Below are 72,089 nucleotides of genomic sequence, written 5' to 3'. Positions count from 1 at the left end.
GCTCAGCGCTGGGCAGTGGCCAAGTTCTTCCTCCCTTGAGATGTTCAGTTTTTGATGAGGGCTGTCCACCAAGGGAGTAGCCTCAGCTCAAATGCTGTAACAGATCCTGAATTTGCTGCAACCAAATGCTGTCAGCTAAATTCCTTCTTTGTCATAAGTCTTAACTTGAAGACAAATCTAGGTGACACATCAGCATGGCTGCATACCTTGAAAGAGCATGGACTATATAATTCTGTCACTTCTTGTTCACCTGCCTTTCCTCCTCCATAAGTTAAAAATAAACAAAATTGTAAATTCAAGTGATAAGTTTAAAAGAATTTGTTAATTTTTTACATGTATAAACACTATCATATTTATATTAATATCCCAAGATAGATGCTCAACAAACATTTCCAAAATATGAATATGTGAAGACAAGAAACACAGTATAGCAATCGCTCCCAAAAATGTTTTATTTAGCTTTGTGAAAACATGAACCATAAAGAAAGTATATTTTCTACTCTGACTTCTCCTTGTATTAATTTCGTCTCACCAACTATTTGCCTGTGGTTTTCTTAGCATTAAAAGTAGAGAAATGACTGATGTAAGTCCTGTGTTTAAACAAAAGAGGCTAGAATATCAATATTCTTATAATAAATTTATCAAGCTCATGAGGCCAGGGGTACAATCACTGTTGTAAACCTTCATTCCACTCTCAATCCATGAAATATTCTTGGGTAAGCTCCTAGTTCATTGAGAAAATGGAAACCACCTGTCAGGTGAGAATCCCAGATTCCTTCAACATCTCTCATCCATTCGAAAAGCCCCTTAAAAAGCATTAGTATATGAAGGCATAAAGAATTGTGGAAGTGGCAGATATTGAGCAACTTACTACATGCCAAGCACTGCACTAATTCTCCCTATGCTCAAATGAGGACGTGGCCCTCACAGAGGTTATGTGGGTGTCCAAACCAGGTCCCATTATTAGAGCAGAGATTTAAAACAAAGTTTCTTTGACTCCCAAACATAAGCATTTTATCTTCAAAACACCATAGACTATAGCTTCAAAATTCCTATTTGAACCTATAAAAATTCTAGGCAAATCTCTGGGGGCTTGGGTTGTGGCTCAGTGGTAGAGTACTTGCCTAGCACTCTTGAGTCACTGGGTTCGATCCTCAGCACCACATAAAAAAAAAATAAAACAAAGGTATTGTGTCCATCTAAGATTAAAAATAGTTTAAAAAAAAAAAAAGCAAATCTCTGTTCCATCTTTCTATAAGATTTTTGCCTATCAAATCAAAGACTTTGGGGAAAATTGAACTGGTTGATCCCTGAAGGCAAAATCATTTGGGTGTGACTTGCAAGACATTATTAAGTAGTCTAGTTAAGGTTTAGACATTTTTAGAATAAAAACAATTAATTATTCTCTCACAGTCAGAACCACTTCTTCCTGATTGCTATTAAGAAAGCTAAAAGTTTACTAGATACATATGACTGAGCTATGTCTAGAAAGTTTCATAGAGATAAAAACAAATTTAATTTGTCTTTAAAATTTTGAGGCGATCATTCAATAGGAAATATAAAATCAACCTCTTTATTCTCAGATGAATGTACACACAGTATGAAGTCAAAGAAATTATTGTTGGTGCTCTTATTACTTTCCATATGGTCATTATAATAAGGGACTCAAATAAATCTCCAGCATAAATAAACACTCATTAATTTGTTACACTCAGAGTTGTGAGCAAAATTAACTTGAATAAAGTATCTATCTTATTATTTAGAAAAGCTTAGTTAATTATGTTAAGGCTTTATAAGGATAGACCTGGTTTGTAGTCTTCTTCCTCTATCCCCATGGGACCTGTCTGAAATTTTTCTCAAGTAAGTCCTTGCTTTAAAGGACCATTTCTCACCCTTGCAAGTGTGGAAATAAATCATTCGTGTAAACTTAAAACTGCCTAGTGCGATTTTTATGGAAATAACAATGGCAGTTCAACAATGGAACTAAGGGTGGGGGTACAAACTGTTATAAATACATCACTAATAACGTCAGTGTATTTCCCTTGTCTTCCACACAGCTATCTCCGGGGAAATAAAAGCTCAGTTACACACTCACTTGAATTCCTGTCATTGTGCTCTGTACATCAGTCTCTGATGGCTGAGGTTATCATCTAGTATGTCACATGCAGCCACTGGCATAGACCTGAAATCAATGGGGGAAAAGAAAAAACTTTTTTTTTTTCTTAGAACAGAAAAGGCAAATGATTGATGGACTCTGCAATAAATCAGAGTGAACCAAAAACAACCTAGCAGCAAGACAAATCTTAGCTAGAAAAGCAGAGATTTCCAAAGGAAATGATATTAAATATAAATGCTTTCCTATGTGTTGATAACTATATTTGCTTCAAATTTCTAAACCATTGAAAGTGATGACACATCCAGCTTTACAACAGGCCAAGTGCATCATTTCCTTCCCTCTCTCCTCTAGACCTGCCTCCTTCATTTAAGAAAAGGGCTGAGGACAGCAAACTCTATAAGATTACATTCTAGAACTTTAGTCTGGATTATCCTGGGAGATTTCTAGCCTTTTTTTCAGATAACAACTGTTGTACAGAGAAGCAAGTATACAATTTCTCTGCAGTATTTCTGGATTTGCTTCTTGTGATGTTTCTACGTGTATAACTTATTCAGCTACTGGCCTTCCAGGGATTTTATTTTCTAATTATTGGTGTTTCAGACATAAGTCAGGAGTTGTGACATAGGAAATCTCTCAAGGAATAAGGAATGACGCCAAATAGTGGCAAAACGTGATTGTCTTGGTCTGATAATTCCAACGTCTACGTCATATCTGAGCCTGATTCTGATACTTGCTTTGTCTCTTTGGATTATATTTTTTCTTGGCTTTTTAGCATGCCTTGTAGCAATTTGTTGGAAGCTGAACATAATATATCAGATAATAAGAACTGAAATAAGTAGGCCTTTAGTGTGATGATTTACATCAATCTGTTTGGGAGATGAACTATGTTTAATATTTGTGTACCTGAAGATGCCAGAGGCTTTGAATTCCTCTGCTGTCCTTGTTTTTGCTTCCAGGGTCGACCTGGGGATTTCCTAAGTCCTGTTCCTCAGTAAGAGTATGTCCTACAGCTGTCTCTGCTGTAGCTCTGTTCCACTAGAGCTCAGTTTATGTAGCTTCTGATCCAACTAAGTGGGTATCAGATATGACTCTGAATTTTATTGTCACAGTTTGCCTATGATTTCTCTGATGGATCAAAATTCAAAACAAAACAGTTGTTCAGCTTTTTCTTGCCATATGGACGAGAGTAATGACTAGTAAGCTTTTCACAAAATTTTGGAGCTGGAATCAGAAACCTACATTATTGCCCTGGGAATCAGCAATAGATTAATTTATTTACCCACTCAAAAAGAATACAAGTGATTGCCCCAACATCTTTCAAGAATTTTAGACTAGTTTTTGTGTTTTGTTTTGGCGAGTGTGTTTTATCTGTTTCTATTTTTCTAACAACAGAACGAAGACTTTTATACACTTTCAAGTATAAAAATCAACTATACAAAACAAAACGCACATGCACAAGGTCAACAAGGTCACACATCACTGCAATCCTACACCTTTCCACAACAGAAGACATTGAGCTCACAATAACCCCAATAAAGTCATGCAGTCATACAACAGCTACATCTCCTCCAAGACGTCACACTAGGAAATCTGCCTGCCAGACTAGTTACCTAAGAGTTCTTTCACTTCTTTATCCCAGATAGCTATAGCAAGAGTATTTTTCTGCTGGATCTTTTAATCCAGTCTCATAGTCTATTAGTTGCATGAAATTCATCATTACTTCTGGAACTGGCTCCTGCCCAATTTGCAAGTACTCATCTCCTAGCATCCAGGTAAAGGGAAGGACTTGCTTTTCACTAAATATGCCTTGGCTTCTTTATTCAGGCTATTCCCACTCTGGAAATACTACTGCCTCCCTTTTGCCTTTTGAAATTCTCTTCAACTTTTAATTAATGATAACTGCTTCATGAATCCATTCAAGTCTAGGTGAGAATTTCTGTTTTTGAACTGCACAACTTTCTTTAATGCTTTTTTATGCATTTACTATACTTTAAATTTAGATGTATCTATTTTATATTCTCTAATAAGAAATGAGTTCTGATTTATTTTAAGATATAGATTATATACAGCACCTTATACATGGTAAAAATTTGTCAATATAGTGCATGAAGACAGGAGATCTTTGTGATGGCAACTATGAGTCTGCAAAGTTCATTAAATTATATAATCTCTGAGTTGACAGTAATCTCACTCATTTAAGGCAGTGGAGTAGATGGATGCATGCAGGAAATGGATTCTACCAATAATTAGGCCCATGTGTTAGCTCTATTCAGGGCCAAGAATCCTCTAACACTCTTTGAGCAGTATTTCCCTTAGAATATTACAGTTCATGCTGAGGCTCTGTCCAGTCATACAACTGGGTACATAAGATTGGCATTTTAGCATCATAAAAATTATGGAGTTTGAAATTTTAAAGATTTCACTTGACAATCTGTCTTCTAGTCTTTTTAATTCAGTGTAAAATAAGACAGATCACCCCAAAAACTTCAGTTTTAATTCTGGTAAGTGATAATGTAGACTGAACTTAACCAACTTCAGTGATGAAGTTTCATTTTCTTGGATTTATTGAAATTTCCTATGTCTCTCCTGAATTTGTTTTGGTGTAAAAGAAATGGACTACATTAAAGATATTTAGCAAAGGAGTGGTAGCTGTTTTTGTAAGATGGAATGTTCTAGGAAAATTCATTTACATATTTAAGAAACAAAGAATATGCCTTCTGAACATCCAATAGTAGATATATTTTCAATCTCTAAAGTTAGGAAACAAATAGTGAATCTGAAAGTGTTCATGGAAGATAAAGTAAGATAAAAAAAAGGGAAATTGAGGCTTCCAAAAACAATTAGATCTCATAAATCAGAATGATAAAGACTAAGAGGAGGATGTGATAAAAATGTATAAAGTCTTTAAGTTTCTTAATACAGCAAATATGACTGAGCGACTAATTTTAAGACAATAAAACTAGGAAATATCTTTTAAAGTTTGATTGAAATCAAAGCAGTATTATTTATGAAGTTCCTAGACAAGTAAAAATCACTGCCGTGAGGCTGTGTGAAAAATTAAAAAGGGTAAGGAAGAGTTTCTGTAAAGTAATAGATAAGTTTTATGGAGAAAGAGAAGAAATCTGTGAATAGTGAACAGAAAATTCTGATATAAAGGAGATCACCCCTAATATTTAGACTTTTTAAATGCCATTAGTTTTAATGATGGTCAAGATCCTATATGGACATTCAAGCTGATGAGATAGATCAAATCTAATAGGTATGAGTGTTTCTGTATACAAGAGATAATTAAGTCATTGTTGTCAATTATCTTATCAACCCAGCAAAATATTGCTCCATAGAACAAGGTTCAAATAAGTTAAATCAAACAATAACTTTTGTAGGAGGAGATAATAATATTTGGCTATGTAAGAACTACAATGAGCAGCAATTGCTTAAGTCGGGAACTGATCACTATTTTAGGCTGATGTTGCCTTAAATGGCAGGCTAACCATTTCCATCAAAGAAAGAACTTTCATAGTAGCAGTAACATTTGTAATATATTAGGCATACCTTTGCACAAACATAATATTCCCTGAACTATTACTGTCCATTAGTATAAGAAATATAATTTTAAAATAATTAAATCTGAGAAAAGAACATTTGTCTAACTTAGAAAGCAATGATTGCATGATGATACTTTTTCTGATATTGCCACCATTCTCAATTTTTTCTATTGACTTGAATTGGCTTCTAGCTAATCCTCTAGACATTGTCTATTAATAGAAAAAAGCTTACTGAGAGTTTAGTTTTTATCTAGATGTAAGATAAGGTTGGGTGCATTATTAATTATTTATATGATGATGCTAATTAGCCTTCAGTTGTTACAAACATTGCTGAAATGATTCAGATTTTCTCCCTTATTAAACTGTGCAATGTGATCAAAGAAAGGAGAAACATTATGAAAAATCTGTTTGACATAGCCAAGAAGTATGTATAATCTAATGGCTAATACGAAGACTCTTAATTCAGAAACCGTCTTTCAAGAAACGTCTTTCTTGGGTTTTCAAAATCACCAGCATAGCTTTGGGCAAGTTATTTAACCTCTTCCCCCTGAAATTCCTCGTCTGGAATCAGCCGTCTCTGAGTTGTCGTGAAGATTAAATGAGATAATACAGAGCACTAGAAACATGGTTTGGGTCATGTAATGAAGCTTTAAGGCAGTGATCTTAAAACTGTGTCAGATTGCAATTATAATGTGGACAAAGACTTCTATCTCTGTTCACTGACATTTATTAAATTACAACATGATGCTAAATTTACTCTATACTTGTTTACTCAAATGGCATTGTGTATAACTATGTTGGTTTATTTGAGCATTAGTTCATATTGATTGAGCATTTATTATGTGCCAAATGGATTCCACAGTGTGAAACAACTATCCCTGTCCTACTGTTCATACCTACTAGACTCCCATTATCAGCATCTCTAATCCCTTTTTTAAAGTGTTAAACCATGGTTCTGTTATAGCTTTTCTACCCCAATTCTTGTGACATGTGCCCCTCATTTAACCTGTTTAAGAGAAATCTCCACATTTATAAAATAGACATGAGGTTGTGGTAAGAAAAATGAACTAGCAAATAGGAAAAAGTTGTGAACATTGTGCAAGCATTAGCAATTTGATAAAACACTAAGGAATTCTGACATTTTGTATGTGATAGAGCAACCAATAAACAGTGCAGTCCAAACAGATGAGGCTTCTTGTGAAGAACAGTTATTTCCAGACATTATTTCCCCAGAACAGAGAATAAACAAACCTCCCATACTCTCTCTGCCTTGTTAGGAAGTCTTTCTTCTAGAAATAACTATGAGTATCTATTAAATGTAAAAATAAAAAAAAAAATTTATCCAGTAAATGTCTCAGTTCTCATTGTTCTGAATCACTGGACTGCTTCTCAAATCTCTCCTTCCTCAGCCTCTCTGATTCCCTTCCCTCCTTTTTGATTGTGTCCTCTTAGTCTTTTTGTGAGCTGCATTCAGCACTCACTCTAGGTACTATCCCTGGATCACAGCATTCCAGTTAACAACTGATACCTCTCAAACACATATTTGCATTTAAGACCTTTATCTTGAGCTCTGGACTCGCACCTCCAGTTCTCAACCAGACGTCACACCTGGATATCTTCCAGAAATCATAAATTAAGCTAATCCAAACCTGAAGTTATCGGTTTCCCCAAAATTTCCAGGTTTCCTCCCTTAATGAATAGTATCAGATAACACTATAGAGATCTCTCTTTTCATTTCCCTCAGTTCACACACAAAAATCACATTTTGAAAAGTGTTTTGTTAGTACATTATAGTTATACTTAATAGTGGGGTTCATTTTGACATAATCATACATGCATGGGATATAATTTGCTCCATTTCAGTCCCCAGTATTTCCTTTATTCCTCCCTTTCTCTCTCCCTTTGCTCCTCTTCCTCTACCATTCTTCATCTATTTATTTATTTTTTTAAATTGGTACTCTGTAGGTATACATAAAGATGGAATTAACTGTGGTACATTCATAATTTACATAGCATAATTTGATCAAATTCATTCTGCAGCTCTTTCCTTTTCCCATCCCATCTCCCTCCCCATCAACCCCCTTTTCCTCTTCCACTGATTTCCCTTCTTTATTTCATGAGATCCCCCCCCCCATCTTTTTTCCTCTTATTTTTCTCTAGTTTTTACACAATAAGAGAAAACATTTGACCCTTGACTTTCTAAGTCTGGCATGTTTCACTTAACATGATGTTCTCCAGTTCCACCCATTTACCTACAAATGCCATAATTTCATTCTTTTTTATGGGGGAGTAAAACTCCATTCTGTATATACTAAATTTTCTTTATCCATTCATCCGTTGATGGGCTCCTGGGCTGGTTCCATAATTTGGCAATTGCAGAGATCACATCTTGAATAGATCACATCTATTCAACCTTCATCCATTCCACCTTTCAAATATCTGAAGCCAAAGTTACTTGTTATTCATGGACTATGATCATTTTGGCCCAACTGTTCTTTGGGGTCACAACTAACACCTCACCACACACACACATATACACATACCCAATCCACCCTCTACTTGGCTTTGAATAAGATTTTCTGATAATCTAATCTGTTTTTACTTCTGTTGTGAGTCACATGCCAAAGAGGTAAACGATGATCACCTTAACTTGGCATACTAAAACCTCCAAGATCTGGTCTATGATCAGCGTAGTAAGTCTGGTCTATTTTCCCAGGCTTATTACACTGAATTCCTTCCTTCTACTTTTCTTTCGAGCCATACTGAGATTGAAGTTCCTTAAGTACTTTAAGGGGTTTTATAGCTGAGATTTTTATCAAACTATTCCATTTTTCTGAAAGTTCCTGCCTTCCTTTATTTACCTGGAAAGCATTTGTTCATCTTTGATAGTTCAGCTGTATTATGATTTGTGTTAGTCAGATTTTTTTTTTGCTGTGACCAAAACACCTGACAAAAATAACTTAGAGAAGGAAAAGGTTACTTTGGGCTCATGGTTTCAGAGGTTTAGTCAATGGTCAACTGACTCCATCACTTTGAGCCTGAGGTAAGGCAGAACATCATGAAGAGCGATAGCAGAGAAAACTTCTCACCTCATGGTGTCCAGGAAGCAAAGAGAGGAAGGGGAAAGAACTGCAGGAAAGATGAACCCCTCCAGGACATGCTCCAATGACCTACCTCTTCTAACCATACCCCACCTGCTTATAGTTACCACCCAGTTAATACATTCCAACTAGAATGAACTGCTTAGATTATAACTCATAATCTAATTATCTCACCTTCATTAGCACAGGAACTTTTAGGGGAGACTTCATATTCAAACCATAACATATCTTCTCTATGAAAAATTTCTTATCAAATATCTAGAATGAATCCCTTTTACGGTGAAGATCATTTCTGATTCCCCTCTGTACATTCAACTACTAAAATCTAACACTGTGCCTAGAACCCAATGGTTAATTAATAAGCATTTGTGAATATTCAAACAAATTGATGAATGAATAGCTGCAGTAGCGGTGAATTTCAACATGATTTGGATTCCATAAGAACATGGTCTGTACATAAGAATTTTAAGTCCAATATGCTACCACAATGTAAAAGAATGTCTAGTGAGGAGAGTTGCATGCCTTTGTTGAGTACTCACAATGTGCAACATGTTTTTTCTCATTATCTCAATTTGCACAGCAATTCTTTAAAATAGACATCATGAAATGCCTACAATTTGCAAAACAGTTTTTTCATTATTTCATTAAGTCCTCTAAACAAATTTATGGAGGAGATATTATTTTAACTAAAATACTAATGACAACACCAAAGCTCAGAGTAATTTGATAATTTACTGAATATCAAGCTGAAAGTGAAAACTTCAGAGTTCTAACCTAGTTCTCCACTCACCAGAAGAAATTTTCCACAAGTTAAATTTTGAAATACAACCTATGTTATCCATAGGTGTTTTAAAGTGGGCATATGAATTGCTGGTATCTTAGGATTGCTACAGAAACAATTCCAAAAAAGGATATTGGCAGAGCCTTCAATTCAAAATAGCCCATGTCATCACCATTTCTTAAACATACATAATGAAGCACAAGGGAAATTTGCATGTTTTAATACTTGGCCAAACATCAAGAGTTTACTTCTTTAATGTGATGTATCCATTACTTGGTCATGACAGATTTATTATTACTGGATGTTCTTCAAATGTCATTATGCTTCTTGATTTATTAATTGGTTTTACTCTTAGAGCTAGTGGAATTGAACTTGAAAGTTGTATAATTAAAACATTAAAGTTGAACTCTGTCTAAAAAGGGATTAAAAGAAAAACTGCTTTTGCAAATGTCAATTTTGGAAAGATTCACTTCTTATTTTGTTTGAGGTTGTATTTATTGTCCTTTCCAGCAAGTATGTCAATGAAAGGCAGGCAAAGAATCTGTGAGTGGACCTGGACACATAGTTTGAATGTGAGCCTGACCAAGACGTTTGACTAAAAGCCTGGGATTGGAATCAGATGGACTTAATTTCAGTTCCCAGATCTGTCTGTCACATATTTGTGCTCTGGTCACAGGCACAGACTTACCTCTCTGAGCTTCAATAGTCACTTAATATTAAGTAAAGAAATGACTGACACATCATTGTGATTCCACTCAATAGACAGAAACTATTTCCGTCATTATTGTTCTTAAATAATATGCCCCACTAAATTAACAGAAACCAATGTTTTTCATATCTTTTCCACATGTCACTATGTAGATGTTCTGATCAAGTCATTCTAGGGAGAGACACCAGAAAAGTGGAAAAGATGTGGAAGTGTCTTTGGAGCTTCCTTGGCCCTCAGTCCTGGTTTCATTCCTCATGTTTGCATGCTTTTCAGCCTTTCTGTTCAGAGACAGTGTCCAAAGCACAGAACTTCTCCCTTTTCTACTCTTAGATCTATTCCTACCAACTAATTCTGTTTTCTTCTTATAATGTAATTCACTCAGATTGTTATGTCTGTATTAAAATCAGATTTTGATATTACTTTGTCTTATGTTTACATATAAGAAAGAGAATTAAATCAATGAATACTCCTTATGGAAGAGAGTAGTTTTGTATGATTTTAGTTATATGAATCATCACATTTAGCTGGAGATAATGTTAATAAGCAGCTGTATATTTAATAAGAGCATAGAAATCAATTCACCTTAAGAGATCATAGCTAATCATCCTACATTTTTAGGATAAAGAAATCCCACCTGGTCTCTTCTTCTTGCTTTTTTTTTTCTTTAATTCTCAGAAGAGGAAATATACCAAAGATATTGAAAAACCAGTGAAATTTTCTTTAAATTGAATATCTACAAATGCAAACAAATATCATCCATTTAAATACCAGACTTCCCAAGAAGGAAAACAAACAGCTTATATTAGGTGAGGGAAGCAGTTTGAAGAGTGTTTGATGCTAAATTGCTCTAAAGGCATGGAGTTAATTCTTAATTATGGCAAAGACAGGATTCAAAACATGTTTCGGTGTGAGTTAATAAACATAATGATTGACAGTCAAGGATAAAGTCATGACTATGACATTGTTTAAAAGCTAGGAATTAGTGATCAGTTTCTATAGATGGCTCAAGTATTTATTTCTGTTTACTAAGATGATATTCTATGCTATTTTGTGATTCTTCATTTAGATGTTTAAATAATTTTTCAGTTTTTATAAGCAGAAGAAATTGTATTGTTATAATTTGTATTTGAAAAAAGTCAGATTTTCCATATTGTGTATCATAGATCCTAGGTAGTACATGTTGAGAATTCAAAATTGAATTTCAAATGATAAGAAAAAAATTCCATCTAAAAATTATATAATGCAGGCCTTTATAGGCATTGTAATGAGTTCCTGACAGTAAAATTCTCAATAGCACTCTTGCAGGCCAGATCTTCCATAGGTAATTTATATCCTAAAAATGCAGCAAATCGAGACTCTGTCCCCTCATTTTACCCTGCACATGGCCAACCACTCCTCTGGGTGGACTCTGATGAAAGGCACTAAATTAGGATTGGACATGGTTTTCCATCAGAAGTGAAGCAGAAAAATATCCCATGAATTCAGTAACTTTTAAAATGACTTTCTTATTCTTTGTGAGTATATGATATATGTAATTTAATTCAGACAAAACCATCAAACTCTGAAAATCTCAAGGAAAAATTTTTACTGTAGGGGAAAACAATGATGATCCCAGATGAGAAAAATTGACATAAGTTGATTCTCTTGAAGATGGAAAGACTTTTTCATGAGATGCTGTAGGAACCTGTCAAAGAACACAGTGACCCAGAAGAACAGATTCTATAAACTAACATGTACCAAAATTCTACAGCCAGTAGTGAAAGACTACAAAATCCTGTGATGCCTTTGAAATGAACATGAGCTATGTGCTGTGGAAGTCTCCAAACTCTTAACCTTGAAGGAAGTGGTCCAGTATGCAATGCCAAAGACCTATGAGGACACAGCCCAAGAATGATGAATAGAACTGCAACCTGCACTCCTACAGAGCCTGGACTGGCCTATGGCATTGCTGTATTTCAATGTGCTGTGGTTAATTAATGTATGTCTACTGAAACCATAAATAAAATAAGGGGAGAAGTGGTCTGAGATGACTGCATCTAGTCACTGGCTATGAACATTGCCAAAGTCCAGAAAATAGAGTGATTTTAAAATAATAATGATAATAATTTGTATCTGTACATGTGTACTGGTAACTGTAATGCTTTGGATCTTTGTAACTAGTTGTGTCTTGGCTTTGGTCTCTTTTTAGTTACCAGTTCTACAATGTGGAATTATCTGGCATTTAGTTTTGTTTTTAAGGTTTCCCTTATTATGCTATTGTGTAAAATACTTAGAACCAGGTAGAATCTTCTTGCAAGCTGTGTTTTCCCCAGTTAAAAAATGACCACTCCAAATGACACTGTGTGTACTCTAACCTAGATCAGATAGAAAGAACAGAGTGAAAAGAAACAATATAGAAGCATTATCTAATTAGGAACAACTTCACAAGTACAGGATAGATAAAACTCAAACGTTTTTTGATGAATGAATGAATGAGTAAAATGAATGCAGAATTATATGGGATTCAACAACAATTAGGAATCTAAGTATCAAGGGAAAAAAACAACTGCACAGCAGAAACATTACAAATAACAAGTGTAGTAAACCATTTCTCCCTCAGATAGATGTGTGTTAAAACTGAGTAACCAAGCATCCATATCCCATTGCTGCTGCATCACGTAACACCTCCACCCCCAGAGTAGGCAACCCAGAACTCGAGCCAAAACTACAGATATCAAAAAACCTTCTTGAAATCACAAAGTAATTTGAACATTCATCCCTGCAGAGCAAAACAAGGTGTCATGATGAAAGTTGCCCTAAATTATTGGAAAGCAATCATCTTTCTGCTATTTTTCTCTGCTGATTACTGTATTGCTATTTACTATGTGTTTCTTCCCCTCAATCACAATAGGATCATTGACTAGTTAATTATGTGATCAAGTTGGAGAAGTTTGTCTAAAGTGCCTTGATTTTTCATATATTTAAAAAGCTCTTAGCTGTAAATAGGTGGATTTAATGTAAACACAGAGCTTCCTAATGAGAAAACAAACATTAATATGTAATGTTTTTTCATTGTTTACTGTCATTCAGACTTTAGTTTACATTTTATCTTCAACAATGTGATTTCTACTAGCAAGTCAAATATTTGGGAATCTATGTATATATACATATACACACATGACTATGTAAGTTATAAATATTTATATGTGGCTATGTAAAAAATAAGCCACTTTACAAAAATGAATGGCTTTTCTTTTAACCTAAGTCAGAATCACTTCAATTATATAAACTGTATTCTATGCCAATTTTCTATCTCTTTCAAGTATGATATTAATACCTATGATATTAATAGATGTTTCTTAAACCTTTTATGTGACAGTAGTTTTCTTCTTGTATCCATACATCGAGACCACACATAATGACATAAAGATCCCATGAATTCAGTAACTTTTAAAATGACTTTCTTATTCTTTGTGAGTATATGATATATGTAATTTAATTCAGATCTTTAGTAAATATTTACAAGTAATTATTATTTATCCGTGCATAAAAATTACCACAAAATTTAGCAGCCTGAAATATTAAACTTTTGTATCACACAGTCTCTGAGGTCAAGACCAGAGTGATGTATCTGAATAGTTCTGGTTCAGGGTTTCTCAACAGGCTGTACTCAAGCTCTTGACTGTGAATTTAGTCATCTTATATTTGCCTCAGTTTTGAAGATTCACTACTCCCCAGTCCATGCTCATGAATGTCAGTCCATTAAGCTCAAACTTTCAATTCTGCAAATATTTCTATGAAATTGACACAGGTGAATTAAAATAGAGCTTATAATCCTTTATTAATTAAACAGATTGTCCTATAAATAGGACACCAGGACAATGTAGTATACCTTTTACATATAGAAGTTGTCCTATAAATAGGACATTGGGCAAGTATGACATCTGGGACACTGGGACAAAATGGGTTTAATAAGATTTAGTTCATCATTGGCTGTTGGCCAGAGGCCTCAGTTACTTCATGTGAATACTGTTTACAGGTAAGCTCATGAAGAAGCAGGTGACATTCCTCAGATAGTACAGGGCAAGGGGAAAGGAGTTATAAGGGGAAAATAAGAAAAGAGAAAATGATCTAATCTTGCAATCTCATGATCTGTTTTTGGAATCATATACTGTGAATTCCGCCATATTCCTTGTAAACTTACGTCTAATGAGGTGAGAAAGACAAGCAAATAGATATGCACACTAGAGGGACTGTAACAGAGGGAAAGAGTGATGGAGTAGGATTTATTTTAGATAGTATATAATTAGTGTAGATCTTATGGTTTTGGGATCAGTCATAGCTACTTTGATTGCAATGCCTATTGAAAGATTTCCACTAAAAATAATTTGGCAAAAAAGAGAGGGTTTCTTCAAATTTCCACTTTTTCCACCCTAAAAGAAAGCAGTGCTATATCTTTGGTCTCAAAAAGGCTATGAGGAGACTCAAAAGTCAATAGAGCTCTTTATCAGTCCTCTTGACTAGGTGACTACATCATTCTAATTGTGCACTGACCCCTACCATCGGATGGAAGCCACTGATATCTCTTATGAAAAAATGCTTTCCTGTTCTACATTAAAACAAATAATCACAGACACCAGCAACAACAAAAATGATAACCTCAAAGAAAGGCTTTGACAGAATGACTTGGGGCAGTTGCCCCCACCCAAAAACTAAAGCCAGTAACACTGGGTCATATAGTACAAAAATGATGTCTCAGTAGGTGAAGGATGGCATCCTGGGAATGTCCAAGTGAAGTGAGAGGTAGACATTTTTGAAGTTTGGGAAAGCAGAGTTTTCTGGGAAATGGGGTGAACAAGGTATCCTTGTCTCTGAGGCTCACATGAGGAAGGTTTCTCTGAGATGCAGAAGCACAAAGTGACTCCCCTGAGGTGGCACAGACAGGAACTAGCCATGTGAGTTGCCCTGGACTTCAGCACACTCCTATTGACTTTGGACTGGGCATTCCCTAGGAGGGCTCCATTTCCATGGCACCTCATAAGAAAGTTTTTTTCTCACATGGAAGTTTTCTTAGAAGCACTTCACCAAAGAGCAGTTCTAATCATGGAGAATGCCAAACTTCAAAAATGGTACAACCCCAAACCATTCATTATACAGGTGGCAGTGAGTCATTTGACCCAGTGTCTAAAAGAGAGTAAGGGTCAAAGCAGAAATGAGAACCCTGGTATATTGCTTCTCAGTCTGGCATGTTTTGCCTTCTACCTGGTAGGGTAGCGGATCCAACCTTGTGTGGTCAAGACAATTCCCAGAGAAGGAGAAAATACCCAAGGGTGAAGCAGCTTTTCCAAGAGTACCACAATTCAATAAATAGCAGGTTGATTTAGAAGTCTCTCCCCTACCCCTTAAAAGATTTGCTATATAAAACTTGAGAAACTCCTCTATAATGCAAGGAAAGGCAGATTTGAGGGCATTACTTTAAATATAAACTCTAATAAAGTAAAACTGAGCCACTTCATCAAAGTTCTTATAATATCTGCAGTTCCATTTTATTTTACTCTCAGTTATGCATTTAAGTATTTTATATGTCATATTAAAAAATGAAAATCTGGCTTTACATGATAGCTTTAGAAAAACAGTCTGAAATTATCTTAGCCAACAACATTATCATGACATTGGGCAGCAACTATTTAGATGCTGCTTGTCAAAAACAGCATCTGGAGACTGAATTCCTGTTTCTCTTTGGCTTGCAAAAATCGTATTTAGCTGCTAAATATAGTCCTATGTATAATGCACATTTAGAGTTTGTGTCTTTACCTTATAAGGTAAAAAAAGTAGGTGTGGAACTGTCATAAAATAGATAGTGCTACAAATTCCACTGGCACCAATAACAAGACCCAGCTGTGCTTGTTAAACTTTCAAAAACCAAATTTTAGGGCATGCACGTATTTAGCCAAGTCTCACTATTTCTGAGAGCATCTCAGAGTTGTTAACAGTTCTATTTTAGCATATAGCAGATGTGTCAATAAATGCTGTTTCTAAAAATAGCTTTTTGAAAATACTTTTGAAAAATTAGTATGTTAGAAACTATCAAAACTTCTGATGTGAAGTTGGTCTCAGATCTGCACATGATTGGCTTATGTCCATCCATGAGGAAATGTCTACCTGAAATATTTTCTCCATCCCAACATTGTTGTCTTCCTGAAAGCAAACATTGAAAGAAAGGAATCAATCATGATAATTGGTGGTACCAATTATAGATATTGAATAATACGAGTACAAAGATAAAAAGAGGTATTCTAAAGTAAAAATGGAGACAGATGCCATCATGAGTCAGTTATTGAAAGACCTCCCTCTGAAAGTAACTTATTGGGAGTACACCTCATGCATGAAATAAACAAATCATCTGAATTGGTATAGATCTGTCCCTGATGCAAAGCCTGGTGTCTACTAATGTATTTTTTACTGACTTTTCTTGGTGCATTTTCAAATGGTTATTGTGGATTTATCATGAAGACCTTGACCATGCCTTTTTGATGAGAAGTATACCAATCACTGAGGCAGTCAGTTCCACCCATTTCCTGGGTTGATCATCAAAAGAAGGCAATTCAGCACAATCAGCAATGCCAGTGATTGCATAGACTTAGCTGTCTGTCAACCCATGAATACGTTGAGCCTTTCTTAATGCTCTTGCTAGAGACTCCATCATACAATCTAACAGAGTCCTCACCTTAATATTCACCTTTCAAGAATCTGAAAGCATATTAATAAAATTGATGTCTGGTATTTCCTAGATAATCATTCTATTACAGGCACTACATGTAATGTTTTCCAAATGCAAAGCTTGAATTTACAATGCAGGCACAATTCTTAGTCTCCCATTTTCTCAGGAGACATATTGAGGTCAAATTATTCACATAAGGACTCTTAGGTAAAAGGCCAGGATTCAGAATTACTGCAGTCCATGCTCCTCTAATTTCCAGACCCCCTCCCTGGTGAAAGGGCTAGATTCTCTCTTCTTTCTAATCCAGAGGTTTAAATGGAAGGTTGTTATCAGGAAAGTGTGGGAATATTTGCCTGCCATGTAAAAATCAGTGTTCAGGGCCTTGACCAATGACCTCATAAGAACTAAAAATGTTGAGATTTCATTCCTCTAAGACTTTAGTCTAAAAAAACATTAGCAACTATTAGCCATAGAGGAGATTATCTATTAAAATTCTAGGAAAATAAAGGCCACCTAAAGAGAGTGAAAGTTCATTATAAAATCAAGCTGAATCCCATATAACATCCCTAAATATCAAAGAATATTCTCATATATATGGACCAAAAATGTGCATCTACCAGACCTTATATCTTACCTTGCCTTCTTCCTTCTGCATAATATCTGTGACTGGTAAGATTGGGTCCTGCTGAAGAGAAATCAGTGGAATGAAGGGGAGTAGATTGACTATGGGGGAAATGCTAGGGATTGAATTAGTGTGTTGAGGTCCATACCTTTGTGATAATATCAAGGTGTAACCTGGTGTTGTATATAACTAAAATAGATAAACAAATAAAAAGCTAAGGTCCCGTACATTTTGGTCCTCTCACTCACATGCTATGAGGATATCTGAAAATCAAAACAATCTTGATTTTCAGTCTGAAATACAATTGTTCACACCCCACAAGTTAGACCTCTGCATGATTATTTCTGTTGTCAGTCACTTCCAGAAATCTGTTGTAACAAGCAGCAGTGGCAAGTAACAGGAAATGAATCACTAACCTTTTGACCTTCATCAATGTCTGCACCTAAGATTTAAAGCTCACACATGTTTAAAAAAGAAAGTTTTTTCAACTTAAAATACCTACACCTGAGCCACCAGTATTGCTTTGGACCCTACTTCATCTTTTTGGTTTTCATTTTTTGTTTTGCTTTGTTTTGTTTTGTTTTTTTTGTTTCAGGGATGGAACCCAGGGGTGCTTAACTACTGAACCACATCTCCAGCCCTTTTTATATTTTATTTAGAGACAGGGACAGGGATTCATTAAGTTGCTTAGGGCCTCGTTAAGTTGCTGAGGTTAGCTTTGAACTTACGATCCTCCAGTCTCAGACTTCTGTGCCACTGGGATTACAGACGTGCAACACATACCCAGCCCTACTTCATATTTTCCTATGGCTTAGGCCTTAAGGTAATTTGGTAACTTTAAAAATTAATATAAAAGTTAGGGGTCCAAAGATATTTTTTTCTTATTGTGAAATTAAGCATTAGAAATATTTTAGGAAATACTTAGGAAGTTCTTAGGTAATTTGGTAAAATGTCACTACAACAATGATATTTTGCCTTTGCTTCTTAGCCCCAGAACAAATTCAACTTTTCCCTAGGGCTAAGGTAAGAATAGCATTGCTCTCAGACTCAACCTTCTCTTCACTTCCAGAAGCTGTGTTATGTCTGAAATTCCAAAAGAAAAGGCCACTTTTGTTTTTCAGGCAAATCCTTTTTCATTTATATATTTCAGATTAAATAACTTAAATATGTTGTTTTTTAGAGCTAATTTTAAACCAAACACACTGTCAATGCCTCCAGTGGTAAACATTTTCAGGAAAGACATTCCTCTCAAAAACACAGCTCCTTAAAAATATCATGTGCTCTAGTTAATTTTATACCAAAAACCCAATTGCGAAAAAAATATATAAAATATTTTGTGACAACACTGAAACCACCTTGTGGTAAACAAAAGGGATGAAATGTTTCCTCAGAATATTTCTTTGTACAAATCAAGACAGCTAAAGGTCAGATCACATGGTTTTTGACAGAGGACAGTGGTTGACATTAGAGCTTCAAAAATATAGAGTAAAATATAACATTATTTATTCTATTAAATTTTTATAAAAGATTAGTTTAATTGCTTATCTCTTTGCATATAAATGACTAAACATACCCAAATAACAATTTGCTTTTCCAACAAATATTTGACTACAAGATAAGGATTATTCTTTGTATATCTTAGCAACATTTTCACCAAATTATTTAGGAACTTCCTTAGCATTTCCTAAAATATTTCTAATGCTTAATTTGATAATACCAAAACCATCCTCCAGTCCCCAAATATATATTCACTTTTATAGTTATCAAATTTACTTAAAGCCTACACCATAGGTTGAATCAAGGTGCTAGATATTGGCATCAGATCTGCTATTTTGCTGCCACCATTATTCTACCTCCCCCACACCGCTTTACAACCTAGATTGCTATCCTCTCATTCTCTCTCTCTTTCTCTCTCTCTCTCTCTCTCTCTCCCTCCACCCCCCCCCCCCCAAAAAAAAAACACAAAACTGCTGGGTCAGGGTCTGCAGACCTGTCAGGGATAGTGAAAACCCTCACTGATAGTCTGCTCCTATGAGGAGCAGAGAGGTTGTGGGGATGCCCCTTCCTCTCCTGTTTCCCTTCTCCGGGCTCCTGAGAACTCTTAGCCATAGACTCTGCCCAATACTCCCACCCCCTTGGCTATCTCCTCAAAAACATTTGTCCTCTCCATTTGACTCCTCTTGGTTAGAGAATGGGACTTATATAATTTCTGTCACTGCAGCAGCAAGCAGGTAGAGATTCCCTATGCTCAAACCTTCTCTTCTCTTTACTCTTGCCCCTCTTTGTGTCAATAAGAATAGTATTTGGAATTTATTTATATCATTTAATATTCTATAACAGGACCTGTTAGATCCTGATTTGTTTAGAGGTTATTATCCTGAAACATGAAAGCATTTTGCCACTTTGCCACACAAAAGGAAAGTTAAAAGCTCTCTCAGCTTTTCCTTGATTTATGTTTTGGATGTAATGTCATTATGTTAACTAACATTCACATAGACTCAGGAAAAAATATGTATAAACTTCTTTAAAAGACATTTAAGAAAGAGGCAAAGATCAGCTTTAGAACTAGAACATTTTACCTAAGATTTGTGAAGAACCCTGCCTTACCTGAGATAAGGCTCTGCCTCCCACCCTGCTGCATGTCATAATGGCTCCAAAATAAGCCAGACTTCAGCTTATTTAAAGTTATATTCAAAAGATTATTATTTTGTTATAAAATTACTGTGATCTCAAACAGGGGATATAATGTATACCTCAGCCAAAATTCAAGGTAGCAATTACGCAAACTAAATGTTTTGCTGTTGTTAATTCTATTTTGTATTTTCCTTATAAACTCTGTAACTGTTACCTGACTAATGTTTTGCAGAAGTACTGCTTCAAGAACAAATGACCTAAATTAATTTGAGATAATAAGCTATCACCTATAGGACAGTAAGATAATATAGAGCCCAATTAAATAAAAGGGGGTAAATGACTGTAAAGTCATAAACATTAGAGTTAAAGCCCAGTACTCTTGCTTTATAACTGGTGGGTCTGGCTTACTGGATGTATAAGATCAAGTTTAAGATCAAGATTAACACAAAAGGGCCAAGAACACCAGTATTTGGCTCTTGTCCTCTGAGACAGCCTGAACCCAGGGAATGGGAGAGCTTCTCTAAGAAGCTTTGTGACTCTGGGCCACATGACCTCCCAATAAGGGAGACTGATGGGACCACTAGAGGATGAGAAGCCAATCAGTGCACCTGTTACAAAGAGGAGGGTCATTGAAAAAGGGAGACATCCCTGATGCTTCCAAAGGAAGCCACCTCATCAAGGAGACCCTACCTAGCAAATAGCACTAAAGGAGCTAAGAAGCTGCTCTCAAGTTCTCCACGAGTAACCCCTGTGGGAACTCAACTGACCCTTAACAGCAAATAGGAACAAGGTCAGTTTGACCAGCTTGGTCTTGAGCACCTAGCAAAAACAGTTATAACCAAAATAGAGCCATAACTGGGTTTAAAAGGAAAGACAATAGTTCCTTTATTGAAACTTTGTACCTACACTTGTGTTAGCCCCAAGAGTAAGTAAGATTGGAAGATACAAAAGGGATTCTTAGGCAGGAGTGCCAGATAACTATCAAGAGAAACTGCCAGAGTCAGAAATTTTTGGTCATTTTAAGGTCTACAGATGTTCCTAAACAGAACCATGCTTGCTAAATTGCCTACAGAAGTTCCTACAAGATCAGATACACAAGTTCTGGAGCTGGCAGACACACACAAGTTCACCAACCAATTGGCCAATCAATCACTTCTCCTTCAAGAATACCAGCCCCTGACACCCAAAGCCGAGACCTGTGATTCACTATTGATACCTCCGGCTCCAAAAACTCTGCTCCCACCTAAAGTCCTCCCTAATTCCCTTTTTTTATAGAAATGAGACTCTTCTCCCCTAACCAGCAGGAAGAAGCTACAGAAGAAAGACCATCATCCCACCCCTGGTATCTATAAAAACAAAAAGGGAGGAATATTGGCATCAGATCTGCTATTTTGCCACCTCCAGTATTCTGCCCCCCAACACCATTTTACAACCTGAATTGTCAGTCTGCAAACATCCCAACCAGCCACTGGTCTGCTTGTCAGCCTGCAAACATTCTCGGCAGTCATTGGTCCAGGTTGTCAGTCCACGAACTCCCTAGTCAGTCATTGGTCCATTGTTAATAGTTCTGAAATTTGACTACTTAAGAATATCTCCACTGCCATTCTCTCTCTCTCCTTCACTCTCGCTCTTGCGCTCTCTCCCTCTCTCTCGTCTTCTCTCTCTCTCTCTCATCCTGCATACAGACACTCTGCCTGTCCACTTAATAAAATCTCTTGTGTGAATTCCTGTGTCTGGAGTGGTTTTACTGGGTGCTTTCACTAGAAGAAAAGATCATGGCAATGTAAATGTGCTACAGCTCATGCTGAAGATGAATTTCATTCCAAGCATCCCAGTGACGATAGTTATTCACCCACTTTTTCAATTAACTTGAAGTTGGAAAAATATCAGGAAAACATATGTTCCAAGTTCCTGATTGCCAAATTCACCTAAATGCCAGGTGTACTTTCTTGACAAGTTGTCAGAAAGAGGAAATGTGTTAGATTTGCCTAGAATGTTCCCCTCATTTGCCCCTGCCCTAGTTCTTAGACACAGACTTCCTCAGTCTTCACATTCCCAATGGGTCTGCTCACATTCTTGTGCAATCGATGGGCTGCCTAAGACCTTCATCAATCTAGAACAAGGCAGGATAAAGTTCAAGCCAGCCCTCAACCTGCCTCAACTCGAGGATCTCTGAACTTACTCCAGCTCCCAGATCTAGTACCTAATGGCTCCATGCTCCCAGAGTGATCCTTGAACTTCAGACTTCTACTACCAGAAGTGGAGAACCTGGTAATTATGAATAACTTTTCTACTGATAGAAAAATAGGTAGATAAATAGATTAACAGAAAAATAAACATTTATCTTGTACCCATATATACATACACCTATATGAATGTATGTATTTTAATCTGTATGAAGCCATGTGAAGTAATACATATGTTAATAAACTGGATTTAGTCATTCCACAATGTATGTATACTTCAGAACATTCATGTGGTTATAAAAATACAGTTCTGTCAATTTAAAAAAATAGCAAGAGTTATTCCCAAGCTCCCAGAGGAATAAGAAGTCCAGAGAAATGACCCTGTCATTTTGAAACCCCTTTACGGCTCCCAGTTATTTCACAGTCTAGTTGTAGGAATAGGCGATTTATTTTTCCAGTCTTGAATACCCAGGAGGACAAAGCTGGAGTCCCTGACACACCACAGGGGAGAACCTTTATAAATTTCCCCCATTTGGGGTTGAGACTGAAAAGCGTTATCTCTTAAGACATAACATGAAATTTACCATATTAACCAAAAGGCAAGGGTTTTCACATCTACTGCAACCCTGCTTGAAGTCATCTGCCAGAAGTAGCATGTATGAAAGATACCAATGGCTTTCACTCTCAAGACAGTTTTGTCAACACTCCAACAAAGGGTTCCTATATACCAACCTTGAACCAAGTCTCTCTGCTCTCTAGACCCAGCCTGTGATTTCCTGCTTACTAGCCTCAGCCCACCATCTCCCCAGCAGGAGTTTTCTGCTTACCAGCCATGGCCCTGACTGGGGCAAGGGCACCCAGTGAATTTTCATCACTCACCTTTCTTGGGTACTGTCCCTCAGTCCTCCAGTAATAGCGTTTAAAGTTCTTTTCTTTTATCTCCTTTCAGGATTTCTACTAGGTAGACTGTAAGGTGGCCCAAGTTATCCCCACCTCCTGGATATCATACCTTTGTGTAATCCCCTCTCTTTGCAAATGGCTAGACCTATGATTTGCTTTTAATGAACAGAATACGGGAAAAATGACAGGTTGCTGCTCTCTCATTCTCTGGCTTGCTCAGAGGGAATCAAGATATTGGTTGTGAGCAGTCCTACAGAGAAGCCCAATTAGCAAGAAAATGATGTGTGGCCAGTAAGTTTCTAGAACCTGCCACCAGTCATATGAGTGAACTGAGAAATGGATCTTCTGAAGCCACCTGAGAAAACTAAGCAGATCCTCCCCTGTTCAAGCCTCACAAAGACTGTAATTCCAGTTGACCCCTGATTGTAGCCTTGCCATATATCTTAAGCTAGCGCCATTCAGCTAAGGAACTTGGATTCCTGATCCATGGAAATTGTGACATAGCCAAAGTTTGCTGCTTAAAATTGCTAAATTCTTTCTGCCCAATAAAGACCACCACCATATTCCCCTCTACTATCTCTTTCCTGCCTGCCTGGTGTTTGGTGCCACCATCTCTGAAAGGTTCCTCTCCAACACCATTTTCAACCTTGCCTGATTGTCTTCTCCTAGAGACTGTTGTCACAGTGGGATACATTTTTTCTGGACCTGTTCCACCCTGATGATTTTCTCTGCTTTCCAAATAGGAAAAGCCTGCTCTTAAGAAAGGAGCATGAACACACATGTTAATGGTTGTAGAATTTCAAATACAAGGTAGCCAAAGGGAAGGTATGCATTTGGGTGGTGGTTAGAAGAAGGCTTCTCAGAAGTCCCCACACCACGCTGTATCATAAAGCTGAGCATACTCCAGACCACCCCACAGGAATCCCTTCCCTTTACAACAAACAAAAGATTTTCTTTTCTTTATGTGAGCTCTGGAGGAATTGTAATATTGCAATTTGGAATTTGTAATATTGCAATTTACATTAGAAATTATTTTTTTCTTTGCTTGCCCACTTGCTATCAGTACTCTCCATTATATCAGAATAAGAATGAGGGAAGGGCACTAACACAGTTATTTAAAACCAAATACAAGTCAGGCCTGTGGTGCACACCTGTAATCCCAGCGGCTTGGGAAGACAAGACAGGAGGATCGCCAAGTTCAAAGCTAGCCTCAGCAAAGGTGAGACACTTAGCAACTCGGTGAGACCCTGTCTCTAAATAAAATACAAAAATAGGGCTGGGGATGTGGCTCAGTGATTGAGTGCCCCTGAGTTCAATCCCCATATCAAAAAAAAAAAAAAAAAAAAAAACCCAATCCGAATACATTTAGAAAGAGATGTATCATAACATGTTTTAATTTACCTCTTCATATTTTTCTATTCTTGATATTATAAGATACTCAAATTCTAAAAGATGATTGGTTTTAAATATAAACAGTATAATTGAAAAAATTGTCACTTTAAAAAATGTGTAATTGAAAAATGGTGTAACTGCTATGAAAAACAGTATGGTAGTTTCTCATATAATCCAGCACTTCCATTTCTGGGTGTATATGCAAAAGAATCAAATGCATGGTCTCAAAGAGATATTTACACACTCATGTTCATAGCAGCAGTATTCATAACAGCTAAGAGGCAGAAGGAACCCAAACTTTCTACTGATGGGTGAGTGGATAAACTGAATGTAGTATATACAAACAATGAAATATTACTTGATCATAAAGAGGAGGAAATCCTGTGAAATGCTACCATGTGTGAAGGAACCTTAAGGACACTAAGTAAAATAAACCAATCACCAAAAGACTAAGACTGTATAATTCCACTTATATGAGGTATCTAAAATAGTAAGATTCTCAATAACAAAATCTGAAACCATGAATGCCAGAGGTTAGGTGCAGGAAGCAATAGGGAATTTTCCCTCAGTGGGTAGAGAATTTCAGATTTGCAAGGTGAAATATCTATGGTCTGGTGCACATCAGTATGGGTATACTTAACACTAGTGGATGACATACTTCAAGATGCTTAACATGGTAAATTCCCCATTTTTTTCTCTAACCACAATAAAAATTACCTATACTATGCCTATGTTCAAAGGATTAACCACCCCTGGAGTACTACTCTATTGCTATATCCTGCCTCCTTGTCTGCAGGCTACTTGGTGCCTGCTACCTGGGCATTTTCTCTCTCAAAAGCCTGCCTTGCATCGCATGGCTGCTTTCAGAGGAAGTTAAGTCTACTGTCCATTTCCTGTGAGATTATGGGAATAGTTTCATTTGGATACCCAGCTGCTCATACAACCCTTTCAGAATTGCTTTCTCTGCAGGTAGTGATAGCTGTTTTTCCTAGCAGGGCACTAAAGAGAAGAGGCAATTTCCTGTGCATGCATCACTAAAAGGGAGACCAAAAACCACCTTATGACTTTGGGCACACTTTGAAAGTCCCATAATTCCTCTTCTTGACAAAGGTGCATTATCACTCTGGACTATTCATTTTAGAATGGTCTGGAGATCAAGGGATCATCCAGTGTACAGTAAATAAACTCTCAGAAAAATCCTGTTTCCTTTAAATTTTGGTTTCAGCAGTTCTAGTCCTCTACAACTAAATCTCAAAGTGTGATGGGAAACTTTTATGTCAACAGATTTTTGATTGAAAAGATTTTCATCACTAAAGTCTAATATTTAGCAAAAATGACATAGATACATCTTATTGATAAAATGCAATTGTTAAAATGAAAAGGGCTGCTGGGGAGTTCTCCTTTTTGGTGTCTCCTAGAATACTCTGTGGAGTACTGTGAGCGATTTTTCCTTTGGTTAAAAGACAGTAACTCTCCTTTACTCGCCGCTGGATAATTAAGGTCCCAAGTTTTTCTTTTTCTTCTTTCTAACTTCCTTTGATTTTTCACATCTCTTTGGACACTCCCTTTGGATATCAAGAGAATGGAGACAGGGAAAAGTGAAAATTAAAGAAAACAATTCCAGAAGAAATACATACACTTATCATAAATTATATCCTATATGAAGTGACAGTCCCCAAAGAATGCCTTACACAAGATAGGATTGTGCTAACATCAAGTTATGATAGTGTTTTCTTCATGACTGAATGGCCTAAGAATAATTTATGTAAATATCACATGCATTGACAAACTAAGAAAGTGTAGGTCAGACTTCCTGCTTATATCTGAATTACTAATATATTTTTAATTGTGCCAAACGGTTCTGTGAAAAGTTTTAAGTTTGTAGACCCAGTTACACTTGCTTTCTTTTACTGAATTTGTGTTTAAAAAAAAATACATCAGAAAAGGTAAAAAAAAAAAAAAATTTAAGTAATAGAAGAGTAAATCATTACCCTTTAATTAAAGTAGACCATAAAGAAGTCTGAAAGAGCTGAACTATGTTGTCTTTCACAGACAAAAAAGGAAGTGTGGCCTTCCTGATCCTCATATTCTCTGTAAACAGAAAAGAAATAATAGCCAAATCCAAAATATTCAGATTTTGCTACTTGGCAAAAATAAATGCATTTTCAGAAAGTCCTTTAGATATGGGTCATAGGGGTGTACACAATTGTCAAAGCTTTTTAAACTGTAGGCTTAAGTCTTGTTCATTTAGCTGTATATAAATTATACTTTAATTTAAAAAAAAATTCCTTAGCCATAAGGCCCACATAGCTACAGTCACTTAATATAAGAGAAAAATCCAAGAAATAGAAATGTTCCTGCTGTTTGCTATTGATTTGTGCAGTCACTTTAAATCTTTTTTATGCTCTCACTTCAACCACTGTTTGATCATTGGATCTGATCCTCAGGGAATGTGTGGAAAAGCAATTGAACCAACTCTGTCTGCATTTTTCACACACCTTGTCCCTCAGCATTCATGAATTAGCAAGTTCAAGGTAGGTTTAGAGAAGTACATTCATATCAAGAGGATTACATGAAAGTATGAGCCTTTTTGTGGCTAAAAGGGTTTTTCTTTTTTCTCTTACCAGGGGAAAAGGCATGTTTTGGTGAGCTCCCCATGGCAAACCTCTTTGAGGAATGAATTCTGAAGTGCATTCAAGCCTGTCTTCAGGACTTTCTGGTGAAAGCATTTGAGGGAGATACTGATATGTTGTCCATCACCACCTTTCTGACTTTAGGAGGTGGTCTGAGTCAATTTGAAATTTTGACAGACTTCGTAGAACACTTTGAAAAAGTATCTTCATAAAAGCAACTTTGTAAAAGATTCCACATTTATGTAGCACCCCCAAAGTAAAACTTTCAGAAATGCAAAATTAGTTCAAATCCAAAAGTTTTCAGGAAACAATTCCTAAACTTTGATACAACCTTTGGCTCATAAATACAAATGAAATTTGCAAAGTACTTAACTTCTAGTGAATTTATAAATAAAGTTGATCAGTAAGAAACTTTAAATCATAGGGTGAAAAACACCTGTGTCAGTAGCAATACTGCCCAAAACTTGAGAATGGAAACTAAAAAGAAAAAGACATTTGGCCAAAGACCCATCTGTTCCCACTGTTCTGTACTTCAGGCCACTATTTCAAGGTCAGTTTGTCAGTTTGACTGACTAATTAGAGCAGGAAGGAAGTTTAATCCTTTTCCTTTATTTTATAAAAAGGAAAACTGATACTCAATTTCTTGTGACTTGATAATGACGATCAAAGTATTAATTTTACATGGTCACCTTTACACTTTAAGGTGAAAATTTTAAGGTTAAACTTCAATGAACTATTATTAATTTATAAAACACTGTTTTCTCAAAATAAGAAAAAAATTAGTCTCAATGTAATTAAGTTAATCCAAAGTACAGTCTCTATAACCAAATGGATATAGATTCAAATCCTACCTCAGAGTTCTGGTCTCACAACTAATCATGTGACCTTAAGTGAATTTTTGAGATCCAATTTCACCATGTATCAAATCATGAAAAATAATACCCAGCTCAAAGACTGCTGTAAGGAACTAAATGAGCTTCTGTGGATGAGGCACATAATATAGGTGGTAGGTCCCATCCTGCGTTTTCAATTCTAGATAAGAAATGTAGTTTGCCTTAAAATTATTTGACTTTGTTCTTGAGTATGATAACAAGAACTGCTAAAATTACAATTACATAGTGTAAAATGGGATTATCCATCTGTAGAAAATATTTCTTGAGCTCAACTTGCACCAGGTGTTATCATGCCATGGAAAGAACATATAATTCAGTTCTGTCCTGGAAAAGAAATTAATTCACATTGAATGAATAATACTTCACAAAGGTCCCCATGATCAAGTGAAAAGTGGTTAACACTCAAAAAGCAAAATGAGAAAAGGGAAGAGGTGGGCCTCAGTGAGGACTGGAAGGACCATCCTGGTCCTAGAAGGATATATGAATGGAGGTGGTGGTGAAGATGAGAGGGGTATGGGGAGAGAAAGCCACCCTACAGGGGTCCTATACAAGCAGAGAAGGTTGGTTTAAGAAAGGCAGGTTCAAAATTGCCCTTGATGGAACCAATTGAGCAAAAATATTCATACACCAAATGCACCCATATAATACCTTATCCACACAACACTGTATATTGTTACTTGACTCTGGTATGAAGCAACTGAACGTTGACCTTGTTTTTACTGAGACAGGGAGGGTAAGGCTGTGTTCGGAACAGTCAGATTTGGAATTAGTACTCACAACCCCAGACCATATTTCTCATTCCTTGGACCTTATTCTTTAATCATGTTCTTAATCATATTTCACACTTGCAGTTCACCTTTTAAAATAGAAATTGATTTTCTACTTCTGGTTTCCCAAAAGGCATTTGACAAGAACCCAAAATCTAAGATTCTCCTTCCACTCATTCCATTAATTAGCTGGGAAGCCAAGAATGAGCCACCTAGACCCTGGGTCAAATAGATAAATGGAATGGTATCTTTTGGGTCTGAAATTTCATAGATTCCGCAGGGACTTTGCAGAGAACAGGGCAGTAACATCCCACTCCACCTTACAGCCTGAATTTCTGAATTTTATACACTCTTTGGGCAGATCTGTCAGTCACTATTACCTCCCTCTGCATAAAAATAGGGCATAACGATGGATAGAAAGAATTCATTTTATTGCTCTGCCTGATAAATATTATGTTGAATTTTCATGGTAGCCTCATTATTTTCATATCTCCCATATGTATCAAGTCCCTCACAGGTGCAGTATAAAAATCCATGAAATGGCCTGCCAGTGGCACTTCAGGACTTAAGAGGGAAAAGAACTGTGATAGACAAAATGAGAGAGCCTTTCTTGGTGTAGTGCGGGCCTGAGAAGAAAGGATCGCCCTCTTCCGTGTTGTGGCATCTATGGACTTGAAATTTAAGGATTAAACAAAAACACCGCGAAGAGTGGTACCCCTAAACCAACCAGGTCTTAATACAACCGCGGGACATTTATCTAAAAGCTAGGCATTTAAATGTAGTACAGGTAAATAAGTTAAATGCAGAGGCTCCTTCTAGTCTGGAGTCCCAGAGAATCCTGCGTACGTGATTATTTGCTCTTGATTTAGTTCTTTGGAAGAACTCAGTACTATGACAAATAAACAACCTTTGGGGATGCGTCTCTGGCCGAGGACTGCCCTCTCCAGCCGGCAGCACCCGCTGATGCTGTCCAGGCATCGCCCAAGGGGAAAGGTTGCAGCGCGGTCGGAAAGCGCGGGAGGAGTCTGCGGTGATTGATGGGGAAGGGACGAATGAATAAAAGTACTTGTCTGGGGACAACAGAGACCCTTAGCGAGCTGTGGAGGCTACACTGTCAGGCATTCTCTCAGTGTTTCGTCAGAGCCAGGCCCGCCTGCAGTACAGGGAGGCGTGGTCTCCTCTGGGAACAGGCTGGAACAGAGCTGCGAGCTGAGCGCGATCCTTCTGCGTCTGAGCTACAAGGTCTGAGCTGAGCCTCGTGCGTGGGATCCGCAAGGTAAACGTTCTGGCTTAGCGTTTAATTAAAATCAATGACTGGACCTTGACTTACTAGTTTGGGGTGGGGGGAAATTAAATAAGTAGATCAGTAAAACTTATAGATACAACAAATTAAAATGAGGTTGGGGTAAAGGCGAGTAAGTGAATGTTGGAAGGCACTTGGAAGAGACAAAACCAAGTCAAAGATGATATTATCCCCTAAACTGGACTGAATTGAGAAGTCTCGGATTCTCCTAGTCCTCCGAAGCATTCCTGGGCGTGCGGGGGTGGGGGGGTAATCTTTTTGCAGTCCACCAGGTAGCAGCGGCTTTCGCACGCCCGGAGGTGCCTTTAAATTCAGATGCGGGTGGTCAAGTTCCCTTACAAGCAAACTGTAGCAATTAACATATGTCCTTGGTCTCTTGCTGCTTTGATGTGCTAGCCCCCACGCTTAGCTAAAACATACTTGTCTCTCTCTCTCTGCACATCGAAGAGTTGCGAGCTTTGCCTGGGACACCCATCCTTCCCTCCGGTCACACCCCTTCCAGAATGCCCCGCCCCACTGCCAGTGATTTACCCCTGGGCCGGACATAGGAAAATAACACTGGAAGAGGAGTTGGGAAGGAGATTCAACGCGCGGGCGGGTGACGCGAGCCAAAGTTCCCCACTGGCGCGCAAACTTAAGTTACTTTTGCGCGCGGATAGTGGAGACGCGTCTGAGCTCTGCGCTAGCATTCGCAGAGTTGGGGCTGTGGTAGCTGATCCAAGTGTCCTGTCTTCATTCTTCTGCCGGGATCCAGACTAAAAAGCCCAGCGGTCACTGGACGCCCACTGAAGCTAGCGGCATGCTGACGCCGCCAAGCCTGTGCGGATGCGCCCTGGTGGCGCTGGTTCTTGCCTGCGGCGTGGCGGGGGTCAGAGGAGAGGAAAGAGGATTCCCGCCAGCCCGTGCCACTTCGTGGCTTCTGGGGACCGGAGAGATAATGACGCCGCCTACCAAGACCTCCTGGCCGGGAAGTTCCAACTCCAGTCTGCCACAGTCCTTAGCACCTGCACAGGTGCCTAAAGGAGGGAGAATGGCGGGAGCTCCGCCACGCACCCCCTCTCTTCCCCCGTGCCAAGGAAATATTGAAATCAAGGAGACATTCAAATACATCAACACGGTTGTATCCTGCCTAGTGTTCGTGCTAGGCATCATCGGGAACTCCACACTGTTGAGAATCATCTACAAGAACAAGTGCATGCGAAATGGTCCCAATATCTTGATTGCCAGCCTGGCTCTGGGAGATCTACTGCACATCATCATTGACATTCCGATCAATGTCTACAAGGTAACGGGCTCCTGTTAATATCCTGGCGGGCTTATGGGAGGGTCCCAGCTGAAAGAGGGAGATGAGGCAGCCTTTAGAGAAAGCTTCCTAAAGAACATTCTTCCCCACCTAACAGTAGTCTTTGGAACCAAATTCTCTTCTGGTCTTTAGTAACCCTCTGCTAAACTTACTAAGACAAGTGTAGTCCCATGACCAGAAGCATTACTACCATTATAAACTTATTAGAAAAGGAGATTTTTCTGCTCACCTCAGACCTACCAAATCAGAAACTCTGGGGTGGAGCAGAATAATTTGTATTTTTTAAAGCTGTCTATGTGATTATGCTAAACTGTAAAGCTTGAAAACCACTAGTCCTAAACTCCAGTTATCTGGGTATATCCTTTCTATTCAAAAGTGTACTCCACAAACTGGCAGCATTGACTTTACCTGACAGTTTGTTAGGAATGCAAGTCTACCCCAGACTTCATCAGAATCTGCATCATAATGTGCTCTGGGGATTCGTATACATGATAACTTTGGGAACCATCATTTTGGAGGACTCTGAAAGTAGGGGAACCAAAGTAGGTTTTTAGGAAAGAGGTGGCCTAAAAGAAAGAAGCCCAGTCAGGTGAGTAGGAAAAACTTCACCTGCTGCAAGTGGCTTTAAGTACTGTTCATTGAATGACCACAGTGGTTCAAGCTCTGGGTTAGATATGTTACTTCCTGGACTCTGTTCTGCAACCCTCAAGTGGATATTTCCACCATTTTACAGATGAAGGAAGCTCAAAGTCTCAATGACCCAGAAGATCAGGCCAAATTGGTCCCACTGATTATTTCAGGAACCAAAAAGTACTCAAAGTCTGTAATGGTTTTAGTAGTTAACATTGTCATAACATTGTTACCACAGGCATCAAAGGAAACAGGCACAAAGAGCCGGGCAGTACATAAGCACCCACACTGTTTGACTCCAGAGTGTTTTGGAATTCTGGACACATCCCAGCATCTCTGGTCTCAGTTTCCTCAACTGTATAATAAGGTTGCTCGTGCCCCCCTGCTATGTGTTTGTGGTGTTCTAGATAAAAGCACAGTCAAAGTGTAAGGAAATGAGAATGTATTTTGTGGAATTGCCAAAGGCCACCCCTGGCCTCAGTACAAGGGAGAAAAATTGGATATAGGATTGGAACTTGCTGTAGGGGATATTGTGACCTTTATGACAGAAATGGTTACTATAAGGCAGGACTGTACATTTTCTTTCATGAATGGAAGTCCTAACCCTAATAGCCATATTTTAAAGGAATTCTACACATTTCTGAGATTTAGAGATGAGACTCAGATTATGAGTCAGGATCTGGAGGGAAATACTGCCAGAAATAAGGGATAAATTAAGAAGTCCCAAAATCCTGATGGCAACTGGTTCTGATAAACTCTGCAGGTTTGTTTGGATAAGTGTGAACTGAAAATGAATTGCTTATATGTAGTCACAATTCTAGTAGGACAAGAAGTGACCCATAATCTCTTTAAGGAGTTCCATAGTCTAAGTCATAACCATGCCATTTGGCAGAGACATTTCAATTCAATTCATCAATTAGAACTGAGAAACTTTTAATTCAAGGTATTGTGAGAAATTAAAAAGTAAGTGAAACAAGATCCCTCTCAAAGGGAGATTATAGTCTAGTTTTGTTCGGTTTGCACAGAATTTTATGCAAGTTCTGTTTAGGAAGGAAGGTCTTAGTTTAAAAACTCACATGCCCAGCTGGGGTTGTGGCTCAGTCATGGAGTGCTTGCCTAGCACATGTGAGGCACTGGGTTCAATTCTCAGCACCACATAAAAATAAATAAATAAAATAAAGGTATTTTTTCCATCTACAGCTAAAAATTTTTTAAAAAAGAAAACTCACAAGTCCAGTCCCATGAGAAACCTTCCTAAAGAAGCCAGCAGCTGAAGTGCAGTGTGGAAAGTGGGACTGGAAATATTTTCTTCTGTTGTGTTACCTCCGGACCAGATGTAAATCACTCTTCCAGTACCATCTTACTTTCTGTCTGATCAAATGATTGTTTTCCATAAACCAGGGATTATCTGACAAAGCACCTAGGTTTCCTTTCATTTCAAATTCCTTTACTATTTCCCTAGAAAGTTACATCCTTTTCCCTGAAGCCATCCAGTCTGTCAAAGCTGTGTTTTTACTTCTGAAATAAACTAATGAGTCATTCCAAACCTAACCATCTAGCTCTCTACATTGGTCAGAAACAAATCCATTGCATAAAATTAGGTTCCATTGCTAAGGTTTGAATAACATGGAACCAGCCTTCACTGTTGCCCTTGGCATAATATAATGATGGTTACCATTTATTATGTCCTAGATGAGTGCTTTTTTTCATTAAATCACTGCAACAACCTTATGGAAGACGTTTTGTTTCATAACCAGGGAAACTACATATCAGAGAGGTGAAGTAACTTGCCTGATGTCACAAAACTAAAAAGTGATTAAACTGTGCTTGAACCCAGGCCATCTGGCCTTAGAACCTGTAGTCCTCCCCATCCCACTGCACCGAGTGTAATCAGGCAGAGCATGGCTTCCAATGAGCATTATTAGTACCTCAGCGAGTACATTGGTGGAAGTACATGCTGAGTAGGATATTTGATAAACAAGTACCAGGATTAATTTGAATTTTCTGAGGATTTCTATCTCTTGAAATTCCTTCCAGATAGTCTATAGTGTATAATATCAATAATATCAGTGATGTTACTCTAAAGATTTTTATTTGCCAAAATGCCTAATTCAGGACTGGTTAAAAGTCATCTATTCCTGTAAATAATTGTAGCACTACAGTAAGTTCTTTAAAAATGCATTTAGAATTTCAGAGTAGTCAGGTGTAGTGATTCCTAAAAGAATCATTCCTAATTTAAGTGAATTATGAATGACATTTAAATGTATCTCAAAGTGAGCGACTTGAACCTCTAAACAAATCATTTCTAATTTGAGGGGGGTGGGATGCAGTGTTATCATTCTCTTTGAGAATCCAATTTACACATTTTCTGAAGGTTCATAGAGGCCTCCAAAGCTTTTGTTGATACACTCTGAGGGTCCAAAAGTGTCCATTAATTTAATTTATTGAATTGCTTAATTATTCAACACTAATCTGGAGTTCAATAATTATAGTGTTCAATAAATTTACAAGCCAGAGAATGTCAGCACTTTCTGGAAGCCACAATCCTTGATGCAGCTATAAAATTGGGCAGGACTTCACACAGGGATGCTGCTCTAAGAAGCTGTGAATCTTGGGAGACATGACTGCCTGGCCTTACCTGGCCTCCCTCCAGGAGCTGGGTCCCTCGAAATGTTCGGATAGAGTCAGTCCACTCTCTAGCCTCCTGTGCCAAGGAGGGGATTCTGTGTTGAAGACCAGGGAGGGGTCTAAGGACACTGAGCAAATTGTGGCTATTGAAGCACTTCAGATACTCTGGTGAACATGCTGAAAATCATAAGCCTCGTTTATCCATCACATGAGTACACATAAGGCTGTGTCTATGTTGCACAACACAATCCAGATGAAAATGGAAAATTCACTCATCCAAAGTGTATACTCATACATACATGAAATATTGCATGTTATATGAATGTGTAGATAGATGATATCCCTTGGCACAGGCCCTGGCACATAATTAGCAAATGATAAATGCTATTAGAATGTGTGTGTGTGTGTGTGTGTGTTTGAATAAGAATAGAAATTGATGTTTTTTTCCTTATTTTTAGCTGTTGTCATTAAAAATCTGACCACAAATAACATGTGTGTGCATATAGCTTTGCACACATAGATGACTACATCTAAAGGGTAAATTTCTAAAAGCAAAGTTACTGATTCAAAGGTTGTATGCATCTGTACTTTTGATAGATACTGACACATTGCATTCCAATGTTATTGTCTCTTAGTACTTGTCACTATTTTATATAGCTTCTCCATATATATGTACACATATTAATATCTGTATCTAATATGTCTATGAGTCTCCAGTGATTTCCAGTATTTACATGTTCTAGGTATATACCTGAACCAAAGACTAGTGTTTAAATATCTAATGCTGGGGTGAATCTGTCCTTATTCATAAGCTTCTCACTGTGTCCTTCTTACATGTGTTAAAATGAGTAAGGTCATCTAGATGTTTGTTCCACTTGAAGCCTGTTATCTGACTACTAAGGTGTGGCCACTCAGGGGTCAAAAAGCTATGAAGAAAGCAAAAGAACTGAGCACACTTGTATACTGGATGTACTTGGGACAGTTTTTATGTTGTTGCTTGGTTGAGTAGTTGATTTGACGTAGTTTGCTTTAGCCGTGACATTTAAAATGACCTGGTTGCAGGTCGAATAGAAATTTAAGATTCATGAGCACATAATGAGCTTTTAAATTATTTTTGGATTTTATTTAACAATATAACCCTCCTTACACTACTATATTTATATGGATAATCAAGTCAATATAATTCTCAAATGTAGTTTCTTTTATGTGTAAGCTAATTGAATTTGAAAAATAATCTGTAAACTAATAAGGCAACTGTCAGTATCTACATTAACCAGCTTGATAAGAATCCAAATGTAATCAGGTATGCAGTGGCAGTGGAGACCTGTTTTAGCTTTGTGACTCATTGGAGCGCTTTTAGATGGTTTCACTGTTAAGGCAGCAGGCTACCCGAAGAGGTAAGGCAGTCGCCTTCGTAGTTCTGAAAGGCCAAGTTGCTGATCTTTAACGTTTAACTAGTTATGACAGGATATATATAATATTAAAATGCCAGCATGTCAAAATGTGGAACTGCTTCACTGAACCCACAAATGAGTTTTGAGTGAAGTGACCCTACCAGGTAATCAGACAGTTTGTGCTTCTGGCACAATCAGAATTATTTTTCTGATCAAATTCACCTTTCTCATTATCCTATCATAAACTACTTCGGGTACTTAACAAGTTTGTATAGAATTAAACAGTTTCATAGTTACAAGTAGAAGTTGATGGAACATCATCAAATTTAACTGTTGAAGTTATAATTTTCTGATCAATAAACTGCAGCACATGAAATATAGAGCAATACAAGAAACAGGTATCATTAAGAAGGGAGCCTAATTTCTTCTAATTTAATAATATTGTTATTACTAGTCAAATAGGTAAGATATTTCAGTGGCATTTAAAGATATCTTCATGGCAGAAGCATTTTATGCCAAAAATGGAAACTATTTATCTTTGAAATTTACTCATTTATAACCAAAAATTAAGGAGCACCAAGTAAGCACAAAGTATTATCTCTTTATTAAAAAGTGTTAAGAATAAGACTATTAGCTCTGGGTGACCTGGAATCAATTAACAGATAAATACCCCCAACTCCCATCCAACAGGGTGCCGGGAATAGTCAATAACAGATTAATGCTTATGAAAAAAATATGTTATATACCAGATATAACACAGTGAACTCTTTCTACTCATACTTTCACAAACATTCAAATGAAAATGGAGGGGAAAACTTGGTCCCTTCTGTATGAGGGTATATTAGTCATGACCAAATAACAGATCAATAGCAGAATTCAAATAACACAAAAACTTGAGACTTCATGTTTTCAGTACACTGCTTTATATGTTAACCATACATTCCTGTGACAAAGGGTTAGCAAACATCAGGTCCTAGGCAATGAAAGTTTCCCTAGGTTGACTCTATGGAATTTGTTGTGTTTGCCTTTGATCTGACACTTGGTCTTTCCATAAATCCAAGTCTCTAAAAATGTCAAGGTAATGTTTTCTTTCAATATTGCAAGACTTGCCTATCAAAGCCTTTACATTTTTTTCTTTGCTCACTTAAAGTGAGCTGTTCAGGATTGTAGAAATTTCCATAGTTGTACAAACGGATAACATGGCCAAGACCCTGTTGTCTCCAGGCCAGGGAGCCATGTTCTTCATCTCACCAAGAAAACCATATAAGGCTCTCTGTGTGGCTAACATGCTATAGTTGATTATTTTTAGAGAAACATGTCAAATGTTAATAAGTGATTAAGAGCTTTAAAGGGTGTTGACAGATAAAGGCTGAGCTGAAATAAGATATGAGATGTAATTTATGATGTGAAACAGTCTCTTTCCGACATTTGCAAAGAGGAGGTTGGTTATATGTGGGCATGGGTATACCCTGACCAACAACTTGTCTAATTTTGTTCCTGAGGCTCTTGTATTAGAATTATTTCCATTTACCTACCGACCCACTGGTGAAAATATAAAAGAACAAGAAAATGGAAGAAATGTGGTGGTAAAAGGCAGGGAGGTGGAAGAGAAGTGCAGGGAGAGAGGAAAAGAACGAGAGAGAGACAGAAGAAGAGTATATAAGATCATTCTTTCAGAAATTTATTATCAAAGCTGACTGAAGCATTTCCCAAGAAATTCTTCCTCCTTGAGACTCCAAACTATACACTTCCGGACCTGTCTCCCTCTGTACTTGTCTCTTCAGTTTCATTGTAGTTTCCAGAAAGGAGGAAAACTATTCTTGGGATGTTTGCACTATTCACTGTCTTCTTCACCCTCACTCAGTATTTACAAACTATTTTACGAGTTTTAAAATTCCATAGTAAACAGACATCTTCTGATAGTAGCTTATCAATGTCCCATAATATATTCCACAGATGGAATTAGGTCTAAGTACAGCATGAGATTACTTAATAAGAATACAAATTCTTTTCAATTCATTAAATTGGAGAATCTTATTCTGAGGTTCTCATTCTCTAGTTTCTTCAAGTGTCCTGTGATCTTGGAAGGTCTACCTCAGATAAATGAATCTAATGACTTTGTTGGATCTTCTCAAGACATGCAATGTGTCAATGAAAGTTGTTGGTTATTTTTTTTTTTTTTGGTTTTGGTACTGAAAATTGAACCTGGGACACTTAACATCTGAGTCACATCTCTAGCCCTTTTTTATGTTTTATTTTGACACAGAGTCTTGCTAAGTTGCTTGGGGCCTTGCTAAGTTGCTGAGGCTGGCTTTGAACTCACAATCCTCCTGCCTCAGCCTCCTGAGCCTTTGGGATTACAGGCGTGCACCAGCAAGCCCAGCTCAATGAAAGTTTTAACCACAAACTGTGGGTATATTTTTAAGTTCGGATAATAGGGGAGTAACAACCCAATTGTTTATTGGTCTGTTATTGACTTAGAAATAAATTTTATTGTGATACTCGTAGGGAAATATATTTGAGGTAAACTTGAATTTATCCTAAGAAATATGTTCAAAATATTTTTTGTCTTTGCTTCTCTTAGAGGTTTTGTTAGAACTTTCATTTTTCATCATAAAACCATTGTTCTATTTCAATAAGTCACAGGAATCTTTCCAAAGCAATGGAGCACCCTGTTTTGTAGGTATGGATGAAAGAAATTCCCCAGGAACTCTGCCTGGCATAACTCCAGGGTACACTGTATACATCATGGCCTATTTAAATGGTGGCCAAGGGGATAGGTTGACATTATTTCTGACCTATATATTTCTAACCCACATAGCACAATCTTTGCGTGATTGAGTGCATTTTGATGTTCACAGTGTAGAACTTGTAATTTATATTTTTCCCTGAGGGCATGGATACAATGAATGTCAAAAAAATTTTCTATACACTTGACCAGCAGCTTACTTTGAATTCTCTGTCTGTATGAATTAAAAAGGGAGTTCTGACATGGAAATCCTTGAATGGGGATGTCCTATCTTATTCAAACACAGAAAAACTTATCTGCTATAGGAAACCTAGATAAAAATAGAACACACCCTTTCCCCGGGTGGGTGATGTGCAAGCACTCCGTATTTCCCTCTTTCGACTCTTTGTAAAAACACTTGTGTAACTCCAGTCATTTGAAACAAATGCTAACGATTCATCACAAGATGGAACAGACTTGTGTCCTCCTTGATGGCTGCTCACCCACCCTCTATATTGTTATCTCTTACAATGTCCACATTTATTGCAACCACCTCCATCACACTTACAGTCCCCCAGGGACAAAAGTTCCTCACAGAGTCTCATTAGACAGTGAGAAATAGTAGTATCTGTTTTGTTTCAGTCATTTCCTTGACAAGTTTGAGTTGCAAAGAGAGTGGGGGATGAATTTTTGTCTTTCACCTTTTCCTGCCTGCTGGGAAGGACAGAAGTCCAATAAGAGTACAGCTAGCCCTCAAGCCCTGATCCCAGATTCCTGCCTCTACATGTCAAGAAGACCTGATCGTCCATCTGGACTAGAAAATACAAAAGGCAAACTCACAGTCACTGCATTTCTCCAAAGAATATATTTAGAAAATAAGCCTAAAAGGCTCATGACAAATGTTTATCATAGGTTTCTTCTGTCTGGTGATCAAATGCATTCATTCATTCATTTTTACTCAAAGAGCATTCAATGAGTGACAGCTGTGTTCCAGGCATTGCGCGAGACATTATAAATCTTGTATAATGTTCTGAAACAGTTAAAGCTTAGTGTATACTCTCAAATTTAAAAAACAGAAAAAGCAAATGGTGTGTACGTTTGGTTAATGAAGCAAGTGAACATTTACTAGTGCAAGACGGTTAACTGGTGTTTCCTGCTGGGGCTTGATTCTTTTTGGCATTAACTGGGTATGTATTAACAGATTTTTTTTTTAATTTCTTAGGAATGTAATTTTTAATTTAATTAAAAAGAGAAACAAAAAATGTAAATCTTTCAGGTAGAGAGATTTTTGTAGTTTTACAGTATCTTTAAAGGAAGGATATTTCTTATTCATGCTCCTTACCCTTTTAGAAAAAAAATTTAAAACTATGTAACATAAAAATAACTTTATAATGTCATACAAAAGTAAGTTATTTAAATTCTCCTGCCATTTTTTTCTTTCTCGGTCATTCCAACATAAAGTTATGAAATGGTGACCATCCTGGGAATGGGAACCTTAGAACCAGTATGCGCACTTCTGTTTTCAATCTATGCTTATTTATTTGTTTGTTTTTATTATCCAAAAGAAATGCACTAGGGAACAATATAAGCCTGAGGGAAAAGGGGACAGGACTAACATAAGCTACCACTTTGTCATATGAACACTGCACTGAGAGGAGGACCTAATGCTGACAAAAGCTATTCAGTTAGATCAGACAGCATGATGTGAAAACCAGTGTCAGTTGCAGGGGAATCTGCTAATACACTCATATTTGCCAAATATTAGGTAATAGATTTTCTAACTTAATTTTTAGCAGAACCTAAAAATTTATTTCATAGGAAAGGATACTGAACTCCAATTCCCTTTCAATGGTCAGACTGACTTTTTTCTTTCTTGGTGCTGGGGATTGAACCCATGGCCTTGTGCATGCTAAGCACGCGGTCACCACAGAGCTATGCTCCAGCTTGAGACTGACTTTTTTGCTTACATGTTTGATTTGCCTTTGGTATTCAGACCTTGCCCTTAAGTTATCTAGTTAACGGGATAAAGTCCAAAGAAAAAACTAAAAATAGGGACTAAGAAATGTGTTATTGCTGGGTTTGAAGTTGTTTCCTCTTGCAATAAAGCAAATCAATTTCCTCTGGAGAGGGGAAAGATGATCTTGTTGGATTTGAAATTATAGATGTTGCCTATTGTTATTTTTTTCCAGTAATTGGTGAAAGGATAAATTTCCAGGAATCATAAAAATCTATAAGAACATTCTCTCACCAAATGTTAAAGATGGCATCGTGGATGAGAATGATTTTCTTAACAAAACTTCACAGCTTTCCCATACCCAAGACTTTGTTTTGCATTAAATAAGAAGTTGATATCTCTGCATTTAAATAAATTCCAAAGCCTAACATGCACAGACTGTCTTGTTAGTGGCGTTTTGGTGACAGAGATGAGCATTAGTAGTGGGCATGGTTTCTGTCACAGGGTATCAGGCAGTTCTGTGTCTCCACAGAGCCTCTGATCAGAGAGAGGCAAAAGTTGAGCTTTTAGGAGGAAGAGCACTTAAAGGCCTGACACTACAAAATACCCTTCTCACTACAAAATAATGGAAGCAACAGTGCAAACTCTTATCCTGTCTTCCTGGTATCTCAGAACCAGGATCATCCAGTTTTGAATCAAATGTGTGAAATAATGAAAACTGATGAAGGTTAATGGTGCCTTTTGGACAGAACTTTTCCCTTCAATATTTATTCCCTTCAATAAGACTGGAAAGTTGTAATCTCTCAGTTATGAGTAGGTTTCTTACTATCTCTGTGTTGAACTTGAAGAGCATTGTTACAATTCTCAGTTTATGTTTCCCTGTCTTCTGTGATAGCTTGGGTCAGAGGTTGGGCTGCAGGCCTCCCAGTGGTATGAAGAGCTGTAATCCAATTTCTAGGCTGAGCCAAAAACAATAGCAACCTCAAAACATAGCTGGGATTCAGTGCAGAACTCATTTTCATTGGCTGGCCTGCTTCTCCTTCAAAGGCCTGGACACTTTCCTTTTGATTCTTTCGGTGGCTTTACCTACATGATATCAATATTAACATATTTGGAAATAATTTGAGAAGGAATATAATTTTTTTTAAATATCCAAATATTTGGACATTATGTGAGTAAAATAACTAGGTATATTAGTTACATTTCTCCAGGTAAATAGAACCATTTGAGTAGATAGATAAATGCAAGAGTAGATAGAGACAGATAATGAGGATTTGATTCAAGAGATTATGGAGGCCAAGGAGTCCCACTATCTGCTGTCTACAACCTGGAAATTCAGGAAAGCCAGTATAATTTAGTACAAGTCCAAACGTCTGAAAACCAGGGGAGTTGATGGTATAAATCCTAGTTCTGAGGGGCAGAGAAGAGAAGATTAGATGACCTGGCTCAGTCACGAAGGTAGGAAGCCAAAGGGGTAAATTCCTCCTGTCCCATCTTTGTTCTGTTCAGACCTTCAACAGATTGGATGATGCTCACCCACACTGGGGAGTTCCATTACTGAGTCCCCAGATCAAATGCAAATCTCACAGATACACCTAAAAATATTTAATCTGGGCACCCAGAGGCTGGTCAAATTGACACATTAATTTGACCATCACACTAGATTATTAGAAAAAAACTTTACTCTGAGTTTAGACATTATAGCACTATTTGACACATAGCTAAGGGTTTTAGAAAATATTTAATTCTAAGTATTGCTTTTGTAAGATCAATTCTTAAAAACACTGGCAGTTGTCATAGGGGTTATAAGCATAGATAGATTCTGGAGTTGGACCAGCTGGGTACATATGTGGATCTAATACTTAAGTGAGCAGCTCAAGACAGATACATTGTTATTCAATGAGGAACAATCATCCTTCAATTTTGTGGCTTAGCACAGTAAAAACATTCATTATCTCACACTATGTCTGTTGGTCAGGAATTCAGGGGTGGTTTAGTTGGATGTCCTGACTCTGGGTCTTTCTGAGGGTGCACTCAAGTTACTGGCTGAGGCGATACTCATCTGAAGGCCTGACCCACACTGGAGGATCTTCTCATTCACACAAAGGGAAAATTCTTGCTCATTTTCCAGAGGTCTTAGTTCTTTGCATGTTGTCCTCTCACAAGTACTGTGTGAGTATCCTCATGACATGGTGGCTGACCTCACCCACAGGGAGTGATCCCAGACAGCAAGGAGGACGCCATGTTGCTTTTCATGAACTACTCACAGACATTGCACACCATCACTTTTGCCACATCCTATTTGTTAAAAACAAATCACTAAATCCAATCCATGGCCAAGGAAAGGGAAATGAAGCTGTGTTATTCAAAGGAAGAAATACACATGTAAAAAATGGGCATATTTAAAACCAACACAGCAAACTAATAAACTGCTAAGTGCCTCAACTTTTCTTTCTATAGAATGGGGATTATAATAGTGCTGCTTCACAGGATTGCCTTAAGAATTCAATAATGCAATATATATAAAGTGCTTAGTTTGGTGCCTAGACCATCATAGGTGGCTCATAAGTGAAGTTTGGTTTTCTTGATTCATCTAAAGATAATGAGAATAACTGGACAGAATATTGTCTGAATAATTTATAACAAATCAGGTCTCCTAGAATCCCTGCAACCAATTGGAACCTTTTTATTTTTATAATCCTAAGGGCAACTGGCAGTTCTTTTAAAGCAAGTACTAAGTTTATTCAGATTTGTAGTTCCCAGAGTTTCTTCCATTTCAATAAATGATTTCACTACTTACATAATACAGCTTTGTGAGTGTCCTGACAATTGACATCTCTAGGCTGAACCCATCAGCAAGTTCTGCTAGTTAGCTCCGCCTTCAAAATATATGTGGTCCATTGCCTATTCCCCTAGGCCAGCACACTGTTGAACCTCAGTCACATTTGTATGCCTGATGCACAGAAAACACCAAACACTGAACACTGATGGTTAGAGGAGAGAAAGTTTAACCAAGAAGGTATCATCCAAGATGGCAGGGGATAAGGTCTCAAATCCACCTTCTCTCAGCAAGCATGAGTATGGGTTATATAAGGGAAAAGGTTGCAGAACAGGAATTCAGGGGTGCAATTGGTAGTTTCACAAGTTTCAATAAAATCAAGGTTCCCAGACTTCTTGATGATAGTGGACATCTGAGCAAGCTATGATTCTGCAAATCAAGCTTATAAATCACCATGTGGTGATGTTAACTCATTTTCCTACAATAAAGATAACATGGTTATCAATGATAATTGATACTTTTAGGAATGGGAATAGGAAGTATGTGCTCAAGTTCTTGTCAGCTTAACTAGTGGAAAGAAAGAATGCCATTTGTTTTCTTGTTGTTGTTGTAACTTTAGGGAGGGAAAATGGTTCAAGTCTCTTAGAAAAGGAAGTATTTTATTAATTCCCTCATAGAGACTCAGTTACAAATCCCTACTGTCTATTTTATCATTCCTCTATCTTGTAGGACTAGGGATGATGACCCATCTGGTACTTTCTGCTGAGCAGGGGTAGAGGATGGGGGATGGAGGAATGAAATTGTTTCACCTAAAATTCAAAATATTTACAAATTCCTGGAATAAATTCAAGACTGTGTAAAACCATAGCTTTTAACAAATGTTTTATTGCAACATTTTAAAGCACATTTAATTATAGCATAAATCACAAATAAAATCAGTAAAGTGGACATTCATAACTTAAGCATCCCAGATTTATAGCCTTAGGGGGTCCAGGTAAACAATCCTGAATACCTGCCTTTTAATTTCTGGTGCTTCTAGGGATATTTGTTGAAGTCAGGATACCTATTTCTGAATCTTCTCAACATGATTTCCAACTTCACCAAAGGCATTAATGTAACACAGTAGGAAGTATTTGCCACAGCAGAAACCCCACCTTACTTGGCTCAGGTATATTCTAGAGCAATTTGGTCATCAAGCACCATTCCAGCTAAGGATTCTATTCCTTTTTGTGGAGGGGAAATGACCCAGGCAGTTTCATTAGCTATAATCTCCAGGGTGATAGACAGCTTTCTAATTAAGTGTTCATGGGCTCCTAACTCCCATCAGGGCAAGAAGGTTCTGCCAAATGTGTACCAAAATCCATCTCCCTGTTACACAGTAAACAGTTATAAAACTCTCTCTTAGATCCTGGGAAAAATTTTAGAGGGTTAGTCTAGTGCTTAATTTCTTGGAACCAGTGGATGAAAAGACATGTGACCAGACATCCCAGTAGAAAAGTCCCCCCTTATTCCAAACATGTATTTACTCCTTCGAAGTCCCCACAAAAAAACAGGTATCCTGTTGGAGCACATAGAACTCCCAATAATTTTTTTTAACTGAGCTCTGAGTCTCCGGGCAAGGCTTCCTAGATTAGATCAAACCATGTGTCTGTAACCAGTGGGGTTTGAACTTCTGGTTGGTGTTTATTTATTGGAGGCCAAGGTAAGAGCCTAGAGTTATTGAACAGACTTTTAAAGATAAATTGTAGGAAGAATACGATCTCTGAGGATCTGGAACATTGAGCTCTCCCTAGGTCAAAGAAGAAGAGTGTGGTTACTTTCTTGGCAGACTTGATCAAGGTAGTTACAGTAGGCAGGAGCCTAGAAATCAGGGTTTTATCTTATACAGAATTTAGCTAAATTGTTACTGGTAATTGGTAGTCTAAGTGGTCTGTTAACTGTGGTAGTATTGAAAGACTCAGGACAGTTCATAACCTCAGGGTATATGGCAAAACTCAAGTTTCTTCATGGAGGCATTAAGAAAACACGAGATCTTGGGTTGTCACCCTGGCTCTATATTTCACTTTGGAGGGTATCACAGTAAAGTTAATATCCATGGAAAATGTAGTTATAGGTAGAACCAAGGGGTTGTTGTCATGGTCATAAACCAAGAGGGATTTGGGTAATATACCCAACAATCAGTTAAATGTCCTGCCTCAGCCAGGGTTTGAGAGATCCAGATCATACAGTTATTTTTCTGTATGAACAAGGGTGAGGAAAACAATAATATAAACAGAAATCATATTGGTTAGCTCCTGGGAAATGACACAAATGTAGTTAAGGACAATAATGTCAGTAATAATAAAGTAAAATCACATTTAGTCTTAGCTAGTTATTTTTAGAAGCAGTCATTTTAAAGAGAAAATTTAAGTCTGTGATCAGGTTTCTTGTCCCTTGGTCTTTGAATTCTTTGGAGTCAGACTAGGGTGCAGCAAACTTGAGTTGGGTGTAATATATCCCAGGTAACCATCAGAACATCATAGGGTCTGCTACACTTGACAGAAAGATGGTCCTCAGATCATTGTTCTTTCCAGAACTTGAGAAAGACTCGGTCTCCAGCCTTGAACTGGTAGAGAGGGACATTTGTGGAGAACAACAACCTGTTGGAAACAAATTCAACAACCTGTTGGAAGTCAGGACCTCATTTAAGTTTTCTAGATAAGCAATGATTGTGATTCCCCTTCCTGGAGTCAGGTCTCCCTCTAATGGGGTGCTTGGAATAGTCTCCCACGCATTAATTCTTATGGGATGAAACAAAGTCTGTTTCTATATGCCACCTTTACTCAAAGCAAAGCAATAGGCAACACCTTAGCCCATGTCAAGTTGGTCTCTTGGCACGTTTTTGCAATGGTTCTTTTTAAAGTGAGATTCATCTTCTCCATCTTTCTGGTAGACTGTGATCTCCATTAAGCATGTAATTTCCGAACTGCAGCCCAAAATTCACAATACTTCTTAAGTTATTTTAGCCACAAAGGCAGCTCCATTAAATCCACTTTGTATAGACACCAACAGTCCATATCCTGAAATTATTTCTTTGAATAAGGCTTTAGTTATTTCAGAAGCCTTTTCTGTATAGGAGAAAATGAACTGATATTTAAAATTTCTAGAAGCCCTTGGTACCACAGTAGTCTGTGAACATTTGCCAATGTTCATCAGGGCTTCACCCTTAGTGTTGAATTTCCCTCTGCAAGTTTGAAGTTTAGTCTTTGAGTTACTTTTGGTACAGACTGAACATTGTTGAGAAATCTTGTTGGACAAGTCTCTGTAAGTTGGGGCCTATCAGGTACCTCTGCACCTCTGATCCGTGTTGTCTCACCGGAATGGGTACTCCAGTGGATTTGTCTTAAGAGGTCTTTTAGTATAGCCTATGGCATAAGAGGAAGACCTCTCAAACACCCACTCTTTTGTCTTTTTAAGTCTCCGAGGGCATAATGGGACTGGTGTTGATTAAAATCAATTTGTGAGACAGGGAGAGCCAAAAGATTCTCAAAACTCATGGTTTGTGTAGCCTTTTTGGCAACCTGGTCAACCAGTTGGTTTCCTTTAGCCATTGATGTGTTTTAGTTAGCTTTTTTGCCACTGTGATTAAAAGACTCACCAGAACAATAGAGGAGGAAAAGTTTATTTGATGGCTCACAGTTTCACAGAAGGTCTTAGTCCACAGAAGGCCGGCTCCATTCCTTGGGGCTCAAGGTGAGGCAGAATATCATGGTAGGAGAGTGTGGCAGAGGGACACATCTTACATGATGATCAGGAGGCAGAGAGAGTCTCCACTGCCAGATATAAATGTATACTCCAAAGCCACACCCCAATTCATACCACCTTCTCCAGCCACAACCTACCACTTCAATTATCATTCAGTTAATCCCTATAAGGGGATTAATTTATTGATGGGGTTAAGACTCTCACAACCCAATCATTTCTACTCTGAACCTTTTAGCATTGTCTCACATGTGAGCTTTTGGGGAATGCCTCACATCCAAACCATAATCATGTCCCAGGCAATGAATTATGATGGCTACTTTCTTTGGTTCATTAATAGCTTGTTATAGAGCCAAAATTTTTTGAAGTGTGTTTAGTATCCTTTATTACTTGAGGTTAGCAGGCCTTCTTCCTTCCATGAACATGAACCACCTGGAGCTGGTGTAAATATTGACCACCTTATTTTTACTCAAGTGTAGAGCTCTTCTGAGGGCAACAAGTTCAATCTTCTGTGCTGAGATGCCAGGGTGTAGGAACTTTGCTTCAATGGTCTCTTGAAAGGTGACAATGACATATTTAATCTGGCATTGTGCTAGATCCATGAAATTTGCTTTTAGTGAAAAGTTCTAGGTCTGACTTTTCCAGTGGTTGTTGTTCAGGTCCAGTCCACTGGAAAACATTTGCTCACTTATCTGAAGATAATCATCAAAGCTGATGGGCAATAAAGTGGCAGGATTTAGGGTAGAAATGACTTTTAATTTTACATTAGGACTGTCTAACAGGATGGTTTGATATCTCCCCAATCAACCCAAAGTCAGCCAGTGACCTCCTTTTATTCTAACAGTAGAAGGACACCATATGGGGTGTGGGGGGGTGGGTGGCTGGGGTTCATGGTGGTGCATGCCCCAGAGTGAAGTTTTCAGCTTCCTGGGGCACATCACAAGTCACTGCTACTGCCAAGAGGCAAGGAGGCCATCCTTTGCAGTTTGATCCAATTGCTTTGAGAAGTAAGCTACAGAGTGGTGAAAAAAACCAAGAGTCTGAGTTAGTACCCCAAGACCCAGTCCCTGCTTTTCATGTACAAAAAGGTTCAAAGTCTTAAATTGGAGAAACCCAGGGCTGAAATAACCAGCAGTTTATACATTATCTGACAGAAAGCAGACTGTCATCCCTTAGTCCATCTTAAGGCTTCTGGTTTCCTCCCTTTAAATCCCTGAAAGGGGTTGGTTTGACAATGAACACAGAGTTATGAATCCAGATAGGACAAAATCTGACTATCCCCATAAAACCACACAATTATCAGCAGGTAGTGTAGCCAGCTACACAGGCAATGATTTCTCTTCAGTTATGGAGCTAATTTCTTCAGATCCTAGTTATTTAATAGTCTCTTATCAGATTTGGTCTTTTTCTTGAAAATTATACATCCCCTCTCAGCCAGGAAATTCAAGATCCAAACAGCATTTTCAATTAAAGCCTCTTCATTCTTTCTTACAACCAAATGTTAGCTACTTATTATAGAGGATCCCTCCTAGTCAAAGGTCTCTTCTGTTAGGTCTCTGGCTAGCATTTCCCTAAAGATTGTGAGAGCGTTCTTTAAACCCTTGTGGAAGCATTGTCTGATAAAACTTTTGTTTGGCATGGGGTTTGGGTTCTGCCATTCAGAAGTCAGTAAGTATCTCCTGAGAGTTTTTTCCTAGTGGGATGTAGAAGAAGGCATCCTTTCAGTCTAGTACAATGAACCAAGAGAGTGCAAGGACTGGGAACAACTAAGTATAGATTCTGCACCATTTATTGAAGGCCCTGAAGTCATGCACAGATATTCTTCAGAATTTGACTTTTTCACTGGAAGGCTAACATATTATATGGGGAATAGCATGACTGCATTAGATCTTAACTTAAAAAGGCCATCAGAAATAATCATATTCCATTTTTACCTCTTTTCAGGGATATTATTTGGAATTAGGTTATTTCACAGCTACACCTTCTTTCTAGCAGTAACATTGATCTTTTCCCATAGCGGTTGATTTTTGTGTGGTTGATTCATGTGTGGTGATCCAGGAACATTCTGACTTCCTGTCCAACCATACATCCTCATTTACCCAGTTCAGGATATTTTCTGGTATCTCAAAGGAGTCCTCAAGTTATTCTGAGACAATAGCATCTGGAGGGCATCGGCATGTTTATGTCATAGAGTTATTTCTAGCCCATCTTTTCAAAAAGTTACCTGTGCATTCAGTTTTACTAGGCATTCAAGCATATATAGAAAACTGTGCTGCAAGTTCATGTTGCCAAAGTGGCACTCCAAAGGCTACAGGAAAGCCCAAGTTAAGGCTTCCCCTGACAGCCAGTTGCAATCATAGTTTTTTGAATCAGGAGATAAGCATGTGTAAATGACAGATTGTGTCCCCTTTTATCTACATGATTAATTTGATCCTCCCTGTCATTTGTAGTTGAGGCTCCTGTGGTGATATAATGAAAAATCATGTTAAATCTAAGGGAAGGAGCACCCGGGTTTCTTAATTCTTGTGTGAGCTTATGTATATGTGTGTCTGTGTTGCTGGGGACTGAACTCAAGGCCTCGCACATGCAAGCATTCTACCACTGAGCTATATCCCCAGCCCTGAACTTCTTCATTCTTCATCAGAGTTTCCTTCTTCTAATTCTGCCATTTCAGTAGCAGAGTTCTTATGTTATTCTTCCAACTCTTATAGCTACTTTGGTTTTGAGTAATCTTTAATCCAGTGCCATTCTTTCCAGCAATAACATTGATCTTTTCCTACAGGGGTTGATTTTTCTTACTTTGGGTTCTTCTCATATCCCTTTCTGTTTTTCCCTTGGCATCCTAAGTGCGCACTGATAAGCAGGGAAACCTCTGTTTCATTTTCTATTATTCCTTCAAATCTTATGCTTGATCTCTGTTGTTGCAAAATTTAAAAGTCATTTCTGCTAGCTGTAAGTGAAGCGAAATCACCACCTTTTTTTTGTAGTTTCCTTTCTATATCAGGAATACTTTGGCTGATAAAACCCACGATTATCATATTTTGATTTTCTGGAGTCTCAAGACTGGCATAAATATAGTATTGGTTCACCTGATGGATGCAGTCCAAAAATTCTAAGGGATCTTCCTGTGGTTTTTGTTTAATAGCCTGTATTTCTTAAGACTCTCTAATCTAGGGAAAACCTTTGATGTTCTTCCAATAGGCATCTCCTACAATTTTCAAGATGGAGCAATCCACTGTCATTTATGTCCCAGTTGGAAGTTCTAGGGTTGGGATGGCTTATGGCTGCCTCTAGTCTAGCAGGATTCATTGGATATGCTAGATGGAGCCATTAGGCTTCTTCTCTTCTTTCTCAGGAACCATGCGTTCTTCAGCCATTAATTGGTGTTCATCAGAGCCTGACTATCAACCCAAAGGGAGAAAACAGAAGCAAACAAATCTTCTATGTGAAATTGATCATCCAATCATGAAGGATTATTATTTCTCCAATTAGATAAATCAGAAATTGAGAAAGAGGAGTGCTTCAAGATTACTCCAGCTGGTTATCCATTCATTCTCAATCCTGACAAAGCAAATATTGCTCTGCCTGGGCATAGTAGCACCCTGGCCAAATTAGGTGCCCTGATGGGTGCAGGAGGGAAAGACCATTGTAGACATTTCCTCCCTTCTGAATAATTTTTCTGCTGCTATACACTCCCATTAGGGGACTTAGTGTCTGCAACAACCAATTGAGGAGCTTGTATAAGCACTGCCATTTGTGGATTTAAAACATTTGAAGATTTTTCTCCATCTTCTCCCAATCTATATCATGCAGGACAAGCTTAGGGTTTTTTTGTTTATTTATTTTTTTTTTTTTTTTGCCTGCTGAACGATGATTTTACATCTGCACTGAGCAGGCCCACTTTGATAAAGTAACATGAAGCCTTCCCATTTGCCTTCTCTCTTACAAAATACTTCTAATTGTCAGATGGTATAATAATTTAGGGTCCTGTTTATAGGTCATTTTCCTCCCAGGCCTAAAGCATATTGAGCAAGGGTCCCTCTATTAAATTTTCCCAGGGGCTCCTTGTATGTAAAATCCAAGAAACAGAATAAAAATGGGAAGAAAGAATTTTGAAGCCACATGTACCAAGGCAACTCACTCAACTGTTTCAAATTGAAACCAAGGGCTGGGGGTATAGCATGCATGAGGCCCCATGTTCCATCCCCAGCACCACAAATAAGAGAAAAATCTTTTAAAAAGAAAAGAAAAAGGGAAGAAGAGAAAGAAAAAAAAAGTCGCAAAACACTTGAGTTTCTCTGCTCCAAGTGGTTGGGCACTAAAGTGACTGATCATTACAGAGGACAATCTGGGGAAGTCCCCAGGACAAACAGTACCTTGGTACTTCAGGGACTCTCTGGATGTCTGACCTAGTATCAGGCACTAAGCAACTCAGTGAGACCCTATCTCTAAATAAAATGCAAAATAGAACTGGGGATGTGGCTCAGTGGTTGAATGCCCCTGAGTTCAATCCCCAGTACTCCCCCTGCCAAAAAAAATCTGGTGTTTGATGTTTGTTGTCTGGTACACACTAGGCATATGAATATGATTTGGGGGTTCATTAGCTAGGGATGGATAATGTTCCAAGCCTTGTAAGAAAGAAAACCTTGTATTAATTTCATTATGAGGGTTCAGTTACAAAGGTACCATGTGGTCCAGCCCACCACCAGTACTTCTTTTATACCCTACTTTTTTTTCTATGCTGAGCAGTCACAGTAACCATTTAAAAAGAGTAAATAATATAATTCTATTTACCTACATAGAATGTTGCAATGAATTTCCTCAAAAAAGCATTCAAGGCTGGATGCAATGGTATAGGCCTCCAGCAATTCAGGAGGCTAAGGCAGGAGGATTGTCAAGTTTGAGGCCAGCCTCAGCAACTTAGGGAGACTTTGTCTCAAAATAAAAAGGGGTGTAGTTTAGTGGTGAATCACTCCTGTTCTCAATCCCCAGTTTAAAAATAAATTCAAACATCTCTCTCTCCAATTTCATTTCTTATAGACTTGGCCTGGTCACTCTGTTTCAGCCTTAAGAACTTTCTTGCTTTCCCTTCAGTCCACCAGTTTCATTTTGACCTCAAGGTCTTTGCACTTGCTCTGTCCTCTTCCTAGCATGCCCTTTGCATTGTCTTACTCTCTTATTTTGATCAAGTCCCTACTAAAATATTATCTCCTCTGAGAGACCTTACTGAGAAGCCTATCAAGAAAGCACCTTAAATTCTGCCACCACTCTCTTAATATGACAGCTTCTGTGTGACACTATATCAAATATTAGTATGTTTTTTATCTGCCACCCTCCCTAGACTGTAAGCAGGGAGTCTGCCTTGCTCGTGGACATACATCCTATATTCCAAATGGTCTTTGGCACATAGTGAATACTCAATACTAGTTGAGTGAATTAAGCAATTATGAGTCAATTCCTTAATCTAGAAGTCATAAGATAGAGACTACTCTGACCCAGAGGTCTATTTTGTTAATACAACAGTGTATGACAGTGTTTTAAAAACAAGAATTAGTTGACAGCTTTTATAAATTGTGAAGTTTCATATAAAAAATTCCAACTTCTGACTTCTTTTGAAAAATCAAGAGAGTTTTGTATTTGGGGGTCCCTTAGCAAAAAGGGACCTAGTAGAGCCTGTTAGAACCACTTGCTCCTTTCAGACCTGGATTACCCCAGACTCCACCACTCCCTGTTGCCTTCCTGACACTGATGGCATGCTTACACCTGGCTCTCTTCACTGCCTTGTGTTAACCTGCCTGGCCCTGCAGGTTGTCAGGGCCTACAGGAAGCACATATGTGGTAAGTCTTCCAATACTCGTCCCATATATCTGTGTATTTTTTCATGTCTGACTTAGAAATGAAACTGGTCCTGTACTCCACCTCCAAGCCATAATTAGACACACATTTTAGCCTTTGGTGCCATTCCAGTTATAGAACCATCAACCTAGCCTGACAAACTCAGATGACTCTTCATCACTTGAAAAGGCAGAAACAACCAATTGTGTTTCAAAATAGTTTTCACTTTTAGAAGGTTATTTTGGAAAACTAAAAAAAAAAAAAAAAAAAAAAAAAAAAAAACCCCATAGATTTGAAATATTTTTATTTTGAAAACTTCATGAATATCCCATCCAGATGTTTACCTAAAGTGATTCATTTGCCAGTGGGGGCACACCCCATGTCCTAAGAAAGAAAATAACCACATTTAATAATGGTTGGTTATGTAGTCTACAGTTAGAATAAAGAGAAATATGCACACGCGCACAGACACACACACACACACACACACAATAACAAGAACTATGTTCTTTCACTCATTGTGTGCCTACATATTTTAGAGGCAAGCATGTTTATTAAGCATCTGCTGTGTGTAAGGCGCTATTCTAGGCAATTCTGGAACTGATATTTTGTCTTAGACTCTAGGGAATCAGATAGCAAACACTAAAGAAACAAGTAAGCAAATGCTATGCATAGCTAAAGCTGGGAAGTGCTATGCATAACAAGGAAAGTGGAGCAGGGTAAGGGACCTGGGGAGGCCTGGCTGGTACCGTAACAGTGTGATGAGGGTCGGTCACGTTGAAAAGAGATTTGAGCAGGTTGGAAAAGCAGGGCAAGGGCGGGATGTGATTTAGCCAAGTGAGTCTGTGGGGAAAGAGCCTTCCAGGATAAGGAAAGATTTAGAGCAACTGCCCTGAAGTGGGAATATGCCTTATGTGTCAGGGAACTGTGTGACTAGTCTGGCTGAGTCACTGTTAACCAACTGACGAAAGAACCAGGGCATGAATGTACACACTCTTCTCCACAGAGTACAGTTCCACGGGGGTAGCCTCGTCTCTTCAGCTTAAGAATATCCATCATTATTCTTAATTAACCTATATTTTAATTGGGCCATAACCTGAGCTTTGAGACTCTATGACAATATGCTGGTTCAATTTTCTAAGGGAAACTTAAGCAACGGGCCCCAGTGGGCCTTGCAGAGGGGATCCAGACCACACTGCTGTGTATGCATGATGAATTCTCACAAGCTGGCTGCATTTTATTATTCCCTACACACACTCCCTTTCCATATATCAAACACTAGTGCTTTTCAAAGGCATAGTCTGTGAGAAAAAGAACGAGAGCTGAGACGTCTTATCTTCCTCTGCATGTTAATTACTCTGCCCTAAGTAATGTAGTTCAGAGGGCGTCTTGTGAAAACCTCCCTAACAGAGCTTCATGTTTCCCCAATGCAGCTGCTGGCCAAGGACTGGCCGTTCGGAGCTGAGATGTGTAAGCTGGTGCCTTTCATACAGAAAGCCTCCGTGGGAATCACTGTGCTGAGTCTCTGTGCTCTAAGTATTGACAGGTAAGAGTTTATTTTTAAGCCAAGTTGATCCTAAACACTATGATTCTGTTTGCTATGTTATTTAGACAATAAACTATGTTACTCAATAAAACCAAGCAGCTTGAAAAACAATTCCATTTTCACCTTCAGATATCGAGCTGTTGCTTCTTGGAGCCGAATTAAAGGAATAGGAGTTCCAAAATGGACAGCAGTAGAAATTGTTTTAATTTGGGTGATCTCTGTGGTTCTGGCTATCCCCGAAGCCATAGGTTTTGATCTGATTACAATGGACTACAAAGGGAATCGTCTGCGAATCTGCTTGCTTCACCCCATTCAGAAAACAACCTTCATGCAGGTAAATTTTATTCTGCCCCCACTTTCTGCTCCTGTCTTATAAATGTATATCTATTTTTCCCCAGCCCCCCTTCAAGAAGCTATTGATTTATGACTGTCCTTGGCATAAATTAAGAGTGTAGATCCCAGGACTGTGGGTTAACATTGACTAATGACCCGAGCTGCAAGAATTGAAATCGCTGCTTCTCCCAGAACACCCAATCTCAGGGATACAAATAAACATTCACATGAGAACTGTTTATGAATTTATGATGCTTCTATTGAAAGCCATGGAAGGACTGACCACTTTTGTATATCTGCAGAAGACAACACTGCATTGGAGGAATGAGTGATTCTGCAAATGTTCTAGTAGAAGACATGGCTGGGTTATGAATAGCAAGAATGCCCTCTATCTTTGATGCTAAAGGGAAGCTGCCTTTGCAAATAATTTTTCATCTTGGCCATTTATTGAAGAATGCTTTGTAGTTGTAGTTTTCAGTACAGGGGATTGAACCCAGACCCTAAGCGCTCTACAATGAAGCTATATATCCAGTGCCCTTTTGCGCTTTCTATTTTTTATTTTGAGACAGAGTCCCACTATATTGCCCTGGCTTGGCCTGGAGCTTGTGATCCTCCTGCCTCAGCTTCCTGAGTACTGGGATTATAAGGATGCACTACTGCACCCAGTTTAAAGAATATTTGATTGGGAAATAGGAAAAGATTCTACCTCTAAAAGATAGAATCTAAGTGTAAAAGTTCTGTTCCACAGAATGGGTTAAGAGAAAATGCAAAGGGGCTGGTCTAACTATAGCCAAAGATTATTTTCTATTTTACATACAATAATACTATATTAAACTTGTCTAACTGTGTATATCACAGTAAGTAAAATAAAAATGGTATTAATGTGAAATTGAGAATAAAATTTTTGCTTGTTTATTAGTAAAAAGGGGGAGAAATGCTGCATCTGTTATATGAATTATTCTCCAACACAGGTATATGTGGAGCAGTAATATTTTTTAAAAGATAACATTGCAGAAAAAGAACAAGAGGAAAAACATTTCATAAGCACTTTGATTTTTTAAATTGAGATCTTCTATTTATATACATTTTTGACCCAAATGATTAATATAGACCTTTTCATGTCTGTTTTTCCCATTAAACACACTAAAAAGTGAAAACTTCACCTACATTCTAGGATATTTTTATACATTCAGATATAGTATTTCACAAAAAGAATGCCCTTATGATAATTTACCTAAAGATGAACACCAAATCACCATATATTTCAAATTGGGTCCAGCTGCTTAAATTTTATGCATAATCATTCTCCACTGCCCCAAATAACTGAAATGTTTTTAAGAAAAGATTGTTTAATTTAATATATGTACTTAATTACTTGTGGACTTAAGGATTCTTTATAGCATTTGTAAAACAGATCTACTTTAGAAGAGAATTGCTCCTTTATGAATTGCTTTTTAAGATTAACTTTTGGCATATGAGATTTTTTTTTAAAGAGCAGTATCAACCATAGAAAATTCTCTCTCCCCCATAGTTTTACAAGACAGCCAAAGACTGGTGGCTATTCAGTTTCTACTTCTGCTTGCCATTGGCCATCACTGCCCTATTTTATACCCTGATGACGTGTGAAATGTTGAGAAAGAAGAGTGGCATGCAAATCGCCTTGAATGACCACCTAAAGCAGGTAAGAAGAAAAATGATTATGATGACAATAAACTAAAATTTCACACCAGAGCATATTTCCATTTTTTCCTTCAGATATTCTTTAACTATAAGGGATATTTTAATTTTATCTATTTAGAAGTGCTCTATAGAATCTAAAAGCACCTAGAGAAACCATTACTTTTGAAAGATGAACCCTTCATCATTTTAGTTCTAATTGACGTTAACGATTCCAAAGAAATATCAACTTCCTGAATTTTTACAAATATAGCTGGTTTTATATAAGGAATATCAAATATTCTGTTTGGGAAGAGTGTATGCTGTGAATATAAAAGGGTCACATTTAAGGGTCTGACTGGTTTTATTTCAGAGACGAGAAGTGGCCAAAACAGTGTTTTGCCTGGTCCTTGTTTTTGCCCTCTGTTGGCTTCCCCTTCACCTCAGCAGGATCTTGAAGCTCACTATTTATGATCAGAATGATCCCAACAGATGTGAACTTTTGAGGTAAGAAAGGTGGAATAGAAATCATTTTGTAAATAAATACCATGAAGAAGTGTTTCCATTGATCTCTTTCATAGGCACACAGAGTACCACTTTTCTAGTCCTTAGGGAGCAATTAAGACTCCCAATTCTACATTCCTATTTTAGGGGGAAGAGTTAGGAGGACCTGGGACAAACTGGGGGAACACAGAGACAAGAGTGATGAGTGAGTGGCAAGACTGACAATGTCAGATCTGATTCTCCCTGGCACTTAGAAATGCTTTCTTTTCAGCCAGCCTCAGCACTTCCCAGTGAAGTTGTATTTTAAAAAAGGAAAGCTGGACATGGGAGGGGACCACGAGGGAGGGCAATGGAGATGAGAGAGACAGAATGAGTGACAGAGACAAGGGACAGCCATCATTACTAGCAAATTAGGGACAAATTCAGAACCACTGGATCTAGGCAATATTTTTTCCCCTCACAAAAACACAAAAGTCTGCAGTGAACACATGCTCAGAGCAGAACCTTTTCAAGACATGTTGTGGGTTTCTGTTTGCAGCTTTTTATTGGTATTGGATTATATCGGCATCAACATGGCCTCCTTGAATTCCTGCATTAATCCAATCGCTCTCTACTTGGTGAGCAAAAGATTCAAAAATTGCTTTAAGGTAAGAGAATATTTCAAAAGAAAAAGTTCTTTGTAATTTGACATCAAATATAACCCTTTGAAATCATCAATATTTCTATCTGAACACATCTAGCAAATTGTTTTTACGTTTCCCTTGCATCACATCATAGGTGACTTTTAAAACATGAATTTGGCTTATAAGTCACTAGAGTCAATTTTTGCCTCTAAATCCTAGCCAGCCATTCCCTGTTGCCAAGTCAGTTATGCTCATGGAATTGCTCAGGAAGTTAATAAAAGTTACACTCATTGCTGTCTGACAGATGTCACAAAATAAAATAAAAGCTGAACATGATTAAATGTACTGTTCTTCTGTTCTTGGCAGATTTGGGACTATTTAGCCATAATTTGTATTATGAAATGTTAGTCCCTTTTTCATATCTGCTATGAGAATAGCGAGTCAAACAAAGAAATATGAATCAAGTTCCACCTCTTCTTTTCCCTGTCTTGTACAGCAGAGATGTGCTGCTCCTTTGTGGTGTCTCCTAGTTCCTCATTTAGCTGCTAACACTGAAACATCCATCCACCCATCCATTCACTCCTTCAACAACCCAACATGAATAAAACATGCCCTCCCCTTGGATGGGCATGATCCATTGTCCCTGGTATTTCATTTTGGAAAGCCAAAAACTTGGCTTCTTGTAAACAAGAAAGCAGTCTACAAAACTCTTTGGTCACTCATACTCAGATTTTAGAACTGGAAGAGAACTTTTATCAACTCTGTCATTATACAGAACAGAAAATAGTGAACCTCCCAATCTCTTTTTTTGTTGTTGTTGTACCCAGGATTGTTTAACCACTGAGCAACATCCTCATCCCTTTTTATTTATTTTTCATTTTTTATTTTGATTCAGGGTCTTGCTCAGTTGTTTAGGGCCTTTCTCAATTGCTGAGGCTAGCTTTGAACTTGCAATCCCCTGCCTCAGCCTCCCAAGACACTGAGATTACAGGCATGTGCCACCATGCCCAGCCATCACAATTTCTTATACGTAATGTTTCTCAGAAAACAGTGAATGAAGTTTTGAATTTTTAAAAAGTCCAAGGGGGAAAAACAAAAAAACTAAACAAGTACAACTGAGACACTTGTATACTTCATAGCCTTATTGTATAACAACATTGAAAAGGTGTTGAGAATATGTGGCTGAAAAAAAATAACAAAGTAATATTAAATTCATTGACTTAGAAAGAGGTTTATGATACTGTTAAGTAAGAAAAAGCATGTTATGGAGTATGCATATAGAACAATCTCATTAAAACAAAACACACATTCTTAAACACCTACCTAAATGCAGTCATGTATGTGGTAACATTTCTGTTTGTAAGAGGAAAAGGTTTTAAATTCTCTATTTATCCAATAGTGTGTTAATCAAGTCATCAAGAGTATATATCAAGAATTAAGAGTAGTTTTCTTTTGATGAGGAATTTTGATTACATAGATTTTTTTCCTTCTTTGTATTTTTTAGTGAAACATTTTATAAGAGTCCACTAATATAATTATGTCTCATTAAGGGGGAAATAAAAGAGCATGGAAATAATGGGCCCCAGAACCCCAAGTCCTGCAGAGAAAGTCCAACCCTAGAGAGCAGGAAGAGTGGTGACAGAGAGCCATGTACACATATGACAAGCTGCTTTGTTTTGTAGTCATGCTTGTGCTGCTGGTGCCAGTCATTTGAAGAAAAACAGTCCTTGGAGGAAAAGCAGTCGTGCTTAAAGTTCAAAGCCAATGATCACGGATATGACAACTTCCGTTCCAGTAATAAATACAGCTCATCTTGAAAGAACAAATATTCACTTAATCTCATTTTCTTTACTTTGGACAGAAGTCATTAAAACAAAATGAAACATTTGCCAAAACAAAACAAAAATCTGTACGTTTGTACAACACCATGTAAAAATGTAAGCAGGGTTATTTTAGCACTCATAGTTACACCTGACATTTTATGAGCTGTTTACAAAATGAGAAGAAAACCAGTGAGAATTAGGAAAGCCTCATTGTGAAAGCACTTAATTTTTTACAATTAGCACTTCAACATAGTTCTTAATCATTTCCAGTATATTCATATACTCCTTAGATTTAAAAATGAGCTCACTCATAATTCCTGATAAAGAGGTTTATTTTTAAATCAGATGAATCTGAATAAAGAAAAAATGTGTCACTGTAGAACATATTTTTAAGTAAAGTTTCAATCACTCACTCTGAAAATGTAAAAATCCATTAATAAACAACTTTTCAATGAATGGCATCACATCATTTGATCAAACTGTCAATGAATGCAAAATGCAAAAACAGTTCAACTGGTTTATTTTTTGCATGTTAGAAACATTTAGGAGATCAGGAGGGAGTATCAGAAACAGAGATCAAGGCTAAGTTTTTAAAAATAATTACAGTCTTTACATTAAAATGAAATCAAATATCATGAAGAGAGAGAGAAGGTTTGAACTGCTATCACAGGAGACTTTGAAATCCCATCACATGCTCTGCAAAGAAAATACCACCTATGATTTTTTCAGGATTATTAAATATTCTCCCTTCAGTATAGTAGTTCACTTAGTTTTAGTCATCTGTAAATACTTAACTACACACACTACATGTAGATGATTAAACAAGGGGCAGGCCCCAGTGTTCATAGCTTTATGATGGAGATTCCAGTGACCTCCAAATGGACAAAATGTGAATTGCCTGGTGCAGTGTCCACACGGCGAAAAAGCAAGGTGCACCCTTCCTCCTTGATATAGTCAAAATGATCTCTAGCATTAAGTATACTTAGAATACTACTTTTTAAAATCACACAAATTAATTAATTTAACAGCTACCTGTGAGGCTTATTACTAATATTTTTTAATTGTTTTTGTAAATACCCAACAGAAAGGTGTTCTCTACAAGGTGCTTTTCTATCACCAGGAGGCAAAACTGCTTTTTCAGGAGTGTAAAAAAAACTCTTCACTTTGTGCATTCTGGTCTAATTTTTTAATCTCTGAAGCAAAGTGCCTTAGGTTAATTTGGGATGAGATGCGTGTGAAAGTATGTACAAGAGAAAATGGCAGAGAGAGGAAATGAGGTGGGGTGGGAGGAAACCCATGGGGAAAGATTCCCATTCTTAGCCTGGAGTTCGTCACTGCCCCGTCACATCAATGCAAAAGGTCCTGATTCTGTTCCAACAAAACACAGTTCAGTATTCTCAGAGTGACTTCAGGAACAAATTGGGCCCAAGAGCTTTATGTCTTAAAATATAACAGAATTTCCAATTTTATTTCTTTTAGGAAGTCAGGCTACATGTTGGAAATAAGCTAGGAATGTTGTTTTCTGCCAGAATCTAATGTGACAATACAATAAACTGAAACTCAACAATGTGGCCAAAAAAAAAAAATACAAAAAATCAAGGGCAATAATTAGTTCAATGTCACTTGGATTCTTTTTGCAAATCATACACAGTCTTGTTTATTAATTTCTTCTCACTTTTTCAAATGCCTGTCATCATAAAAGACATTTCAGATTTTCAACTTTAAATTAACTTTGGGTCACTAATGTCTTCAGTTTGTGAACATATCTTTTATTCCTATTTCAGTTTTAGATCATTTTATTATCATGTACTAAGATCTTAAATCCTAATATACTTCTCAGTTACACCCTAAAGCTGTTCCTTCTCCATGTTAGAATCCTGGTCTGTATCATCTTGCCAAATTTTAAAGCTGATACTAAGAATACTTATGTACTATTTGTAATGAAATTACGTTCAATAGCTTTTTTAAAAAAAAATTGTTCAAAATTTTGACATACTGATAAAGCATGATTTCTTTACATGATTAAAACCAAGATAGAAAAAGTGCTACTATTTAACTTTAAAACATATTTCCTAGTACAAAGAGCTATTTAATATAGCAACAAAAATTGTGTTAACATGGATCTTACAGCTAAAAAATTTGTGATTTTAATCTATTTTCTTCCTTATTACTCACTGTTGACAGGGGCATAAGTTCAGACCCCTTTAAGTATTGACAGCTTACACATGGCCAAAGGAATACAGTTTATAGCAGAACATGGGTATGCTGTAGCTAACTTTATAAAATTGTAATATAACCATGTAAAATAATTATATATTTTGATTTTAATGTGGTCACTTAAAGTGGCAACTACTGTAGTTGCTCATTCCTTATTATGTAAACAAAACCAATAAAATTTAAGTTGTTTAAAAAAGCAGCTTATCTTTCACTGTGCAGGTACTAACTTATTAGACACTGAATAAGTGTTTAAAGGAAATAGAGATGTTATAAGTGGACATTATTTATGTTAAACATACAATTAACAAAGAAATATATGTTATTAAATTAAAATGCCACATTTCTAGTCTTTAGACTATGTTGTTGATATGTTTCATTGTGTGAGGAACCAAATATACAGACAGACATTGAAGTTCCCAAGGTCAGTTATCTGGTTGGTATCTTAATGTCCATCTTCCTCTGGTTGTCTACTTTTGGAGCATTTCACTCCTTAATCATTATTGTACCATAAGAGAAAAGGAAAGGCTGAAATGATATTTGAGGGTAATCCATTTCATTTCAAAGGCTTCTTTTAGTGTTTACTAAGTGCAAGGCAGAATGAATTACTACAGGTTAAGCATCCCTCATCCGAAAATTTGAATCCAAAATGCTCCAAAATCCAAAACTTTTTGAGCACTGACATGATTCCGGAAAAATCCATACTTGATCTCATGTAATAGGTTGCAGTCAAATGCAGACCACCACATATACTACTATTTATGTTACCATAAAATGATCTTCAAGCTATATGTATGAGGTGTAAATGAAACATGAACTGATCTCCTGCTTGTACTTGGACCCCAACCCCAAGATATTTCATGAAGTATATGCAAGTATTCCAAAATCCAAGAGAGAGGCTCAAAGAAAAGTTAGAAAGAATAGAACAAAAGAAAGAAGAGATAGTGAATAAAATATTATGGATCATAAATGCAAGAGGAATGGACAGAGAAGAGTTCAGAAAAGACTAGAAGGAACAAGGAAGACCAGTGTCATAAAAGTCAAGGGGAAGGGGGTGCAAGACAAAGGTATAGACTGATAATCTGAGTAAAATGGTGACTTTTCAAGGTGGAGATTAGACAAAGAGTGAGGACCTCACCTGGAGCAGCTAGTGAGGTACATGTGTCGTGACAATGTGTGTCACCTGAGCACCAGAAAAGAATTAAATTTCTGTAAAGACAGTGGATTAAAAATATTTTTTTCTTTCACCTGCTATAACTCCACTAAAGTGACAGAAAAAAAAGTAAAAGGTAAAACTCACAAGGACAGAGATGAAAGAGAAGACACCAGCCAGCTAGAAATGCTAGTCAAATTGTGCAAGAACATAGCCAGATAGATAAGGGACAGCTATTCTGACTTCTGCTTTCTCTGCTAAAGTGTCCACCTGTGAGGTAGGCTAACATGGTTCATGATCCAGAATAAACTCAGGAACCAGATGCAGCAGACACCTCTGAAGACACCAGACTGAAGTAGGGCCAAAAACAAAGGACTTAATTGAAACTCTAACACACAGCTGCCCTGTATATCTGGTGACTACCACCAGTCAGCTAAAAGACAGGTGGCTTGCTGTTTCCAGATAATCTCTACCAGATTATCTACGATCTGGAGTTGGTCACAGCAAGGATAGTGGAAAGTAGAAATGTGACCCCTTACTGGAATCAGCAAAGACCTGTCTTATAGATGAACAATGAGATCTCCAGCTCTGAACCCTGCTATGAGTGACTAGTAGCCTTGTATATCCCAGGCAAGAAAGTGAAGATTCTGTTCTGAGGAAATAAAAAGGCCGAGGAGAAAACAATCCTATAGATATCAGCACTGAGGATAAGGGAAATTTTCACCAAAATGAGTTATGTCCCTATCCCATTCTGCCCACATACATAGAATTTCCAAGTTGCCTCTTAATGTCACATTTGTAAAAATAAGTAAGTACGTAAAAGCCAAAGGACATTTTAGGGAACTTTGAAGTGGAGGACAGAAGTTGAAAAAAAGTGGGGAGATTAAGGAAACAGAAGAAGTTCAGGAAGCTAAAATAAAAATCAACAAAACTATCACTAATTTTCTCAGAGCACTAAGAAACAAAAAGCATTATTAGTTGCTTAATGAACAAAAGAAGTACTACAGAATTAAGAAACTGCTTAAAAACCTAAAATAGGCTTGAGGCAGTAAATTAAAACACAATAAAAGAATTTCAAAAGTCAAAATTGAGGAAAGTAGAATGTGAAATTACCCTACCAAAGTGTGCTTCAGGACTCAAGGAAGGAAGTTAAGGAATTCAGGAAACAGGTGACTCCAGTAGAGGAAAGAATCAAAAACATTTCCCAAGATGACAGACAGGGGGAAAGTTCTCTTCAGCCTATGAAACAGTCGGTCTGGGTAGGAGCAGAAAAGCAGAGGAAGTCTATCTCTAAGAAGAAAACAGAACAGAGATTGCCTCATACATTGGACCACATTCATGGGAATTTGTAGTTCTGCAAAAGCATCTGAGGATAAGTGAATGGCAGGTATGTAGAAAAGTAAGCAAATGAAATATAATTGGACAATTATTAATCTCCCCCAAATTCTTTCTTATATAAAATGTGTGTATATATACATATATATATATACACATAAATGTATGTATATATACAATATATTTAATATGTACACATATATGAATAGATATGTTCAGAGCTACATGACTTGGATATAATCATATCTATACTGTAAACATAAGATTATTTTAACCAAAACTAAGATGCATATTAATTGGAAAGAAAAGTGTGCTTGATGGTAATGGGGTAAGACAACAAAATCTGTTTTTCCTATAGTAAATATTCTAACACCCATTTTGGAAAATATTGGGAACTTGTCTAGAGAAGATGAAGATATGCTTCCCCTAGGACTAAAAAATTCTATTTGTAGAGAAACTGCTGATGCAACCAGCACAGATACTAAAATGTTCACAGAAACATTGTTTATTTCAGTCAACAAACAACTCAAATTTCAACAATAACAATTTAAATAACAAATTTAGTGAAACACTTTACAGCATTCCATAAAGTGGAAAGTTCTTCAACAGGTTGTTAGACCTCAGAGCTACTGACATTTTGGGTCAGAAAATTGTTCATTGTGGGGATGATCCTGTACAATGTAGGCTATTTAGCCACATCCCTGGCCCCTAACTCCTAGATTCCAAAAGTATCCTCCCAAGTTGTGGAAATCAAAGTGTTTCCAGACATTGTCAGATACCTCTTGAAAGAAGCACTCCCACTGAGAACTGCTGTATTACAATATGATTCCACTGATATGAAGTTCAAAATGTGACCAAATTCACCTGTATTTTATGGGAATACATATGCATTTGATAAAAATCAATAAGGGAAAGCAAGGAAATTAACCTACAAACAAGGATGATTGCCATTCATGGGACCAGGGAATGTTGTGACTTGAAAGAGATACATGAAGAGTTTCAGGGCTTGGAGAAGTATTTATAATGATTACTTATTGCATTATTATTTATGTAATTATTTTTATATAAATATTCACATTAGTATAAAACATTATTATGTTAATCTATCATACAACATATTTATATAATAAACTTTTATAATTATTTCAAGTCTATATATTTTTTCTTCAAGTATATATATCTCGTGCCCTTTTCCGTATTTGCATTTCACAATTTAAAAAGTAAACAAACCATAGGAAGTATAAAGCTAACCTATAATTGAAGAATTAAAACATAGTAGTAAAAGCATATTATTTAGAAATATGGAAAGGAAAGCCTGAAAGAGCAAGGGGGAACAAAAAAAAAAGGGAATTTATTATTTTAGGTATGGAATTCAGGACAGTCAAGAGGAAGTAAAAGGAAGATATGATTATTTGTTATGAGCCTCATTGCACTGAACTAGGGGTGTGTTTGTGTATGTGTTTCATAAATATAAAAATTAACTGAAAACAGAATAGTGGTAGAGTGGGGCACAAGGTCACATTCACATTCAGGCTAGATTGTTTATCCTGCTTATTAATCACAATGGTGTTTATTAATTACAATGGTGCCAAGTGTCCAATTCTTTTGAGTTGGGAAAAGTATAAGCAGATTAATTTACTAAATAAGAAATATAGAGGTGTTATGTAATGCTGATTAAAGATTTATTATATAAACAAACCCTAAAGGGGATTTTAAAACCAAAATACATTCAAGATAAAAACCAAGTCAATTAAAAATGTTTTACTAAATTCCTGAAAGTTTAAAATTTTTGGCACAATCAGAGGAAAAAAAACAATTACAGGTAGTTGAAAGTGAGTTTTGTTTCATATCACAGCTGGTACTTGAAAAATTATTTTTTAAATTGGGCATGGTGGCACATGCCTATAATCCCAGGTATTCAGGAGGCTGAGGCAAGAGAATTTCAAGTTCAATGCCAGTCTCTGCAACTTAGCAAGGCCTCATCTCAAAATTACAAATGAAAATGGCTGGGGATATACCTGTTTTAAAGTGCTCTTGGATTCAATCCTAGTACTCCTACCCTCCTCCCCAAAAAAAAAGTTCAGGGAAAAGTCAAGTTATCTGGGATTAAGTGACAAAGTTCATTTATTTCCATGAGCAGAACAAAAATTAAACCTGCAACATTGAGTTTGGTAAGAAATCTAATGGGAAAAGCACAGAGGTGCCCAGAATCTATGCCACCTAGAAGAGGTTTCCCAGGATGAGTAACATTTAAGCTAAAGTCAGAGTGAATAAGTTAGCCAGAGAGGAGGACAAGAGCAGAGAAGTTCCTCCCAGGACAGAAGACAGCATATGCACAGCCCAGAGCAGACGATGTCCTCAACACATCCACGACAAATCACAGGTTATTCAGCTCACAACAGTAACTGCAAGCAAATAAATCAGGATGGTGTCCACCCAAAGAACCCATTTTTGTGTCACAATAAGCTCCCTCTAATACAAATGACCACTTGTGGACAACAGGAGAATAGCCTGAAATCCTCAAATGTTCACTCCAAAATTCAGCATCTCCAAAAAAGTGCTTCCAGGAAATAATCCAGATACAATGTTTAACTATTACTTAACGAATTATTAATCAGAAGGATTTCTAGTGTATCTTTCCAAATATTGTGTTTCCTAAGAAACTGTGCCCAAAGTAGGGAAAAGCAATAAAATCATACATATTAATTTATGTAGCTATTTTGCATATTAACAAATACATCATCATGAAGTATAATTATATTAATATATCAACATTTTGTAATGATTAAACTTTTAAAACAGTTTCTTTTTTTAAAATGCTTTTTAGTTGTCAATGGATTTTTATTTTTTGTTTTTTATTTATTTGTATCTGGTGCTGAGAATTGAACTCAGTTCCTCACACATGGGAGGCAAGCGCTCTACCACTGAGCGACAACCCCAGCCCAAGAGTTTCTTTAAGTATATATATTTTGCCCTTTTCTATATAAGTTATATTTCACAGTTTAAAAAGTAAACAAAATACAGGAAGTATATAACTAAAATTTAAGAGAAAAATTAAGATATACCAGTAAAAAAATGTTATTCAACAGTAGAGTGGAAAGCTTTGAAAAAAATGGGGGGGGGGCAGGGAGAAAGTTATCAAAAGGAGAAAACAAAATCAAAATAAGCATGTTTTCATTCCTATTGAGAGACTGATAATAAATATGTGGTGCAGAAATGAGCTGATATGTGGGTATGAAGAAATCGGTCCCTTTGGTCAAGTGCAAATATGAATAAACTGACCTCACAAAGCTATTAACTACCACCTATAGCCAGGATCTACACATAATTATGTCTTTAAATCATGTTTCTGGTAGGGCTAGGGAGGTAGCTCAGTCGGTAGAGTGCTTGCCTTCCATGCATGAGGCCCTGGGTTTGATCCCCAGCACCGACCAAAAAAAAAAAAAAAAAAATCATGTTTCTGGTAAGTTGAGCAGTGAGGGAAGTTTTTTCTAACGACCTATTCCACCCCACTTCTAGCCTAACACATACATATATAGACACACTCACAGACAAACAGACTCCCCACCTCCAACTCCAGAAAGCATTTTTAAAACTCAACACTGGATTAGAAAATAAACCACCATTTCTCTCCCCCAGCAGCAACTTCCTTTATCTAACAGATTACAACATGTTTTTCAGTCTGGTTTTTGAAATAAAAATACCTCTTGAAAATCCTATAAAGTCCCTAATACAGGATAAGTAGCAAATGTCCCTAGTTTCCATTTATTCAAATTGAGGTTCTTTCTTTTCAGATAATCCATGAAATTTTACAATTATACTTGCATAAGAATGCATTTGCATCTAAATCACATAAAGAATCTCATACTAACCAGGACTTGTATCATTTAAAATTTTTTCCTTTTTTTTTTTTGGCTTATTATATTAGACATCTTTCTAATATAAACTATGAAAAAGAAATTCTGATTCAATGGAAGAGCTGCTGAAAGATTCAAGATTAATGTCATCCATTATTAGCATGTAAAACTTAGCATGTAAAGATCAGTAAATTGTGCTCATAGGATTCTTCCCCCACGGGAGATGTAAGGTTCAAGTCCAAAGCCATCAAGGGACAAGATAAATAAAGATGGACTCTCAGAGTGTGCTCACCATGTCAATTTTTTCTCCCAGCTGCCTCAGGCTGATTCTCCATGTTTATATGGTGGAGATCATATCTGCTATAGTAGAAAAAGGAAGTGAGTAGCTGAACACAGTGGCAGTGCTGAAAAACTTCCCAAGTCACACAGGGAAGATAGACAGACAGAGGGAAAGGAGGTGCTGGCACCAAGTGAGGACTTGGCAGAGGGACCTGGAAAGTTCAGAGGAACTGGAGGCCCAGGTGGCAGAACATGCTTGGATAGCAATGAACTGCAGCCATGAGAGTCTGCAAAGCCCATACAAGGGACAGCAGTCCAAAAGCCATCATGCATGAGCAGATGGAGCCATACGGGAATGAAAAAGTCTTGCCCTAACCTGTCTCCCATGTGGGACTGACCCAGCCCCATTAAACCCACGAAGGGCAGCCTGGAAGAGTGGTGGTCAGGGTAGCCCATTGTTGAACAGACCATGGTAGACCAACCCCATCTGGTTTCAGAGGTGATTCATCTCCAACCCTCAAGGCTTTTGAACATGCACACAGCTGAAGGAGATCTTGCTGGCTGAGAACTTTCAAAATCTCCCTCTAGTAAGTTTGGATAGGGGTGGCAGGGTAGGGACTGCCTTGAGAAAGCAGTTGATGGATGGATGGATAGAGATTTCCAGAGACTTCAAAGATGATACCTGGTCTGATAGAAACCACGATTCAATGCTCCAACTTGGGGCTAATTTGAAAATGAGGTAGTTTCATCTTTACCTCTCTAGACATGGTTGGTCTGGGTAGAAAGAAAACAGGGCTTCCCAAGACCCACAGGGATGAAAAGTGGCCAAGAAAAGCCAGATTTGGGCTCCCAGAATGCAATGAGAAAAACAGAGAGATGGCTTGAAAGGATTCTAGGTGCAGTCTGAGCTGATGGCACCTTCTATCCATGATTCTAAACCTGACATTGGCTTGGAGGCAGAGACAGCCCTCCCCTAATCTTCCAAAGTCTTTAAAGATAAAGGCACCAGTTGGAGGATCAATCCTGGGGCATCCAAGGGCACAAGTGTGTGACAACCACCCATATGGAACTCACCAGGAACCACAAAGTTCCAGCCTCAATTTGATCTCAGAGCAACAAGCATGCCACAGGGTTTGGAAGGTTTCAGTCTTAGAGACAAGGGCAAGGTTGCAGGTCTGTCTTCTTGGCCTGGGAATATTCCCCAGCTTAGCCATTCAGCTCACCTTTCTGAAATCACCAGCTGTCTCTGTCTCCTCAGTGGACAGGAGAGTGGGTGTGAGGGCAGTTTCACCCAGTGGTCACTGCCACCTCCTCTCCATGGGACACCGAACCCATTTCCTTGGCAGGACCGCCTGGGAGCTGCACAGTCATGTCTAGATCTCCATGTCCATAAGGCAAATGTTGCCCATCTTGTGCTCTCTGACCCACAGCTCTCTGTCTTTGGCTGGGTACATTTTTCAAAGCAATTGGTTCACAGGCTCAACTGTGCTTTGGTTGAACATGTCCATCTTGTGCCGCAGCTGTGTGTACTGGCACAGATGTTGCCGGATCATCTCCACCCTCTCCACCTCCAGCCACTCCAGTTCCAAAGTGATGGTCACCATCTTTTCAAATCACTTGGACTGGGCCTGGTTGTAGAGGTCCACACAGCACAGGAAGTCATCACCAGCCTGTGTGGACTTCCTCCAGGCCTTCCTGATGTCCTCCTCTATCTTGTTGCTCAGCTTGATCTCCAGCTGCTAGCTCTTCATCTCCAGGTCTCTCTGCTATTCTGTGAGGGCTTTCTGGGCCTTCTCCACTGACACATAGCAGCTGGCAAGTTGCTTGCTGAGGTCAGCAATATTGTGGTTACATTTTTTTCATCTCTTTTTTGAAGTTCTCATGAAAGTTCATTAGGGATTTCTCTAGTTTGCTGTGAAGCTTGGCAGAGAATTTGAGATGCACTTCTATTTCATCTGCTAGGCTCTTCTTCACCTGGGCCCATACTTCTCTCAGGGAACCTTCCTCCTGTGCTGCCAAGGAATTCTAAGAGAGCTCAGCCAAGTTCTTTGCATATTTTTCAATCTTTATCCTCTTTCGGACAAATTCAGACATTTCTTTCTGCATTTGTTTGCCTTTCAGTTGCTTTTGGAGCAGCAGTTCAAACCCAGTCATGCTGCCATTGCCTTGGGGATCCTTCTCATCAGCCCAGAAGTAGTCAAAGTAGCTCCACTTGGTTGGCTTCAGCACTGACAGTTGAGGCACTGAGTCTGGGTAAAGGAACATCACACAATTTATCATCTTCTCTGTGTGGTCAAATTAATTTTCAAGGTGATTATGTATTTTGTCTTCATTGCCTGAGGTTCTGTCTTCCAAGTGTTTTAGTCTGTTCGTAATGCTTTCCATTGAATTTTTAATTTGGTTTGTTGATTCCTTCATTTTGCAGATTTCTGCTTCTTTTCAGGATCTCTCTTTACTGAAGTGATCTTTCACCTCCTGAAATTTATCTCTGATTTCACTCCTTCCATCCTACTTCATGTTGAGGGTCAGTTCTACTATGTACATTCTGAACTCCTGACATTTCTTCTACTGTATTGTCAATGGATTTTATTATTGGAGCGTCTTGGTTTGTTTGGAGTGCTTTATTCCCTTGTTTTTTCATGTTGTTTGTGTTTCTTCCCATCAAGTTGTGTGGATCTGAGGCAGTACAGTTTCTACCCTGTAGAAACCCTGAAGGTTTCAGGTACATTGCAGATCTGGGTTTCAGTTTCCCTAAGCTCAACCACATTGCAATCCCAAAATGGCTCCTTGATCATGGACCATCCATAAACTCCAATAGAGAGTAAAGGATGTGGACCAAATTCTTTTTCTTATTGGCCACACTCAGAGCACTGTCTCCATTCACATGCCAAGCAGGGTTGTGCTCCCTAGAGTGCCCCGAAAGCCTAAACTTCACAGTGATTTGTAGCAAGAAGGCCCTTTTAGCTCTACTTTACACCTGGAGTCTTAGTTCCATACTGTGGATGTCACTAGAAACCAATTTTCAACACTACAGATATTAAGTCAAAGAAATTAAGTAAAAACTCTGTAATCCTATATTTAAATGGAAAATATCAATATTTATTAACCCTCAAAGTATTTTCTTTTAAAAATATGTATTTTCTACTTCTGTCCACTAAAAAGGCATAAGACAAATGACCAACATGGTAGCAAGATACACCTCAATTTCTCCAAAGTTTGGTTTCTACATAACATTTGCCACTGGAAAGAATCAGGCCTCCTTGGAGGATGGAGGATTTCAACTCTGGCACAGGAAACGTACAAGATGGGTCTGGAAGCGTTTTTAATACCAGAGAGCAAGGAAATTACAAAAAAATGATTAGGCTTACATCAATACATAGGAGAAAACTTCAAGGAGGTCCCACTGACTAGAGAAATGACATTTGAACAATGAAGAACTAATGATTACAATGAATCAAAATATACTAAATAGGTTAAAAATCAACAAGACCA

General features: G+C 37.6%; 1 protein-coding gene across 1 annotated transcript; it reads left to right on the top strand.

Moving 5' to 3' along the window:
• The first annotated feature begins 30,116 nt into the window (after positions 1-30,116).
• On the top strand, positions 30,117-61,391 carry Ednrb (endothelin receptor type B). The gene is made up of 8 exons (XM_047553932.1): positions 30,117-30,255; positions 31,037-31,567; positions 54,708-54,820; positions 54,950-55,154; positions 56,685-56,834; positions 57,183-57,316; positions 57,852-57,960; positions 59,619-61,391. Exons 2-8 carry the CDS (start codon positions 31,082-31,084, stop codon positions 59,751-59,753), a joined length of 1,332 nt encoding a protein of 443 aa, XP_047409888.1. The 5' UTR covers positions 30,117-30,255; positions 31,037-31,081; the 3' UTR covers positions 59,754-61,391.
• The last annotated feature ends 10,698 nt before the right edge of the window (positions 61,392-72,089 follow it).

Source organism: Sciurus carolinensis, chromosome 5 (genome assembly GCF_902686445.1).
Source record: "Sciurus carolinensis chromosome 5, mSciCar1.2, whole genome shotgun sequence".
Classification (NCBI taxonomy): Eukaryota; Metazoa; Chordata; class Mammalia; order Rodentia; family Sciuridae; genus Sciurus; species Sciurus carolinensis.
The sequence above is the reverse complement of the archived record's forward strand: the minus strand, read 5'-3'. Positions and strand labels throughout refer to the sequence as shown.

Bases quoted from the DNA above. Each gene is read 5' to 3' on its own strand.
- Ednrb (XM_047553932.1), top strand. From the start codon at position 31,082: ATGCTGACGCCGCCAAGCCTGTGCGGATGCGCCCTGGTGGCGCTGGTT. The intron at 31,568-54,707 runs GTAACGGGCTCC...TCCCCAATGCAG, and splicing joins TTCCGATCAATGTCTACAAG to CTGCTGGCCAAGGACTGGCC. The intron at 57,317-57,851 runs GTAAGAAAGGTG...TTCTGTTTGCAG, and splicing joins AACAGATGTGAACTTTTGAG to CTTTTTATTGGTATTGGATT.